The sequence below is a fragment of the Anabrus simplex genome, chromosome 1 (assembly GCF_040414725.1).
Source record: "Anabrus simplex isolate iqAnaSimp1 chromosome 1, ASM4041472v1, whole genome shotgun sequence".
NCBI lineage: Eukaryota > Metazoa > Arthropoda > Insecta > Orthoptera > Tettigoniidae > Anabrus > Anabrus simplex.
The window spans coordinates 837,776,446-837,848,534 of NC_090265.1; the positions used below are offsets into that span (position 1 = coordinate 837,776,446).

At 41.3% G+C, this 72,089-nt stretch overlaps 1 protein-coding gene across 1 annotated transcript; it reads right to left on the reverse strand.

Moving 5' to 3' along the window:
* Nucleotides 1–5,174: 5,174 nt before the first annotated feature.
* Nucleotides 5,175–43,807, reverse strand: LOC136873984 (UPAR/Ly6 domain-containing protein crok). Its single transcript, XM_068225250.1, has 3 exons — nt 43,608–43,807; nt 16,290–16,451; nt 5,175–6,919 (listed from the first exon to the last, which is right to left on the reverse strand). The coding sequence occupies exons 1-3, from the start codon at nt 43,672–43,674 to the stop codon at nt 6,702–6,704; spliced, it is 447 nt and encodes a 148-aa protein (XP_068081351.1). The 5' UTR covers nt 43,675–43,807; the 3' UTR covers nt 5,175–6,701.
* Between the last annotated feature and the right edge of the window lie 28,282 nt (nt 43,808–72,089).

Consider the following 72,089-nt stretch of genomic DNA (forward strand, 5'->3'; position numbering starts at 1 on the left):
AAGATGCGACTTAAAGGGGCCCATGGGCTCTCAGCGTGAGAGCGTGGGTTGGCGACCACGTGGCCCTTACCTGAGTACTGGCATTGCTTCTATTTACTCACCTATTCCATCCTACCTCCCTTGGTCAACTTTTGCTTTTCTGGCCCCGACGGAATTAAAGCATTCGAGATCTAGCGAGTCTTTCATTTTCACGCAGTTCGTGGCCCTTGTCTTTCTTTGACCGATCCTCATTTTTCTAAATGTCGGATCCCTTCCATTTTTCTCTCTGGTTAGTGTTATACAGAGGATGGTTGCCCAATTGTACGTCCTCTTAAAACAATAATCAACACCACCACCACCACGTGTTTCGATCTTGCTGCCAAGAGCAATAATAAATTATGAAATGGTAATTACTACTCCGTAACAACTAGACTTAAGATACATATATACCCTGTTAGAAGTGTAATTCGTTCCAGGGCTAAAGAAGAAGAATGTTGAAGACTTACGGAGGACAGCTGTGGTTGCTCGGTATAAAGTCGTCCGCTTCGTTAAAAATATTGTGGTGTTTAGCAATTTCCATAGCCTCACGAATGATTATAGGTGCAAAATATTTCTCCTTAAAAATGACAGGTATTTTATCAACAATTTGATTGTTATTATATGTGGCATCCTCTGTCACAGTAGACTTCTCTGGCTGGCAAACACTTAAGTGCCTACGATGTTCCTTAACCCTAGTTGTTACTTTCCTACATGTTTGGCAATATAAACCGAGCTACAGGAACAAGGAATCGTATGTATTACTGCACAGTTTAAACCAATAGGATCTTTAACATGTAACAAACGATTATCCGTGGTGATATTAGACTTAAAGATTGTTTTGATATTCTGCCTTCAAATAATATTGCTACTCCAGTTCGTGACAGACTGTACGTATGGCAAAAAGGGCATATTCATAAGAGGAGAATCACGTGTCAATCTGTCCTTCAGTTTAGGATGTGTCACATTGCCAGTCTGTTTCATTGAATAGACATTGCTCAGGCATATTCTGGTTAGAAACTCAATTCTCCTTTGGGTGGGGACGGTAGAATAGTACTCACGGCAGCCCCTGCCTCCCATAAGAGGCGACTAAAAGAGGCCCTGGGGGATTTCAATTTGGGAGCGTGGGTTGGCAACCACGGGGCCCTCAGCTGAGTCCTGGCATTGCTTCTATTTACTTATGACAGATTCCTCACTTTCATCTATCCTATCCGACCTACCTTGGTCGACTCTTGATCTTTTCTGATCCCAATGATATTAGATATCGAGGCCTAGGGAGTCTTTCATTTTCATGCCCTTCGTGACCCTTGTCTTTCTTTGGTCATACCTTCATTTTTGGAAGCGTCGGAACCCTTCCACTTTTCCCCTCTGATTAATGTTAATAGAGGTTGGTTGCCCAGTTGTACTTCCTCTTAAAGCAATAATCAACATCACTACTACCTTGGGAACTCAAGTTAACCGTTTACCTTATCCTCCCTACAAACTTCCCACTCTCGGCTGATGAGGGTGTTAAGCACAACACGATTTTGGCAAGGACGGTGATGAGAAGACTCATGAAGATATCTAGCAGTATGGGTGAGCTTACGGTAAGCTGCATGTCTTAAAGTTCCATCAAATTTTCTCAAAGAAAAACGTCCAAGAGCGGAAAACCTTCTCCACGTTCAGTCTCCATGGTAAGTGTAATGTTTCAATGTAAGCTGCTCATTGGTGTTCAAGTGACACTAAAAGCTGGGTAGTTCGTGTTCATCATGGGGCAAGTTACAAATGTGTCATCATATATCTCAGCCAAATGGAAGGTTTGATTGAGTTTGTAAGACTGAAGGCAGCCCTCTTAAAAATCCTGCATATACAAATTAGCGATGACTGGTGCCAATGGCGATTCCAAGGGAAAAACATCCATTTATTCATATACAATTCTGCATATAACCTGGCTAGACAGATCCAAAAATGTCAGTGTACTTGAAGAGCACAGACCACAAGTAAAGAAGCCTTGAGTTTTAGACGTCAGCTACGATGGGCAGAGCGTGTAATACGTACGCCCGATAACCGCATTCCCAATCGCACGATTTTGGCAAGGATGGTGATGAGAGGATCCATGAAGATATTTAGCAGTATTGGTGAGCTTACGGTAAGCCGACTGTCCTAAAGTTCCGTCAGATTTTCTCGAAACCAAAACGTCCAAGAACGGCAAATATCCTCCACGAGATAACAGTGCGTGAACGTTGTTTAGGTCAGAGGAAGCGATAATAATAATAATAATAATAATAATAATAATAATAATAATAATAATAATAGTAATAATAATAATTTCGTGTGGCTATTTCTAGCCGAGTGCAGCCCTTGCAAGGCAGGCCCTCCGATGAGGGTGGGCGGCATCTGCCATGTGTAGGTAACTGCGTGTTATTGTGGTGGACGATAGTGTTATGTGTGGTGTGTGAGTTGCAGGGATGTTGGGGACAACACAAACACCCAGCCCCCGGGCCATTGGAAGTAACCAATGAAGGTTAAAATCCCCGACCCGGCCGGGAATCGAACCCGGGACCCTCTGAACTGAAGGCCAGTACGCTGACCATTCAGCCAACGAGTTGGACGGAGGAAGCGATTTAAGGATGCAATTAAGGCTAATATCAAGACGTTCCACATTCATGTTAACAACTGGGAGACCTTAGCCCTCAACCGTTCATCCTGGATATCATTAGTTCATCGCGGCACACTACTTTTTGAAGAAAACCGTAGGCGAATAGTGAACTATAAGAGGCAACGCAGAAAAAAAAGCGATATAGTCGAACAATGGCTTCTCCACCTAGGACTATCTGCCATCTCTGCGGCAAATTGTGTGCCTCCCGTATTGGGCTGTAGAGTCACCTACGGACTCACAGATGAAGGAGTTCTACTTGGAAGACCAAGTTTCGGGTGTTTCCTATTGTCTTGTATTGCATTAATGTAAGTTACAGGAAAGGAGTAGTTGTAGTAATGTATGGAAGGAGGGTGATTGTAGTGGTAAGTGATAGAAGTTATATGAAATATGCAGATTTACTCAGGCATTGAGAGAGATAGCGTTGTACCTATAGCTAGCGGTAGGCTATTGTGCGTGCATGGGCGCTCATAGGTAATACAGTAGTTGGGAAAATGCTGAGATATGGGCATGAGGTGACAGCGCGATCTCCTCAGCTGCTGGCAATCCTTGGCGGGGAGGGATAAAAGGCTCAACCCCCCCCCCCCCCACCCCTGGTTGGTGGTTATCCGTGACAGGCACATTAACAACATAATATTCTAGGTAGACTTATATTTCAGATATCATAGGGTCTATTAACTGGAGGAAAAGCTGTATAGACTTCTGGAAATAAATATTCATATTCATTAAGTCATATAGTATTCATATACTGTACCATAAAAACTGAAATACGTGGTGGAGGAGCCGTTTCTCGCAGGTTGTAGGTTCGTGAATGAATGTGGGCTCAATATGATGGCACCTTAATCTGACATTCCCGAGAAAGTTGATAAGAAGAAGAGATCATGTTGCGTAGCCAGCTGGTTTCCCTGATCTGATGTGATGCGATTTTTTCTTGTAGGATAATGTGATGAGACTTGTCTATGAGACACGTGTAGTGACTGAAGAGGAGCTCCTGGCAGGAATCCTCTCTGCCAGTTACATCGTCAAATCGACGCCGGCGTTATTCGAGCGGATACGCAAGAACTTACTGCAACGTTGTCATACCTACATCGACGCCGGGGATTCCATTTTGAATAGTTAGTATTAGTATTATTAATTTACCACGATTCTGTTCAGAAATTAGGAGTTTGTAGAGAAAATGGTTACCCCCCATGTACATATAAAATGTTCCCTAGACCTATCTTATGATGAGATAATATTTATAATATTTACATAATTCACAAAATAGTTAAATGGTACTCTGCAAGATATACATACTATACGTACTTAATTTCTTACTGCTCGTTCATTCTGTTCTCACATACTTCCTTTCACTCTACCAGTCTGCCGTTTATTCACTCACCCACACACTCACAAATACATGCAACAGTTCCATTAAATTACATTTTTCTTTATATACATCTGGATGAAAATGACGAGGCCATGCTGAACTCACAGAAATACGAATTGAAATGTTCTAAAGGAAGTCAATGAACAACGGAGGCTGATAAAGGATACGGAAAGAAGGAAGTTAAAACTTGTAGGTCATATCCTGAGACATAGTGACTTCCTAGTAAATGTCTTTCAAGGAAGAATACTAGGAACAAAAGGAAGAGGAGACCAAGGAAGACATACTTCGAGGATGTGAGAAATTAGATGGGATGTAAAGACTACAAGGACGTGGAGAGAACAGCAGGATCGAGAGGAGAATGGTTGCAGAGACAAGGCTTAGCCTTTGTATGATGGTTTATGATATCCGAAATTTTGGAAGAGACAAGTTTCTGACAGCGAGTACCATAGCTTTGCGGAACGCCAATAGAAACCCTTCTGAGAAGCAAAGGTACGGGAGAAAAGTAACTTCGCCTCTCTGAGCTGAGCGATAAACAAGCGATAGACGTTGGAAGGGGTCAATTTCTATAGAGGCCGAGAGGGATTTCCGGAGAAAGATCAGATCACTTCGCTTGGCTATCGTCTCAACTGAAGGTAACTTATTGGCTGGGAGGGGTAGTGACGGATAATTAGCCTTTCGGTGCGGCGCTGTACTCTCTGCAGCTTATTCATGCTCTCCTCTGCCGTGGGATGCCAAGCAGGTTGACCATACGTCATTACGGGTCGAACCATATAAGGGTAAGGTGACCTTATTACTCGTGTACTGAACCCTCTTAAATTCCTATATAGGAACCCTAGGATTTTTTGTTGCTTTGCACCTCGCCTCTTCACACTGTATATTCCACTTTAAGTTGTCAAAGATAATTATGGCAGTTGTTGTTATAAATGTCTACGTTGCATGTGTACCTAGTGCAGCTAAATAGAATTACTGTATCTCCACACGAAGAGTTGAAAATCCGTGTTCATAGGTATACCAAAACAAATTTGAGTCATACCCGGCGACTGAGGCATTTCCGGACCCGGGTTGCCTAGCTCAAACTGATACGTGCTCTTCTCCATCATTTCTAAAGATCTGTGTCACCATCACTGAAATACCCTGTAGAATAAAAGTTACAACAGTGTATCAAAAATATCTTTATTTATAATAGTATATGAAATCCAATGATAATGATTGCGTTATATAGTTAGTATATAAAAGTTTTACAATAGGATGATATTCAATCTTCAATGAATGATCTAAGATTATGTGAAACGTTTTTCTCATTTCCTTTTAGATTGCACTTCAATAGGTATTTCTGACGTTGACTCATAAGCGAATCAGATTTCTGGGACGGTACTTTGCTAGCTTTCCTGTGTTCCATTTAACAGAACGTTAAGAGGTGGTTTAGAACAAAGAGTAGCCGAGGACGAATATCATTCAAGATTTATAATAACTATGGTCGTATTTCTATTTTTATACAATGTTTTCCTCAAAATTCTGAAATATGACACAAAAGAAATTAAACATTGGCCAAAAAATTGCGTAGGAATCAGCAGGAAACTGGTACTTTTTTCACTTTTCTATTTAGACAACTTACTGCTCGTGAAACTCGTTGCTTTCAAACTTCATTTAAGTACAAAATATTTATAAGGAAAGGAAATCTAAATAACCGAACGTAAAGAAAATCACTTGGCATTATCAGCGCAAAACATGTGAATAATACTTGAAGGACGCCAAGTAAAATCATACGACAAAATATGCTCTTACACAACATTTTTGTCAATTAAGACTTACTAAGTCTGCCTCTGTGGTGTAGTGGTTAGTGTGATTAGCTGCCACCCCCAGAGGCCCGGGTTCGATTCCCGACTCTCCCACGAAATTTGAAAAGTGGTACGAGGGATGGAACGGGGTCCATTCAGCCTCGGGAGGTCAACTGAGTAGAGGTGGGTTCGATTCCCATCTCAGCCATCCTGGAAGTGGTTTTCCGTGGTTTTCCACTTCTCCTCCAGGAAAATGCCGGGATAGTACCTAACTTAAGGCCACGACCACTTCCTTCCCTCTTCCTTGTCTACCCCTTCCAATCTTCCCATCCCCCCGCAAGGCCCCTGTTCAGTATAGCAGGTGAGGCCGCCTGGGCGAGGTACTGGTCATCCTCCCCAGTTGTATCCCCGACCCAGAGTCTTAAGCTCCAGGACACTGCCCTTGGGCAGGTAAAGCAGAAGAAGAATAAGACTTCTTTTTAATCTGTTTCTGCACTTAACAGCCGGTACACAGAGGAAGTAAAAAACTACTTGCAGTACTGATCCCAGATTGTTCTAATATTTTTGCAATCTGCTTTACGTCCCACCGAGACAGATAGGTCTTATGGCGACGGTAGGATAGTAAAGGGCAAGAAGTGCGAAGGAAGCGGCTGTGGTCTTAATTGAGGTACAGTCCCAGCATTTGCCTGGTGTGAAAAAGGGAAACTATGGAGAACCAGGGAAGTGGCTGTGATCTTATTTAAGGTACGACTTCGATATTTAATGGTATTCAAATGGGAGAAGGGGCCAATGAATTGGTCATCTCTACAAGCAAAATGGTTTTATAGCTATTATCATGGAAGGAATGATGCATGGAAAGCATGATGCATGAATGTGCTCCAAATTGTAAACTGTCTCTTTATCACTACAGCATGACTAGGAGTGTGAGGATGATGCTAGCGGCGGTGATGGTCCACGTGGACGCCGTCGGCAGTCCCACACCATTGCAGCCATCCCCTCGGCATGACTCGCAGAACTCCATATGACTGTGCTGGGGCAGGCCGGGATGATTCTCACAGATATTTGGATAACTGTCGGATACCCACTCGCACTGACGTATAACGACTGATTCCAGCTCGTTCACTGAAACAGAAAGGAGTGTCTAAATTCAGAGTTTGCTGTATTTATAAAGAAAAATGTGGGAAATTCCCCTTTTGGTCAACCTATTGAACATGTAAATTCATTGGAATTGGCAAATATATGAGGCAGTCAAGTGTAAAACTTGCCTTACCCAGGAAAACCGATTTCTCAGAAAACTGTTCTTTTCGGTGAGATGGAAACTATACTTTTCAGTGTAGACTTAATTAATATAACCTAAGTTTTTTCAGTCTATCGAACAGAAAATACACATTTTAGAAACATTATAACTAGGGCTCGGAAGTTGAGGAAAAATCCTTTCCTGTCGAGTTTCTGAAGATGAGGCCCAACATAATATATGTTAATTCTGTGTCAATGTAGGTCAGAAAATGGTGGGTTTTATCTGTCCTATTTTGAAATGAGAAATGAAACTAGTGCTTGAAAAAATCCAGGGGTATCAAATTATGTGCAATATAAGTGAAATATTGAAGGAGAAAATGTTGATGTGAGTGTTTTGGAAGAGGAAAATCTCACTTGATTCAAGTATGAACCCTTAACATCCGTTGATGTGGAGGGAAGTCTCTCGATGTTTTGCAACGTGCTGTCTGAAAATTGACGATCTTTTACACCTAAGAATCTGGAGATGAATATTGTGATATACTGCAAAGCCATCTGAGGTAAGGTTTCCGAATTCCAATTTCTGTAACCTTACTTTGGTTAAACCAAATACGATTTCAGTTATACTAATTTATTTCTCCAGGATGTCCATTGCGGATTCACTGAATTCATTCTAGGCGGAAAAAAATCATTCTAAATTGAGCAAGTACATTTTTAACAAACACGGAATCCCTTTTAAAAATTATGTTAATCTAAAAATATGTACTATCTGAAAGAAGTATTCCACTGATATATTTTTGCATTGTATGTTGCATGTCACCAGAATTTTGCATTTTTACAACATTATATTCCTTCATAAAATATGTAATCTTTCTTTCTTTTTTAATCTGTTTACCCTCCAGGGTCGGATTTCCCTCAGACTCAGCGATGGATCCCACCTCTACCGCCTCAAGGGCAGTGTCTTGCAGCGTGAGACTTTAGGTCAGGGGGATACAACTGAGGAGGAGGACCAGTACCTCGCCCAGGCTGCCTCACTTGCTATGCTGAACAGGGGCCTTGCGGGGGATGGGAAGATTGGAAGAGACAGGCAAGGAAGAGGGAAGGAAGCGGCCGTGGCCTTTGCCTGGAGGAGAAGTGGGAAACCACGGGAAAACACTTCTAGGATGGCTGAGGTGGGAATCGAACCCACCTCTACTCAGTTGACCTCCATAGACTGAGTGGACCCCGTTCCATCCCTCGTACCACTTTTCAAATTTCGTTGCAGAAGCGGGAATCGAACCCGGACCTCCGGGGATGGCAGCTAATCACGCTAACCACTACACCACAGAGGCGGACAAAATATGTAATTCAGACTAAAATTATGAATGAATTTGGATCGCATTTTTACGTCCTTCTTGTCAGTTGCTAGGTCCTTTCTTGGATATTTTAGGTCTTTTTATAGGTTTTTTTTGGGCAAGTTATTCGTTTTCAAATTCCGAGCCCTAATTATAACGTGTCCGGAAAATAAAAAAATATCAATAACTAACATTTTTTCTTTCTACAAGTACATCCTAGGATACTATAAAATCACTTTTCTATCATGCGTATATACAGAGTTATTCAGCTAAGTTGACCACCTCAAAGATCTTCTGATGCGTCGAAAATATATGCATTTTGTTTCGAAATACTTTAAATTGTATTAAGGGGAGTCTTGACAGAAATGCTGCAAATTTTGAGCAAAGAATAGAATGTTAAGTTTTAACTCCCAATTCTTCCTCTTTCAAATCTTGTTATCATTTTTTCTCTAGCGCTATTTATAAAGCTCTAATTGCCGGATTAAAAGGGTAGTGGTTCGGCACATATAGAGCAGGCCCACGCCCCTTTCTTTCACGCTGTCAGACAATATTATCTTCAAAGTTCTTTCGGACTGACATTTCAATAATACCGCTGCAATATATTTACCTTGTAGTAGGAATTCGCGTCCGCCTATGTAGTGTAGTGGTTAGTGTGATTTGCTGCCACCCCCGGAGGCCCGGGTTCGATTCCCGGCTCTGTCACGAAATTTGAAAAGTGGTACGAGGCCTGGAAAGAGGTCCACTCAGTCTCTCGAGGTCAACTGAGTAGAGGTGGGTTCGATTCCCACCTCGGCCATTGTGGAAGTGGTTTTCCGTGGTTTCTCACTTATCCTCCAGGCAAATGCTGGGATGGTTCCTAACTTAAGACCACGGCTGCTTCCTTCCTTCTTCCTAGTCTATCCATTCCAATCTTCCCATCCCCCCGCAAGGTCCCTGTTCAGCATAGCAAGTGAGGCCGCCTGGGCGAGGTACTGGTCATCCTCCCCAGTTGTATCTCCCGACCCAGAGTCTGAAGCTCCAGGACACTGCCCTTGAGGCGGTAGAGGTGGGATCCCTCGCTGAGTCTGCGAGAAAAACCGACTCTGGAGGGTAATCAGATAAAGAAGTAGGACTTCGCAGTGCGCAAGAGGATAAATACATCTGAGGGAGTAATTTACATCCAGGGCAGTTTTGAAGTAAGTATCTTAAACTTTCAATTGTTTTTTCTAGCTTAAACCCTTTTCAGCTCTTTCCATGCATAAAATACTCCTTACGACAGAGTTCTTATCGGATTCACCTGAAATTTTCAGAGAATTCTTGAATATGCTCAGTAATTAAAAGTACTTCTGCACTTTATTATCAGTTTAATGTTACCTTCATATTTGTTTTACTTCTGAAATAGCACGAAACTAAATTTTTGCTACAAAATGACCAGCGAAAATTTGAAAAAAAAAGTATCTCCAATGCTTTATACCTGACTGCAAAATCAGGTGCTTTTATTAAATATATGAGTATTTTTGACAAGTCTGCCAAATCATAGCCCAAGGAACTGAAAACTGTGCCACAAGGAGCATTTTCTATGTGACATATAAACATATAAAAATTATTTGTCAATAACATTGCAACCGATTAACTAATAAACTCAAACTTATGTGTGGGGCTATATCATATTGATGTCCGACTCCATGGATTAATGGTTAGCGTGTTGGCCTTTGATGACAGGGGTCCCGGGTTTGACTTCAGGCAGGGTCGAGAATTTTAACCTTATTTGGTTAATTTCGCTGGCATGGGGGCTGGGTGTATGTGTAGTATTCATCATCATTTCATCCTCATCACGACGCGGAGGTCGCCTCCGGGAGTCAAATCAAAAGACATGCATCCAGCGAACCGAACTTTTCCTCGGACACTCCCGGCACTAAAAGCCATACGCCTTTTCATTTTTTCATGTTGGTATGTATTTGTGTTTTAAATTTGGCTTTGATAATGTGCCAAACTCTAGAAGTTTAAAATTTCAGTCATGACTTCCCTTAAAGGACGCATAAGGTACTGTTGAAGTTAAGTCTTCTCCATTTAATGAACGACAAATCTGGATTACTAAGAACCGGAACCGCGTTGTGTTTAGTTACAAATACAGGATCTCTGTGCACCGACGACGGCCGTGTTGGTGTCTGGAGGCCTCGTGAAGAGTACACTTGTTACAATATTGAAACAATCTATATCAGCACACATTAAAATAATTAAAATAAAATTAAGGTCCACATCTGTGGTGTAGTGGTTAGTGTGACTAGCTGCCACCCGCGGAGGCCCGTGTTCGATTTCCGCTCTGCCACGAAATTTTAAAAGTGGAAAGAGGGCTGAAACGGGGTCCACTTAGCCTCGGGAGGTCAATTGAGTAGAGAGGGGCTCAATTTCCACCTCAGCCATCCTCGAAGTGGTTTTCCGTGGTTTCCTACTTTTCCTCCAGGCCAGTGCCGCATGGTACCTAACGTAAGGCCACGGTCGCTTCCTTCCCTCTTCCTTGTATATCCCTTCCGATCTTCCCATTACTCCCACAAGGTCCCTGTTCAGCATATCAGGCGAGGCCGCCTGGGAGAGGTACTGTTCATCCTCCGCTGTTGTATCCCCGACCCACTGTCTCACGACCCACGACACTGTCCTTGAGGCCGTAGAGGTAGGATCTCTCGCTGAGTCCGAGGGAAAAACCAACCCTGGAGGGTAAACGGATTAAGAAAGGAAATGCAATTAAAATGAAACCGGTTTTCGGAAGCTTCATTCCATCACCCGTGGACCATTACAAATTAAAATACAGTATTAACATTGAGATAATTCACAGCCGAGACTCAATATTCGGCATTCGTGTCATAATGAGCACAACAGTTTTCTACATTAAAACACAAGACGAAACAAATATGCGAATTTTAATGTTTTAATATTTATGATAAACTGATGAAGGAACGAAGCTTCCGAAAACTGGTTTTGGATTAAAGTATTTTAACGTGTGCTGATAGATAGATATACGGTTTATATTAACTATCAAAGTTAGGGACACGCGTCCCTTCTATTTTAATAAGTGTATCATGTCATCAGCACCCTGCAGTCGCTTAAGTTCGGCCAGTATCCAGTATTCGGGAGATAGTAGGTTCGAACCCCACTGTCGGCAGCCCTGAAAATGGTTTTCCGTGGTTTCCCATTTTCACACCAAACAAATGCTAGGGCTGCGGCCACTTCCTTCCAACTCCTAGCCCTTTCCCGCCCCATCGTTGCAATAAGACCTATCTGTGTCGGTGCGACGTAAAGCAACTAGCAAAAAAACAAAAAACAAAAAAACAACAAACAAACAATGGCTTTAACTTTTTATGATGATTATGACTCTTAAAGAGTTCTTCAATCCCGTCTTAGCTGTGACGCGATATACCGCTCTCATTGCTGGCGTGCCGGTCTAAAGTGTCAACGAATAAGACAATCGGTCACCTCTCGTAGTGATACGAGGGAGAATGGCATTGTAGCAATGTGTGCACGACATCCTGCAGCCGTATGCTTCACCCTTCATGGTAGGGCTTCCAAGAGGCATTTTTGAGCAGCACAATGCTCATCCGCACACGGCAAGGTAATCACAGGAATGTCTCCGTAGCAATGAGTTATAATCAATCAAAGCCATTATGCCATTATGATAAAACTGTGCTGATGGTTGTATTCTTGTTATTATTATTATTATTATTATTATTATTATTATTATTATTATTATTATTAATTAAAATCAAGAAGTCGTATCAACACAAAAATGTTTGTTTCATAACTGGTTTTCGGACAGTAAGATCCATCCCCCCATGGCACTACAGCCCTTGAAGGGCCTGGCCTACCAAGCGACCGCTGCTCAGCCCAAAGGCCTGCAGAGTACGAGGTGTCGTGTGGTCAGCACGACGAATCCTCTCATCCGTTACTCTTGGCTTTCTAGACCGGGGCCGCTACCTCACCGTCAGATAGCTCCTCAATTCTAATCACGTAGGCTGAGTGAACCTCGAACTAGCCCTCAGGTCCAGGTAAAAATCCCTGACCTGGCCGGGAATCGAACCCGAGGCCTCCGGGTAAGAGGCAGGCACGCTACCCCACACCACGGTGCCGGTTCGTAAGATCCATAAACAGTGATTAAAAAGAATTAAAACATGGTATTTCACAGCTTAAGTCAGCCTTTCTAATAATAATAATAATAATAATAATAATAATAATAATAATAATAATAATAATAATAATAATAATAATAATAATAATAATAATAATCCGTAACTTTGCCACAATCCCGTGGCCTGTCCGATCGCCAGATTTATGGCCTATAAAACATGTCTGGGACCACTTGGGGTTCCAACTTCAGCATACAGGGAGTTCGCACGATCTAGAGGACCAGTTGCAGCGAATTCTCCATGTCCGAGCGCATCACAACTTATATCCAAGCTAGAGTTGTATCCAGGTACTAGTTTCTGCCTTCAGGTGTCCAGTTTTGCTTTGATATTGCGATCACTTACTTGCATCAACGGTACAGTACAATCATCCTCATGTTTCATGCGATTCCGGCAAGTCTTTCTTGGCGCGTGATTTTTTTGACAAATAATGTGCATATCCATTATGTTTCATATTCCATTTCGAGTGCCGTAGTACATTTTTTTTACAGCACTGGTCTAGCCTCACGAATTTATTTGAGGAGCATCCGGTATAAAAAGCTCCACTTACTGTGTGAAAGTGTTTCAAGGTGAAGATAAATTAAAATATCATAGAAAGGGCTTCATGCCAGAAGTAACACCTGCCGTCTTCACCTTCAATAATGAGTTTAACACTAAATTACCTTGCAAATGTATGAATGAATTTAGTAGAAACTTTATTTTACTCCCGAGAAATATGGACGTGTAAGTAATGTTCTGAAGTGACTTTGAATTTTATATGATTTATCAAGCAGTATGCTAGGAAAATTATTTTGCCATTTATGCATATTTATGTATGGTTGTATTTACACTGACTGACAAATGTCATGGGATAGCGGAGCACTGATGCGCAGGTGTGTTGTCTGCGCACCACACGCCCCCTGTGCCAGCGGCAGTCGTATAGGAGACCTTGTGAGCAGTGGCTGTGCATGTGACAGGTGTAACATGGAACGTCGTCGTGAGCTGACACCGTTAGAACGGGGTATGGTGGTCGGTGCCCGACGAATGGGAAGTGCGATTTCGAAAGTGGTGCGGGAATTCGGCTTCACACGATCAACCGTTTCCAGGGTGTATCGTGAATGGTTGAATGCGGGTGTCACCGTCCACAACAGAAGAACGACCGGCCGTCCAGCCACCCTCGATGACCGTGACCGGCGACATCTGAGACGGATTGTCAATAGTGACAGACGGGCAACCGTGCAACAAATCACGGCTCAATTCAACACAGGCCGTGCTAGACACGTCTCCCAATGGACAATCTGTAGGAACATGGGTTCTATGGGGTATGGGAGCCGATGCCGCACACGGGTGCCACTGTTAACCCAACGTCATCGGGCACAACGACGCGCATTTTTCGCCAGTCATCAGGCATGGACACTGGAACAATGGCATAACGTGATATGGTAGGACGAATCACGATTTAAACTGCACCATGCCGATGGGAGGCACCGTGTATGGCGCAGACCACATAAAGCGATGGATCCCGCCTGCCTCGAAGGTGTGGTCCAGGGCGCTGGTGTCTCTGTTATGGTTTGGGGTGCATTTCCCTGGTGTGGAATGGGCCCCCTAGTTGTTCTGGAAGATACTTTGAATGGTACGCGGTATGCTGAGCTGCTCGGAGACCATCTCCACCCATTTGTGACCTTCCAGCGCCCAGACGGTTCTGCGGTGTTTCAAGATGATAACGCGCCGACACATCGCTCCCACGTCGACCCGGGAGTGGTTCCAGGAACATGCAGTGGAGGTCCAACGACTGCCATGGCCACCCAGGAGCCCCGATATGAACCCTATCGAGCATATCTGGGATGTCCTGGAACGCAGGCTCCGTGCCATGGATCATGCACCCACGAACAGACAGCATTGGCGGCCGCTCTGCAAACGAATTGGTGTCAGCTGCGTCCAGAGGACTGCCAGGGACTTGTCGACTAACTTCCACGGCATCTCACTGCAGTTCGCAGGGCCAGAGGAGGCCCCACACGCTATTAGGCGACTATCCCATGGCATTTGATAAGTCAGTGAATTATTTATTTACGTGGAACGATGTTGAAGTGTTAACAATTGAAGAATTGGCATCCCTTGAACTGAAATGAAAGGTGGGATTGTGATGTTTCGTAGCAAGCTCAGTATAAACAAAAGTTCCAAAATAGCAGTGATTCTGATGCCAACATCTTTCAGTCTTTCTCTAGTTCCTTTGCGACTCACTTGCCTAACAAAACAAAAAGTGATTTGTCCGGTAACTGTAAAAGAAGAAAAAGAAATAGTAGTAAAGCACACGATGCTTTTGACAATGGTCTATGGCAAAGTGTGTTACGCAGCAACAGATGCTAGTTCAGTCATGAGATGTTACATTTGTGAAGCTACATAAAAGAAGTTCAATGATTTTCCAAGATGTAGTCAAGTAAGTACTGAAATTTTAACATTTGGTTTGACAATATTACACGCCCGAATAAGGTCTTTTGAAACTTTACACCATATTTCTTATAAGATTCATGTTGAGAAGATAAAATAAAAATGAAAGTACAAATCATACAGTAGAAATTTAGATCAGAACCTGAACTGATTGTTGATGTACATAAATCCTAATATGGCAACAGTAATGATGGCAATACAAACCGGTGGTTTTCGAAAATTCTGAATCGTCTGCAATGATCACAGATTCCGACTAAAGTCTCATAGAATGATTTTCCAATGTGATTTCGAGTGGACACAAGATAAACATTGATAAAGTTTCTGCTTGCTGCATAGATAGAGCGAAATTGTATCTAGAACTATATTCGTGGCACTTGATGTCTCCTACAGGCCACAGAATATTAATCCACGGACCTGTGATTGTCGTGCACACCTTACTTCAAATAGGGACATTATCAGAAGAGGTTATAGAGGCTAAAAAATTAACACATTCGCCAATTTAGTGAAGTTTCTGTAGAAATTTTTATCGAGAACAAAGCAATATGTACATTATTAACAGACCCCTATTTAAGTTCCATTAGACAAAGCAAAATCAGATCAAAGCCTTTTACCAAGACTGCTTTAGAAATGCTATTTCGTTGGGAAAATAATGAATAAGAATCTGACGAACACACGGAAGAATATGATGAAGAGGGTTGGGTTTATTTGAGTGAAATTTTCGCCTCATTCATAAACATTTTAAAATATTTTGTAATAAAAAATGCAGTGTAAACTAAACTTTTATTTTCGTGTCCCTCATGTGAGTAATAGTTTGTGTATGTAATTTATTTATTACAAAAGTCCTTGTAAATATTTTTTAAGCTTTTTCAAGTAAATGGAAATGAAAACATAAAATCCCAATGAGGTGTTGACAGAAGCAGTATAGCTCAATAGCAAATTGAACTGTTCATATTTCGCTTAAGTGTTTTTGGACAAATATGTGACAAGTGGTGAACTCATCACCACTATGTGGTCCACGTACCTTTCTGACTTATACTAACGGAAAAGGAATACAAATTAGTACAAAATTAATTTTGTTCGCTTTTATGGGCCAAATATTCCTTTGTGCAACGTTCAGGTTTGAATGATACCTGATTTTCTTGATACGCTTGGTTTGTTTGCGATAACTGATTCGTATGCTGCAGCAGCATTCATTTTCAGCCTCATATGTTGTGCTTCTACTGAAAGTTGTTCAGCTTGGCCTCCGCAACCTAAAGCTCAGCGCCAGTAGGCAGCGGTCATCTGCAAAATCTAGCTGTTCTAGGCTAGTGAAACATAAAGAAAAGGGAAATGAGAGAGTCTTACCATGTATTCGTGCCTTAGTACACACAGGGTATAAGCCAGGCATCTTGTCGGGCTGAGTTCTGGGTGGAATGCAGGCGATTGGTCCAGGAGATGTTTCCTCGAATGGGTCGTTACAGTCGGGATTGGTATCTGAGGTACACGTCCAGCATCGTAACGCCGATCCTATAATTATAAAAAGACGAATAATACTAAAATAATGAACATAGATAATGTCCTATGAATATTTTTATCAGTAAGATTACGTGTAAATATCGATTTGGAGATATGGAAGTATTGGTGAAATGATGGATAGTGGCACAGTGCATAGGTAAAATGATCTTTGTTGATTAAAATGGATTCAAACAATTCTTTACTTAAGGAGGAAGGAAAGAAGGAAGGACGGAAGAAAGGAAGGAAAGGAAAGGAATGGAAAGTGAATATCAGAGTGATTTGTTCGTGGTGATGGTTGCTTAAAGGGGTATAATAATAAAATCTACATAGGCTGTATAAAAAAGGATGTATGTGTGTATGTTCCAACATAGCTTTGGAACGCATGGGTCAATTTCAACCAAACTTGGTACATAAATGACTTTCTATGTGGAAAAAGATACTGTGGGGGTAAGACACTCCTAGCACCCACAGTGGCAGTGGTGCAGAGGGGGTGACATGTAAATATAATCGAAAACGAGCAATATTAGTGTACATCCCATAGTTTTCGGGGTCACTGAGATGAATAGTGACACTTCGTTTGCCGTTTAAGCCCGTCTCCCATCGAGGGATGAGAAAGGGTGAAAAAGAATGAAAAGATTATGGATGTATGTGTGCAGTTGGTGTGGACAGTTTGGCCTTCGCTGATGACATAGCAATCCTCGCTGGAAGTATACAGACTGCATTAGAACAAATCAGCCTTCTGATAGAAATACCAGGACAAGTAGGATTTCAGATATCTTTGGAGAAGACTTGGTACACATACGACTTACTATCTAGGAAAAATACTGTGGGGATAAGACACCTCTATACCCTTAGGGGACGAGGGTGACATATGAAAATAATCTAAAACACCTATATCAGTGTCGAATTCATAGTTTTCAGGATCGCTGAGAAGAACTGTGATGCCCTGGATGCCAAGTTCAGCCTCCATCGGCATTTGGGAGGGGGGAGTGTAAGAAGGGTTGAAAAAAGACTATGTCCAAAATGAACGAGATTAGTGTTGAATCCACAGTTTGCGGGGTCTCTGGGCTGAATGGAGGCAGTCACAATTACAGCTGGAATTGTGTACAACATATTTATAGCGCGACGCGTGAATACATACAGCTGTAACTTATTTTTTAATTTGAAATGATCATCTACTTCCCAGACAATCTGAACTACCACAAGGAGCAAATTTTAACGCGAAACAAAATAATCCAAAACTAAAACTTAAAATTGAAGTCATTCCAAAGTTCTTCATGATAGAATTGAACCAATAATAGACAAACACGTCGGAGATTACCAAGGTAAGTTCTGAAAAGGAAGCTCATGTGCAGAACAGATTCTAAACCTGAAAACTATAATACGAGACAGGGTTATAAAGAACAAAATCTATGTCATAGTCTTTGTAGATTAAAGAAAACCGTACGATTCAGTAGACTGAGTTTCGCTACTGACATTTTAGAGGAATTTGGAACTGATCTAAAATCTGTCAGCATAATTAACCAGACTCTCACAGAAACGAAGTGCAGGGCGAAATTTATGGGAGAGATTTCAGATGAATTTAAAATTGAAACCGGTTTCAGGCAGGCAGATGGGCTTTCCACGATTAATTTAAATAATGTCCTGGAAAAGGTAATAAGGGCATGGGAAGAAAATGAAAAGGAGGAAAAATGAGATAAGATTAGGTTCATTACATAAAGGGGTTGGTCTGAACAGTTTGGCCTTCGCTGATGACATAGCAGTCCTCTCTGTAAGTATACAGACTGCATTAGAACAAATCAGCCTTCTGAAAGAAATACCAGGACAAGTAGGATTTCAGATATCTTTTGAGAAGACTAAATTCATGACCATAATTAGGAATTCTTCTTCTTAATCTTCTTACCCTCCAGGGTTGGTTTTTCCTCGGACTCAGCGAAGGATCCCAACTCTACCGCCTCAAGGGCAGTGCCCTGGAGCTTCAGACTCTGGGTTGGGGATACAACTGGGGAGGATGACCAATACCTCGCCCAGGTGGCCTCACCTGCTATGCTGAACAGGGGTCTTGCGGGGGGATGGGAAGATTGGACGAGATAGACAAGGAAGAGGGAAGGAAGCGGTCGTGGCATTAAGTTAAGTACCATCCCAGCATTTGCCTGGAGGAGAAGTGGGGAAACCACGGAAAACCACTTCCAGGATGGCTGAGGAGGGAATCTAACCTACCTCTACTCAGTTGACCTCCAGAGGCTGAGTGGACTCCGTTCCAGTCCTCGTACCACTTTTCAATTTTTTGTGGCAGAGCTGGGAATCGAACCCGCGCCTCTGGGGGGTGGCAGCTAATCACACTAACCACTACACCACAGAGGCGGAGAGGAATTCACCACAGAACAAAAATGAGTAAGGAAAAATCAGCAAGGTTAATATTTTTAAATATCTAGGCGAAATAATTCAGATTAATGGACTCAATAAAGAAGCAAACAGATCAGGAGCAAGAACACTGGAACTAGCATACACCTGACTAAAGATACCTATAATAAGAATAATCTCTCAACGAAAACTAAAATCTAACACTACAACACAGTGATCAAACCACCGAGCGAGTTGGCCGTGCGGTTAAGGGCGCGCATTCAGGAGATAGTGGATTCGAACACCACTGTCGGCAGGCCTGAAGATGGTTTTCCATGGTTTCCCATTTTAACACCAGGCAAATGCTGGGGGCTGTACTTTAAAAAAGGCCACGGCCGCTTCCTTCCTACTCCTAGCCCTTTACTGTCCCACCTGTGTCGGTGCAACGTAAAGCAAATAGTAAAAAGTAAAATAAAAATAAGATAATCAAACCAGAGAGTCTATATGCTACAAAATGCATGTCCTCTATGTAAAACGGTGAAATAGAAGATATATAGAAAAAAGGAAAATATTGAGGAAAAGGTGGGAGTAATTGAAAACGGAGGAAGGAGGGTTTAAACTTAGGAGGAATAAAGATCTATGAAGAAAATGAAAGGATGTCAGACGTGAGCAGAAAGAGGAGAATAACATTTTATGGTCACATAATGAGGATGGACAACAGAAGATTGTCAAAATGAGTTTTCAATCAAATTTACAAGAGCAAGAATGGTAAGAAGTGGATCCAAGGATTAAAAATAGATATGACGGAAATTGGAGTAACAGAAGATAATATTACAACAAGACAGAATAACTTTCAGAAGATTGATTAACGTTTCAAGGGTTTCCAGGTGAAGAAGAAGAAGAAGAAGAAGAAGAAGAAGAAGAAGAAGAAGGAGAAGCTGAAAGCAAATAACGTCTGGACACAAGAGAGGAGGAAACAGCAACGTGAAAGGATGAAGCCTTGCTGAGTGGCTCAGACGGTTGAGGCGTTGGCTTTCTGACGCCAATTTGGTAGGTTCGATCCTGGTGTACCGTACCCAGGGGTCGTAACCCACTAGGACGATGCCTCCATTCCTGTATAAACATCCGACTAACTCAGGGTTGGGCAGAGAAGTGGGTTGGTTGTCGATGGGCCAGGCTAAAAGTCGAAGTTTGTCACTTAAATATAAATAAATGACAGGAGAATGGAGGTATAATTTGAATAAGAAACAATAATATGGGGTAGGATGAATTTATTCACAAAATAGCCCCGAATCATACTAATAAAGGTCAAGAAAATAAAAAATAAAGATGACATTGACATAATCTCAAAATCAGAAGAAAGACTGGACATTAAAACGAACATTACTAAAAAAAAAAATTAAATGTGAAATGAAATTTCAAGCACAACATTGAATACTTGTAAACTTTTCAAAATATTCTTCATCTGATTGCCCAGTGTTCATATTAGATACTAGTATACGTACGCGTATACTGGTACGTAATCGATTCGCATGGAGCCACATAATTTAAAGTATCACATTGATACGGGTTTTTAATTTTATAGAGTCGTCGCAAGATTAAACGTTAAAAGGAAAAATTAAGATAAATTAAAACTTTCGATAAAAAGGAAAATTAAGACGCAATGGGACACGACATGAATTATTAAAAATACTAGTGGCATTTCCCTACGCTGTATTTACAATAAACACAAAATAATCAAAATATCTCACATATCTACATCGGATAAAGAAAGGAGAACTTACATACTACACCGACTCAACGTGAAACGCGGTTCACCAAAGGATCTAGAGAGAACTAGATTGACCATCAATATTACTCAGCACTCGGGCTGTTCCCCATTAAACAACCAGACAACACTTCCAAACAACATGAAATATCACAAAACACCATCCTGTAAGAGAAAAGATATTATTATCCAATCATTAATTATGTGGAAAGCAATGGGCAACATTGCCTTCTTCTGCTGCATTTGCGCATCCGAAGAGCGCGTTCATCCGACACATATTTCCTGCTGTGCTGTGGGCTGAAAGGAAATGTTATAATTCAATACTGTACTGAGGTTTGGATTCTGTTCGCCAAGATTGTATCACGGAAATATCATTTCATTCACGCTGTCTATGTAAACACGGCTAACACGTAAGCTTGTGAGGCAATATCATCTTTCTTCGGCTACACGGAAGCTCACGTACAATCGTACTTCTTACTGGCATGCTTCGATAATTTATTACACACATCAGACTCCTTGGTCTGGAATCAATTTCCGTCAATTCTGATAATTAATATTCTCTCAGAAGGCAATAGCAGGGATACATTCACTGCACATCATTCTTTCGCTTCATCAGGCATGCAATCGGCCTGCATAATCTACTTCATAAATTAGCATGCATTAACACCTCTTATATTTCTTACAATTCTCATCAGCCTTTTCCATTATGAATCTAGGTTCGATTCCCGCACAAATCATTGGGAAAAACAGTTTCCAACCTACAATTGAAGATCCTATTCCTTCAACGTTGTTATGCAGCTTCACACGTGTCAGCTTCTGAAATACCATGCGTCATGCAATCTAACTGTTACTGACTTTCTAAATGACCAAAATAAGTTGAATTTACTCTCAGCGTAGCAAGGATTTAGCTTGGAAATTGGATGATCTTGTCAATCTAATCCTCCTATCACTAATGTACAAGGAAAAATCGGAATAATACTAAGCTAATTTCATGCATAATATAACAACAAAATAATCCTAACAACTCCCTCTTTATCCCATCTAACTAATCGTAAATAAAAATAAAAATATAGAGATCATGCATTCCTCTCTTATCCGTATCTACAACATTACAAAGGAGAAATAAACACATGCCGTCAGGCATAATTTACGTTAAAGAAAATCCTTACACTAAACTGCACTAGTATTTTAACATAACCCATATAACATTCCATAATTAAAACATGCGTCTTATCTTGGACGACTCTCAGGACACTGGCAGCGGCTCACATCCCTGCTGCGTTATGTGGTTACTCCATGTTGATCACTGCTTTAACACATAGAAACAATCTTCCTTCTTCCATGGGAGGTGCCATCTTCTTGCTGAAAGTTACTGAACACTGCAACACAGAAAGCTTTGGATGAATATCTCTTCACCGCTCAATTCTGCACGTGCCGAACCAACCCCTGTTAGCTATAAACTCAGCCAACACACTGACACACAAATACACTTGAAATTTAACCTATTAGGGTTTCATATACAGTTATTGAGAGCGGCTCGCGGTACGGATCGAGAGTTCCTCGCGAAACGCGACCGAAACGAAAATATGAAACAACTGAGCGTCTCTTCTTCACATTTCAGTCTGCGGCTACTTATTACCGTCTATTTATCTGTAGTGAACTTTGCACCATAATATACTCTGCAATTTAACACTGCACCAGTTAATTTATTCAACTGCATGACTGAAAACACTGTTTATCGGTCTTAAAAACCATACACTGTTATTGATATATTCACGTAGCAACTTTCACGTACAGGTGTCGGAGCACTACCGAACAACGTTCACATCACTTCGGCTTCCGCGATCAGAGTGACGCTCTCCAGAGCTTGTGACGTTAAGGAAGCGTGGGTAACGCCGTTGTAGCTATGGGATTCCCGCATGTTTAGACAAACCACCAATCAGCGTGCTTGCCATTCTTCATGACTTAATATTAATTAGAATATACCATAAAACACACTGCAAGTAACATAAAATTTCTTCAGATTATTTCTATCGCGTACTCCTGATTATATTTCACTTGTAGACCTGTGGAAATTCGTCAAATAACAGAATTTATATCAAGCAACTGTTCATGTTGGTTAACCTGGGACTATGACTTCGCGCGATTCAGACTCCATATTTGCCACCTCCACGCGTTCTCATTGGCTGAATATTACTCTTGGCCAACATCATGTACACGTGCCGAGATGTGCTAACTTCTGGTGACGCTAAGCCTTTCTCACGGTCCTGAGGAAGTATCGCGCAATATCCAGCAACTTGATGTCTCCATGGGCTTCCGGTCTCCGCTATCATGCGATTCATTACTTTTACCAAATATGACTGAAATTTATTTCAAATAAATTATATATATGTAAAATAATAATCTGAGTATCTCTTATGGGCCGTCAGGATACGGCTCACTGGCTCAGTCCGGTGGCATTTGGAGGTGCTCAAATACGTCAGCCTCGTGTCGCTAGATTTACTGGCGCGTTAAAGAACTTCCGCGGGACTAAATTCTGGCATCTCGGCGTCTCCGAAAACCGTACAAGTAGTTAGTGAGACGTAAAGCCAATAACATTATTATTATTATTATTATTATTATTATTATTATTATTATTATTAACGAATGGAGAACTATTGGAAGTCAAGGAAAGAAGTAAGCGCAAAGATGAAGGAATACTGGGCTAAGAAGAAAGCTCACTAGAGTTAGGAACCACGTGGTCCAAGGAGCCTCAACGAAACAAGATAAATAAATAAATAAATAAATACATAAATAAATAAATAAATAAATAAATAAATGAATGAAAAAATATGCATGCATGATTAGCTGCCATCCCCACAGGCCCGGGTTCGATTCTCGGCTGTGCCAAGTTTGAAAAGTGGTACGAGACCTGGAATGGGGTCCACTCAGTCTCATGAGGTAAACTGAGTGGAGGGGGTTCGATTCCCATCTCAGCCATCCTGGAAGTGATTTTCCGTAGTTTCTCGTTTCTCCTCCAAGCAAATGCCGAGATGGTACCTAACTTTAGGCCACGGCCGTTTTCTTCCCTTTTCCTTGTCTATCCCTTCCAATCTTCATATCCCCCCCCCACAAGGCCCCTGTTCACCATAACAGGCGAGGCCGCTTAGGCGGGGTATTGGTCTTCCTCCACGGTTGTATGCCCGACCCAATGTCTCACGCTCCAGACCACTGCCCTTGAGGTGGTAGAGGTGGGATCCCTCGCTGAGTCCGAGAGAAGAAACAAACCCTGGTGCATAAACAGATTAAGAAAGAAAGAAAGAAAGAAAGAAAGAAAGAAAGAAAGAAAGAAAGAAAGAAAGAAAGAAAGAAACAATATGCATGCGCCAATATGCATCCATGCGCATACGTGTTATTATTCTTATGGCTTCATTAGGGAGCGTTTGGGAAGCGATAAACAGTCACCTGGTTGATAACAGTACGAGCATTCCAGTTAAATTGTAATCAGTTCCGATTTACGCTGCCAAACGATGGCTAGTTAACTGAGTCGTGCAAAGATATCCCTGTTAATGAATGTAAACGGTACTTGAGCGATAATGACGAAGCATAGCCTACCGGTACTCTTTATCCTGGTTTGGACGAGCTAGTGCTAATTTAACCAGAAAGAGATAACATGTGAAAGGATAAAAATAAATGTGATCTAGCTTGAGAGAAGCTTTTTTTCCACTGATAATACCGGTGGTCGGGATTCTAGTTCCACTACATTGACTCATTGATTTTCTGGCGTTTGGGTTTCACCACAGAGGCTCAAGTTCATGCAGTTCATATTGTCATTTTCACTATTGATGTCTTAAGGGGGATATACTAAATTTTCTATCTTTGTTAATTTTAACCTGATTTACTTCAAAATTTGTGAGATAAAAATCGTCTAAATTAAGAAGAACCAAAATTCAGTTTAAGTAGGGAAGTTAGTTTCGGTATTTTGTCTCTTTTTTCTTTGTTAAAAAAATGATATTTTTAAAAACGCTCCAAGCACATCAACTGTTTGTTTCCTACTTTGAAACTTGATTGTGAAAATTAGGAAGGTCATAGGAATAATTTATGGAATTATATTTGTTATTAAATGCTTATATTTTATTTATTTATTCTTCTTCGTCTGCTTCTTTGTCTGTTTATCCTCCAGGGTCGGTTTTTCGCTCGGACTCAGAGACGGATCCCACCTCTACCGCCTCAAGGGCAGTGTTCTGGAGCTTCAGACTCTCGGTTGTGGATACAACTGGGAGGATGACCAGTACCTCTCCCAGGCGGCCTCACCTGCTATGCTGAACAGGGGCCTGGTTGGGGATGGGAAGATTGGAAGGGATAGGCAAGGAAGAGGCCGTAGCCTGAATTTAGGTACCATTCCGGCATTTGCCTGGAGGAGAAGTGGGAAACCACGGAAAACCACTTCCAGGATGGTTGAGGTGGGAATCGAACCCACCTCTACTCAGTTCACCTCCCGAGGCTGAATGGACCCCGTTCCAGCCCTCGTACCACTCTTTCAAATTTCGTGGCAGAGCCGGGAATCGAACCCGGGCCTCCGGGGGTGGCAGCTAATCACGCTAACCACTACATCGCACAGGCAGACCTTATTTATTTAAACAGTTTACACTCCAGGGTTGGGTTTTCTCCCGAACTCAGCGAGGGATCCCACCTCTACCGCCTCAAAGGCAGCGATCCTGGAGTGTGAGACATTTGGTCGGAGATACAACTGAGGAGGAGTACTTCGCCCGGACGTCCTCACCTACAAAAGTGAACAGTGCCTTGTGAAGGATGGGAAGACTGGAAGGGATAGGCAAGGAAGAGGCCGTAGCCTGAATTTAGGTACCATTCCGGCATTTACCTAGAGAAGAAGGAAACCACGGAAAACCACTTCGAGGTGGCTGAGATGGGCATCGAACCCCCTCTCTACTCAGTTTACCTCCCGAGGCTGAACGGACCCCGTTCTAGTCCTTGTACTACTTTTCAAATTTCGGTCCTCCGGGGGGTGGGAGCTAATCACACTAACCACTACACCACAGAAGTGGACTGGTAATAATTTCGTGTGGCTATTACTAGCCTGGTACGTCCCTTGTAAGGCAGACCCTCCGACGAGGGTAGGTGGCATCTGCTATATATAGGCAACTGCGTGTTATTGTAGTGGAGGATGGTGTTGTGTGTGAGTTGCAGGGATGTTGGGGACAGTAAAAGCACCCAGTCCCCGCGCCATGTGAATTAACCCGGCCTGGAATTGAACCTGGGGCCCTATGAGCCGAAGGCGACTACGCTGACCATTCAGTCAAGGAGCCAGGCCTTCGGTTGGTGACTACTGAGACCCTAGCTCAGTTTGACATTACTTGTACCAGGCTCCTCACTTTCATCTTACCTATCCTACGTTTCTTGGTCAACTTAAGTTTGCGAGTCTAGAACGTTTCTAATTGTCGAGGCCTTCTCTTTCTTCACTGTTCGAGAGAATCGACCGGTTGAGATTAGAGTTAAATGGGGATGGCTGTCTAGTTGTACTTCCTCTTAATATCATAATCACCACCGCCACCACCACCACCGTCACCAACATGCTTCCAAATGCTGGTTCTATTGAACTGAATATTCTACCCAGGGTTACTGCGATTCGAACCCTAGACATTCTGGTTTGAAGCCAAGTAGTTAATAAACTGCGGCAATGTGCGTTTACTTTATTCTGTAGTACCAAAATTACTCTGTAGTAGGGTTACCATATAATCCGTTTTTACCGGGGACCACCCGTTTTTGAGACCTTTCCCCGAATCTCCGCTTAGTTTTGCTAGATCCCCCGGTTTTTCCTACCATAAAATTATTTAATATATTTATCACTTTAATTTATTTTGATCCCTAGCAATCAATACAGGGGAATACAACACCCTAGGGTCATATAGCCTTCTACCTAATTCTTCATACTTTATATTATATTTAAAAAAATAGATTTGAGTATATTTGCTATAATGTCTTCTTCTTATTCCCCTCAACTCTATAGTTGGTGGGTAACATGCTTACCTTCCAAGCGTTTCCGTTCTTTGGCCGACTGCTTCAAGTGGCAACAGGTATGTTTGCCATTCATGTTGACGATCAATTGCACTCTAGGTCTTCCGTTGGTCCTTGTACCTTCGATTTTTCATTCAAACAGGGTGGTGCACCAGTCAGAATGACGAAGCAAGTGGCAAAATAAGCTGTTTCTTCTTTCGTTCAAGGTTTCAACCAAGGTGCGTGACTCACTTGCTCTTTTGAGAACGTTCTGGTTTGTGACTCTGTCAGTCCAAGATGTTCTTAGGAATTGACGACAGCACCATATCTCAAAGGCCTTCAGTTTCATCACTTCCGAATTTAATACGGTCTGTGTTTCTGAGCTGTAGTTCACAACCTTAATACTGATGGTTTTAGATGTCAGTAGAGACCTTTTCCCCCGAAAACTCCCTTCCCCTGTGCAATCCGGGCGTTTACTTCTCTCGTACATTTTCCGTCAGTTGTCATCAGACCTCCTAGATATTTCAATTTCTTTGACTTGATCTAGTTTTTCACCATCCATCAGCACATTGGTAATTTTGTAATTATTCCTTATTACTTCGTTTTGTTTATTCACGTGTCGCGCTTCTCTTTTAGCAATTCATTCTCTCTCTCTCTCTCTCTCTCTCTTTCTATATACAGTGTAATTCAGCAGCCCCTTCCAATATCGTTTGCTGCAGCCCAACTAACGTGCACATGGTTATAGGTTTTTTTTTTTGCTAGCGGCTTTACGTCGCACCGACACAGATAGGTCTTATGGCGACGATGGGAGAGGAAAGGCCTAGGAGTTGGAAGGAAGCGGCCGTGGCCTTAATTAAGGTACAGCCCCAGCATTTGCCTGGTGTGAAAATGGGAAACCACGGAAAACCATCTTCAGGGCTGCCGATAGTGGGATTCGAACCTACTATCTCCCGGATGCAAGCTCACAGCAGCGCGCCTCTACGCGCACGGCCAACTCGCCCGGTCATGGTTATAGGGGCCGTGGTCTTAAGTTAGGTACCATCCCGGCACTTGTCTGGAGGAGAAGTGGGAAACCACGGGAAGCCACTTTCAGGATGGCTGAGATGGCAATCGAACCCACCTCTATTCAAAATTTAGACTTAAAATGTCAATGGACTTACATTTATATGGCTCTAAGTTTCATAAAATGTGGCGTACGTTGTTTTGGCTCTCAGGTACAGAAATTACTCTATAACGAGCCACCGGAGGCCACGGGTCCCTCATACCAATACACTCAGAAGGTATCCGTAAACAACCTCCGAATATTTGTGATAATTCTTTTTACACCCACAGGATGTCATTCAGTCCTAACTTTCCTATGTGTCAACCAATCCTTTTGCTATTCGTCAAAGAAGCTGAAGTTATATATTCTTAACGTTAAATATACGCATAAAGGTGCCCCTTTGCTCTGACGACATCTGAGGCTATTCTATGAGACGCGATATAAATAAATTGGCGCGCACGACCTGATTACTTAAAGGCAGTAAACAGCTGGAAAACCCATTTCCCTTGTATCACCTTATCTACTAATGTCAACATTTCTTGACGTCATACAGAGTATATTATTGTTGGCTTTGAACCTGAGATTACCTAATCCTCCCACTCAACACTGCTCTGCAGAATAACAAAGTAAGTATACGAGCATGCAACTTGTATGTGAAGGACATTCAAATCATCAGCAATATTTATTGCAATCAGACTGCGATCATAAATGAAGGTAGGGAGTTATCTGAAGAGGTGGTAATAAAACGTGGCGTTAAACAGGGTTGTGGCCTGTCTCGTATGTTGTTTAACCATTACTCAGAGGAAATGCAGCTTTAGTGGAAGAAACAGCAGGAATTAAAGGTAATGGAAAACAATCAACAACTTAAGATTTGCAGATGACACTTTGTTGTTAGCAGAAAGACAGCGACCGACCAACCGAGTCGTGGAGGCAAGTGAATAATGGAGATTAACACTTAATATACGTAAGACACGTTTTATGATAGTATTCCGAATACAACACCAAGAGAGCTTGATGATCAACGGAGAGACAGTACAGCAAGTGGCAAAGTACAAGTAAATAAATAAATAAATAAATAAATAAATAAATAAATAAATAAATAAATAAATAAATAAATAAATAAATAAATAGCCTTGTAAATCCCCTAAGAACTGTGGACTCTTGCAATGCGTGGACAATGTTCAGTTTAACTCATTAGGTGAGCATGTCCCGAGCAGCATTATTATATAGGTTATTTCCTAGTTTGATTCTTGAGGACGTATTACTACATGTTATACACTTGTTTAGTCTCACCTCCGAGTGGATGCAATTGTGTCTTTCGAGATCAACAATTCGCGCAAACATATTATTACATTCTTGACACTTGTACATTTTCCCCCCAGGGAGGGTTGAGATTCCTTCTTTGTGAAAGCGTACCCCTGCACATTCATTCTTGAATAGCTTCTCCTCACAATGTTTGTGGAGGTGTCTTTTAAGTTCTTGAGCTTCGCCCCACAAATATTTAGGATCAAATGTGAACTACAGCATTGGCAGTACCGAGGAAAGTCCAGGATCGGCCAAGCCAGAAATGCATTCAGTAAAATCAGGCGAGTGTTCTGAAGCAGGGACCTTAGTTTATATCTAAATTTTAGACTTCTGAAATGTTACGTCTTCTCCACCTTGTTCTATGGAATTGAGACCTGGACCATAAAGAAAAGATAAATGGACAGATTAGAGGCATTTGAGCTATGGACGTACAAAAGAATACTGCGGTTGTGTTGGACAGATAAGGTCACAAAAGATGAGGCAGTGAGGCGAATGGAAAAGAGAAAGGAAATATTAAACACTGTCAAAATCAGAAAGCTGCAGTATCTCGGTCATGTGATGCGAGGAGAGAAATACAATCTACTGCAGCTGGTCATTTAAGGGAAGATACAAGGCAAAAGAAGGTCAGGAAGAATACATATTTCTTGGATTGATACACTGTTGAGTTGTTTCGCGCTGCATCATCTAAAGCAAAAATCTCTATGATGGTAGCCGACCTTCTTAGAGGAGATGCCACTTGAGGAAGATTCATTTAGTTGTAATAGCCACAGGACCTCCAGTTATACGTGGAACTCAAATTAAGCCTTGTACGTTGGTGACAATGTAACTCACACCCTCTTAATATCATAATGATGATCATGACGTGATGTTGTTCGTGATGTAGATCATTAACTCATGTGTTCACAGTCAATTAAAGCAAATAGATGGACAAATAATTATTGCTGGTGATTAACGGTTTTCAGGAAGTACAACAGGTAACTATCCTCTCTAAACACTATCAGAGGAGCTGAGACTTTGAAGAACAAGAGGGTATTGGCAAAATACAGATAAGACCTCATTAAGATCATCATCATCTGTTTACCCTCCAGGTTCGGTTTTTCCCTCGGACTTAGCGAGGGATCCCACCTCTACCGCATCAAGGGCAGTGTCCTGGAGCTTCAGACTCTTGGTCGAGGGATACAACTGGGGAGTATGACCAGTACCTCGCCCAGGCGGCCTCACCTGCTATGCTGAACAGGGGCCTTGTGGAGGGATGGGAAGATTGGAAGGGATAGGCAAGGAAGAGGGAAGGAAGCGGCCGTGGCCTTAAGTTAGGTACCATCCCGGCATTCACCTGGAGGAGAAGTGGGAAACCACGGAAAACCACTTCCAGGATGGCTGAGGTGGGAATCGAACCCACCTCTACTCAGTTCACCTCCCGAGGCTGAGTGGACCCCGTTCCAGCCCTCGTACCACTTTTCCAATTTCGTGGCAGAGCCGGAATCGAACCCGGGCCTCCGGGGGTGGCAGCTAATCACGCTAACCATTACACCACAGAGGCGGACCCTCATTAAGATAAGTTCCAAATTTCGAGTTTTAAGGATTTTAAACCAAATCAAACCCTATGGCACAACAATCCCGAAGGGCCATGGCCTACCAAGCACCCCCCTGCTCAGTCCGAAGGCCTACAGATTACAAAGTGTAGTGTGGTCTCTTGGTTTTCTAGACCGGGACCGGTATCTCACCGTCAGATAGCTCCACAACTGTAATCAAGTAGGTTGAGTAGACCTCGAACCAGACCTCAGATCCGGGTAAAAATCCCTAACTTGGCTGGGAATCGAACCCAGGGCCTCCAGGTAAGAGGCAGGCACAATACCCATACACCACGGGCCAGCTTCAGGATTTAAACAGAATTTAAATATAAATGTTCATACATTTTTTCGTAAATAATTTAGAGTGTGATTTAATTTCTTTTTAGTGGCTTTACGTCGCACCGACACAGATAGGTCTTATGGCGACGATGGGATAGGAAAGGCCTAGGAGTTGGAAGGAAGCGGCCGTGGCCTTAATTAAGGTACAGCCCCAGCATTTGCCCGGTGTGAAAATGGGAAACCACGGAAAACCATCTTCAGGGCTGCCGACAGTGGGAATCGAACCCACTGTCTCCCGGATGCAAGCTCACAGCCGCGCGCCTCTAACCGCACGGCCAACTCGCCCGGTGTGTGATTTAATAGATGCTGATGATGTTCTTTCAAGAACGAAAGATGCCATTCGATTGTTAATTAAGTAGTTTATTTCTCAAGTAGTTTGTAAATGTATTTACAAATTAGTTTAGACCACTTCCTTCCCTCTTCCTTGCCCATCCCTTCCAATCTTGCCATCCTCCGACAAGGTCCCTGTTCAGCATAGCAGGTGAGGCCACCTGGGCGAGATACTGGTCCTATTTCCCAGTTGTATCCCCCGACCCAAAGTCTCTCGCTCCAGGACACTGCCCTTGAGGAGGTAGAGTTGGGATTCCTCGCTGAGTCCGAGGGAAAAACCAATCCTGGAGAGTAAACGGATTAAGAAAGAAAGAAAGAAAGAAAGAAAGAAAGAAAGAAAGAAAGTTTAGACAGACTGATGAAAAATTTAACATTAAAAAAACCCCACAAAGTACGTTGCATTGAGCGACTCCCTAGGCCTTTGCAAGCCTAATTCCGTCGAGGTTGGAAAAGAGCTAAAGTTGACCACTGAACGTCAGAAAGGAACGATGAACCTCCATTGAGGAACATCTGAAAGAGACTTTTTATTCCATTCCATGACGAACTTGACTTCCTTTCTCCACTCAAAGGTGTACTTTACGCTTCAGTAGCTGCTTAATATCTCTGACTATCCATGTTTACATTACTGTGAAGTTTAACCAATCAGAGACGATTTCTAATAAGACAGTGTGGAAGGTAATTACAGTACGGAAAGAAGGCAATTACGTCATAACATTTTTTATTTCCATCTCAAGTAATCTGCCGCCCTCATAAAACTGACTAATGTATAGGTTAATCCATTTCTAAGAGATAAATGTCGCATATATCACAGTATATCATAACTTACAGTGGCGTAACGTAAGGGCCTGCAAAGCCTGCAATGCAAAAGAAAGTAAGTACAGTACATTAATAAATAAATTTGGCAGAATGCTACTTTGCACGGGAAAGGTGACATCATGATGTGTTTGTAATATGTGCCGAAAAGGTTTGTTTTTACAGTGAATATGTAGAGTAATTGCATCTGGCTGCAAATTATTGTTATTTTGTTGTGTCTAAGAGCACTGTCTCTCGTAACACGAGCGGCACAAATATCATTTTATTTTTGCTAGTTGCCTTACGTCGCACCGACACAGATAGGTCTTATGGCGACAACGGAAAAGGAAAGCCCTAGTACTGGGAAGGAAACGGCCGTGGCCCTAATTAAGGTACATCCCAAGCATTTGCCTGGTGTGAAAATGGGAAACCACGGAAAACCATCTTCAGGGCTGCTGACAGTCGGGTTCGAACCCACTATCTCCCGGATGCGAGCCCACAGCCGCGCGTTCCTAACAACACGGCCAACTCGCCAGGTGGCACAAATATCAGCGCCAAGTTATTATTAAAGAAACAGTGAAAATTGGTACCAAAATATGAAATTTTAGACCTAATTATCCCTATTGCTGTTTCTTCCGCAAAATGATTATTTTCGAAGCCGAAACTTATAGAGAACTACCTACGAAATGTTATGACCCAAGACAGACTCTGTGAACACAGTCTCCTCAACGTGGAATGTGTCATCCATGGATATCAATGAAATCGTCACTGCCTTTGCATCCCAGAAAGTACGCTGCATCGCTCAGTCCTTTTAGAATCATATGTGAGTGCAGTGAAGTTTAAAAAATGCCAAGACAAATGATATAAACATATATTTATTTACGTTGTATTTCAATCCCTACAAAATATTTAACTTTAAAAATAAGGAAATGAAATAACAAAACAATAAAATAAATATTTACACTGACTGACAGTGACAATGCAACACCAAGGAGGAGTGGTTCGAAAGGGATGAAAGTTGGGGAAAAAACAGAGTCGGCACGGAAGAATAATTGATGTTTATTTCAAACCGATATGCAGGTTACACAATGCGCACGGCATCGACTCAGTAGGATGTAGGACCACCGCGAGCGGCGATGCACGCAGAAACACGTCGAGGTACAGAGTCAATAAGAGTGCGGATGGTGTCCTGAGGGATGGTTCTCCATTCTCAGTCAACCATTTGCCACAGTTGGTCGTCCGTACGAGGCTGGGGCAGAGTTTGCAAACGGCGTCCAATGAGATCCCACACGTGTTCGATTGGTGAGAGATCCGGAGAGTACGCTGGCCACGGAAGCATCTGTACACCTCGTAGAGCCTGTTGGGAGATGCGAGCAGTGTGTGGGCGGGCATTATCCTGCTGAAACAGAGCATTGGGCAGCCCCTGAAGGTACGGGAGTGCCACCGGCCGCAGCACATGCTGCACGTAGCGGTGGGCATTTAACGTGCCTTGAATACGCACTAGAGGTGACGTGGAATCATACGCAATAGCGCCCCAAACCATGATGCCGCGTTGTCTAGCGGTAGGGCGCTCCACAGTTACTGCCGGATTTGACCTTTCTCCACGCCGACGCCACACTCGTCTGCGGTGACTATCACTGACAGAACAGAAGCGTGACCCATCGGAGAACACGACGTTCCGCATCCAAGTCGCTCTAGCCCGGCACCATGCCAGGCGTGCACGTCTATGCTGTGGAGTCAATGGTAGTCTTCTGAGCGGACGCCGGGAGTGCAGGCCTCCTTCAACCAATCGACGGGAAATTGTTCTGGTCGATATTGGAACAGCCAGGGTGTCTTGCACATGCTGAAGAATGGCGGTTGACGTGGCGTGCGGGGCTGCCACCGCTTGGCGGCGGATGCGCCGATCCTCGCGTGCTGACGTCACTCGGGCTGCGCCTGGACCCCTCGCACGTGCCACATGTCCCTGCGCCAACCATCTTCGCCACAGGCGCTGCACCGTGGACACATCCCTATGGGTATCGGCTGCGATTTGACGAAGCGACCAACCTGCCCTTCTCAGCCCGATCACCATACCCCTCGTAAAGTCGTCTGTCTGCTGGAAATGCCTCCGTTGACGGCGGCCTGGCATTCTTAGCTATACACGTGTCCTGTGGCACACGACAACACGTTCTACAATGACTGTCGGCTGAGAAATCACGGTACGAAGTGGGCCATTCGCCAACGCCGTGTCCCATTTATCGTTCGCTACGTGCGCAGCACAGCGACGCATTTCACATCATGAGCATACCTCAGTGACGTCAGTCTACCCTGCAATTGTCATAAAGTTCTGACCACTCCTTCTTGGTGTTGTATTTGCTCTGTCAGTCAGTGTATTTTGAAGGATTTTTTTTATCTACGAAGATAATCATGCCTCCCCAATAATTACCAAGAATTGATTAACTAACTACCGGGCGAGTTGGGCGTGCGGTTAGGAGCGCGCAGCTGTGAGCTCGCATCCGGGAGATAGTGGGTTAGAGTCGCACTGTCGGCAGCCCTGAAGATGGTTTTCCGTGGTTTCCCACTTTCACACCAGGCAAATGCTGGGGCTGTACATTAATTAAGGCCACGGCCGCTTCCTTCCCATTCCTAGGCTTTTCCTGTCCTATCGTCGCCATAAGACCTATCTGTGTCGGTGCGACGTAAAACAACTAGCAAAAAAGAGTGTTGGTTGCGTGGTAGGTGTGGCCTTGCGTTCGGGAGATGTTGGGTTCGAACCCCATCAATGGTAGCCATGATGTTTGTTTTCCGTGGTTTCGCGTTTACATACTGTAATTAAGGCTACAGCTGCTTCATTCCCTGTCCAAGCCCTTTCCTGTCCTATCGTCGCTGAAAAACTATTTGAGTTTCAGCATCGTAAAAAAAACAGCCAACAAACAAAACAAATATCTTAGAATTGTTTTTGGTACAAGTGAGGACCCACACCACGACAGCTTCTAGGCATTCCTGTCCTTAAGATAGCGTGTAGTTTTACATGGTTGTAGATATCGTGATCGTTCAAGACAGCTCCGTATGAAGACAGCTCAAGTTCGAGGGTTCGACTCCCGGCTGAAGTAGGTTACGTGGAATCCCAAACACAAAGACGTGATTTTCATTTAAAAATTCCAACGTGCATTGGCTGCTATTCGAACCGTGGACACCTTGGTGTGGAGCCACACGGCATTTCTTGTTTATTTCTCTCATGTATGTTAATGCTCTCATCCATTGTACATGTGTTTGTCAGGAGATCTACATAGATAGACTGACAACCTAATGCTGATGCGCACTCCTGCCCAAAGGCTTCCAGTTCTGAGCTACATCCATCCACCTCGTCTCCGCAGGTGTGATGTTCTGGTCTAAGAGTACCGCAAGATATTCCAAAATCAGCATTTTCCTTTACTTGCTGACGTATCTGACGCTTGTCTACCCAGAATTCGTTCATGACAGCTCCGTATGAAGACAGCTCAAGTTCGAGGGTTCGATCCCCGGCTGAAGTAGGCTAGTGGTCAACTTTCTGAGCTTAAGTTCGAGGGTTCGATCCCTAGCTGAAGTAGGTTAGTGATCAACTTTCTGAGCTTAAGTTCAAGGGTTCGATTCCTAGCTGAAGTAGGTTAGTGGTCAACTTTTTGAGCTTAAGTTCAAGAGTTCGACCCTAGCTGAAGTAGGTTAGTGGTCAACTTTCTGAGATCAAGTTCGATGGTTCGATCCCCGGCTGAAATAGGTTAGTAGTCAGCTTTCTGAGCTCAAGTTCAAGGGTTCGATCCCTATCTGAAGTAGGTTAGTGGTCAACTTTTTGAGCTTAAGTTCAAGGGTTCGATCCCTAGCTGAAGTAGGTTAGTGGTCAAATTTTTGAGCTTAAGTTCGATGGTTCGATCCCTAGCTGAAGTAGGTTAGTGGTCAACTTTGTGAGATCAAGTTCGATGGTTCGATCCCTATCTGAAGTAGGTTAGTGGTCAACTTTGTCAGATCAAGTTCAATGGTTCGATCCCTAGCTGAAGTAGGTTAGTGGTCAACTTTTTCAGTTTAAGGGTTCGATCCCTAGATGAAATAGGTTAGTCGTCAACTTTTTGAGCTTAAGTTCAAGGGTTCGATCCCTATCTGAAGTAGGTTAGTGGTCAACTTTCTGAGATCAAGTTCGATGGTTCGATCCCTAGCTGAAGTAGGTTAGTGGTCAACTTTTTGAGCTCAAGTTCAAGGGTTCGATCCCTAGCTGAAGTAGGTTAGTGGTCAACTTTTTGAGCTTAAGTTCAAGGGTTCGATCCCTAGCTGAAGTAGGTTAGTGGTCAACTTTTTGAGCGTAAGTTCGATCCCTAGCTGAAGTAGGTTAGTGGTCAACGTTTTGAGCTTAAGTTCAAGGGTTCGATCCCTATCTGAAGTAGGTTAGTGGTCAACTTTCTGAGATAAAGTTCGATGGTTCGATCCCTAGCTGAAGTAGGTTAGTGGTCAACTTTTTTAGCTTAATTTCAAGGGTTCGATCCCTAGCTGAAATAGGTTAGTGTTCAACTTTTTGAGCTTAAGTTCAAGGGTTCGATCCCTAGCTGAAGTAGGTTAGTGGTCAACTTTCTGAGATCAAGTTCGATGGTTCGATCTCTAGCTGAAGTAGGTTAGTGGTCAACTTTCTGAGATCAAGTTCAACAGTTCGATCCCTAGCTGAAGTAGGTTAGTGGTCAACTTTCTGAGATCAAGTTCAAGAGTTTGATCCCTAGCTGAAGTAGGTTAGTGGTCAACTTTTTGAGCTTAAGTTCTAGGGTTCGATCCCTATCTGAATTAGGTTAGTGGTCAACTTTCTGAGATCAAGGTCAACAGTTCGATCCCCCGGCTGAAATAGGTTAGTGGTCAGCTTTCTCAGCTCAAGTTCTAGGGTTTGTTCCTCGACTGAAATAGGTTAGTGATCATCTTTTGAGCTCAAGTTCGAGGGCTCGATCCCGGGCTGAAGTAGGTTACTGATCAGCTTTCTGAGCTCAAGTTCGAGGGTTCGACCCCTGGGGCTAAAGTAGGTTAGAGGTTAGCTTTCGGAGCTCAAGTTCGAGGGTGCGATCCCTGGGGCTAAAGTAGGTTAGAGGTCAGCTTTCTGAGCCGAAGTTCGTCAGGATCCTACAACTTGTGACCTCTAGCTGATTCTTTCATTAATCTATATTTGTCTGACAGGGAAACGACGATTTAGCTAGGTGGCAGATTCGAAATTTTCTGACTCGCTGACTTGGTTCGTTGTACTGTCTTACTGTCTTCTACTGACTTTCGATAGGGAGTCTTAATGGAGAGAGAGCCGGCCCGCCTGAATTTTTGGAGAAGAATTACTAAGTGTCAATGTCAGGAGAGTAAGAGGTCTGTGCAGGTTACTTACAAGCAGAAAGTGTTACAAGGTTACGCTACTACACTAGCTCTCAGCACGTCCTGTGTTCGTCGTCTGTTGGTCATAGCGCTGACTTTGCATACTATATCCTGACCTAAGGTAACAAGAGCACATGCCCTTGCATTTGTTTCTTTCTGCGACATGTAGTTGAGCGGTAGATAAAATCTGCTTTATATCTGTAACGATTATTTTGAAAAGAAAACAGCTGCTACAGGCTTTTAGGGTTAGTACAGGGTTTTAATACACAGGCCTGTAGAAAAGTTAATATCATGCCAGTGACTATGCGGTCTTATCTGTGGAATTGTGTCCGATTCTACCCTCTGTACGTAGACCTGTTTCTGACTCTAGTTCACGTGTAAAAGAATTTGCAGTTAATACGTCAAGCCTTTCATACGGGACAACTACAAGGGGTGTGAACCTTGTTTAGGCTTCGGTTGGCTTATATGAAGCATAGTGGTTGCTTGCTTGCTTGCTTGCAACAAGGTCGTTGTGATACCACGCGCCACAGCGCCAGCCTTAACAAACTGAGATTTTTTTTTTTTGCTAGGGGCTTTACGTCGCACCGACACAGATAGGTCTTATGGCGACGATGGGATAGGAAAGGCCTAGGAGTTGGAAGGAAGCGGCCGTGGCCTTAATTAAGGTACAGCCCCAGCATTTGCCTGGTGTGAAAATGGGAAACCACGGAAAACCATTTTCAGGGCTGCCGATAGTGGGATTCGAACCTACTATCTCCCGGATGCAAGCTCACAGCCGCGCGCCTCTACGCGCACGGCCAACTCGCCCGGTAAACTGCTGATTTGGTGTTTCGGGAGTCTAGAGTCTCAGTCTCAGACATGACGGGCTGTATTTACTTATTATTATTATTATTATTATTATTATTATTATTATTATTATTATTATTATTATTTTGGGTCGGGAAAGAACGCCATTAAAGAGCGGACGAGAAAAATGGAAATGTCATTTCAAGTGACGAGGAACACATACAGTATAACGTACAGTATAACGTATGGGTCTAAACTGCCCGGCCCAGCGGTGTAGGGGGCAACGCGTCCGCCTGTCACCCGGCGGCCCCGGGTTCGATTTCCGGCCGGGAATGATTAATATCCTGCCCTGGGGGCTGGGTGTTTGTGTCGTCCTTATTGTTCCTTTCTTCATATTCAACACTCTACACTTCCGCAATTCAAATTGCACGCAAAAGATCTCTATAGATTGACGCCCCGACCAAATAGCATTAAAAAATTGGTCTAAACTGAGGCGTCCAGACCCTATTATTAAACGTGAGTGTCTGTATGTAGCAGAAACATTGGATATGACTGGGAAAGGTGGAACTGAAGACATCCGAAAGAGAGAAATAAGAATGCTAAAAAATTCTAGGCCCAAATGTGAAAAAAATAAGGAGAGGAGACTCAAATCTAACAAAGAATTTTAGGCCTACGAAAGAACAGAATGAGTAGTTGAATTGGTGAGGAAGAAAAGGGTACAATTCTGTGGACACTTGTTGAGGATGGACAGTAGCAGATTAACGGAGAATCTTTGAGTTCTTCAGCAGAGGAAGACAAAGTTGAAATGTTTTCGAGAAGTGAGATTGGACTTGACTGAGATGGGGTTTACGGAAGTTGGTATAATGAACAGAAATCGATTTAGACAACTCGTCAAAGTTACATTTGAAATGTGGCTGCCCCCCAAATCGTGTAATGTCCCCCTTTTTTTGAATGTCTTTTCCCTCATTCCTTCCTTCAACAGTTGGTCACCCTAATCTTGGCATAAGAAATTGCCCCTGCAGTGTAAATATGAGTACATGGAAGGGTAGAAGAACAAAGTGGAGGCAATAGTAAACTTCTGGCCATAAAAACGGAGAGTTATCAACTAAACCAAGCGTTCATTTCACAATATCTTGCAGGAAGCGCGGGGAATGGAGATAAGATAAGCTTGAACTATTGAGAGGAGGAAATTACACCGCGAATGGTATTTATTTATACAGCTGTGTGAAACTGGTAGCTCATCTTCAGGTTTTAGAGATCACTTAAGCCAACCGAGATCATTTAGGGTTTTGGCTATTTTCCTGATGTCATGTATTGTTCAGGTAAAAATACCAACCAGTGATTTCGGCGGTGAGGATAAAAAGCCAGCAGCTACACCCGACGAGCCCCCTGATAATAATAATAATAATAATAAATAATAATAATAATAATAATAATAATAATAATAATAATAATAATAATGCTATATTGAAACGTTACAAAACAGTTATTGTACTGAAAGCTCTATATACATCAGGAACCTTAACTTTAGGTAGTCATCCTAAAATTTCAGATAATGAAAAACAAGAAAGTAAAATTGTTAGGAAAATCTTCGACCCCATACAAGAAAATGGAATTTGGATCAAAAGGCGAGCTGCAAACATCTATAGTCACATAGATAGTTTCATAACTACTGTAAGGAGGAAATGTTTAGCATTTTTTGGACGCAATTTTAGGATGGATAATAATCGATTCACAAAACATTTATTCAATGTAATAAATTTCCAAAACAGGAGAATAAACTGTCTGGAAGAAAGAAGAGGGGTCCTGAATGAATTGAACATCAGGGAAGGCATCATGAAAAATTGCGAAGTTTCAGGCCCTCAGTAAATAAACACACATTTGTGGTCAAAACTAGCAGCAGATCTGGTACGAAGTGGCCAGAAGAACGGAAGAGGCAACACAGTGAGTTCATGAAGAGATTTTGGAAGAATAAGAAGTCGAAAGTCATCAAGCCAATGAACAAGTTCCAACGCGCCCTATGAATGGGCATAGGGAATCCTGGACAAAGAATGCGGTATTTTTGACACGAAGTCACTTTACTGTGGTACGGATTCCACATTAAACTGGAGGTCCCTTGGCTATGATCACGATTTTAACGGTCACGTCAAACTACAAACTACTATCTTCTGCTTAATTTCATAATAATAATAATTTTTACCAATACAATTTATTTCATACTTTATCTCCTTTCATGTTCCACAAATTAGACCTTTTTGAAGATCCAGAACCTCTCATAATTTAAATTCACCAATTATACAATTCCTTTATTGTTGTAACGAATTTCTTGCAGAAATATATTTATTTACAGGATCATACACTGTGAGTTATATGAACAATTAATTGCCTGTGCTTCCAAATTTTAAACGAAAATTTATTGTTTGTGTTTTTCCACGATCTGTGTTCCATTGAGGAATTGTATTATTATTATTATTATTATTATTATTATTATTATTATTATATAAGCCCATTAGGACTCCGCAAAGTATTTAGAGGCGTGCATTCGCCTTCCTTTGTACCCATATTTCATTATTTTACTGTGGGCTTCCTTTCTGTCTTCAGAGCAGGTTGTTCCAGTCTTCTTATTTTGTCTTTTCTCTTGAACAACTTGCCATTTGTGAATTTCGGATCTGAAGATTACCCTGTATCGGAAATCTGCTAGTGTAATTCATGCCTGTTTCAAATCGGTGTTGATTTCGCCAATCCATTACATTGTTCATTCATTTTATTATTATTATTATTATTATTATTATTATTATTATTATTATTATTATTATTATTATTATTATTGCTGTTTTAGTTGTGTCTTTGTTTTAATTCATGAGTGTTCACGGTAATGAAATATCCTGTGCGAGTTTAGATTATTTTATTCTTTATCTTTGTTTCCTTTGCTTTTAAGTTGAATTTACGTTTCCTTAAATACAGTATGTATGCTAAGTATTGGTATAAGACGATACTGCTGACTGTGTACTTTCATGGAGACAAATAAATAAATAAATAAATAAATAAATAAATAAATAAATAAATAAATAAATAAATAAATAAATAATACCTTGAAGTTCGATTCCCTTTGGCTGAGTGGTCAACGTCACCTACTTCTGTTGAGTGGGTTCCGGGTTCATTTCACGGCTTGGTCAAGGATTTAACCGCGTCTTGTTAATTCCTTTGGCTAGGTGACTGTTGTCTGTGTTTGTCTTAACACATCTACTACGAACAATCAAAGAAACAAACAATAGTGAAATGCAACCTTCCAGGGATGATTGGCGTCGGGAAGATCATGCGGTCGTAAAACAAGGCCCAGTTCTCATGTGCGAAACAGTTCGTACCCACGATCGCACCAGGGTATGTGAAACAACGGAATAATAATAATAATAATAATAATAATAATAATAATAATAATAATAATAATAATAATAATAATAATAATAATAATATTGTCTTTACGTTCCACTAACTACTTTTTCGGTTTTTGGAGACGTCGAGGTGCCGGGATTTAGTCCCGTGGGAATTCTTTTACGTGCCAGTAAATCTACCGACACGAGGCTGACGTATATGAGCAGCTTCAAATACCATCAGACTGAGTCAGAATCGAACCTGCCATGTTGGGGTAAGAAGTCCAGCACCTCAACCGTCTGATCGACTCAGCCCGGCGGGTATTATCAGACTTGGAGTACGGTACAATTTGGTTGGAGTCCTATGAAAAGAGTTATCTTACTGCTCCGTACACTTTTCTATTTGTAAGCTATTTCAGATTCTGAAGGGGATTGACATCATACAGCGAATTATCTACAATCTGTACAAAAATTGGTGTGCAGTGATGAAGAATCGAGGGTTTTGAAAACGAAGCAGCAATCCAGAAAGTTGTGAGGCAAGGCTGCAGTTTGTCCCACCTTCTTCTCAATGTTTATACAGAACAGGCGGAAACAGAAATCAAAGAGGAATAAGGAAAGGGAATCACAATCCAAGGAGAGGAAATCAAAACCTTGAGATTTGCCGATAATATTGTTCTTTTATCTGAGTCTACAGAAGACCTAGAGACATTAACTGAATGGTACGTGTGCAGAGTCCTGGGGAGGGAGTACAAGATGAAAATAAATAAGTCCAAAGCAAAAGGAATGGAGTTGAGTCGAATGAAGGCAGGTGATAGGAAATGTTAAATTAAGAAATGAAGTCTTAAAGGAGTAGATGAATATTGATACTTAGGTAGTAAAATAATTAATGATAGCAGTAGGAAGGAGGACATAAAATGCAGTCTAGCACAAGCAAGGAAGGTCTTTTTTAAACAAAAGAAATTTGTTCGTCCGCCTCTGTGGTGTGGTGTTTAGTGTGATTAGCTGCCACCCCCGGAGGACCGGGTTCGATTTCCGGCTCTGCCACGAAATTTGAAAAGTGGTACGAGGGCTGGAACGGGGTTCACTCAGCCTCGGGAAGTCAACTGAGTAGAGGTGAGTTCGATTCTCACCTCAGCCATCCTGGAAGTGGTTTTCCGTGGTTTCCCACTTCTCCTCCAGGCGAATGCCGGGATGGTACCTAACTTAAGGCCACGGCCGCTTCCTTCCCTCTTCCTTGTCTATCCCTTCCAATCTTCCCATCCCTCAGGAAGGCCCCTGTTCAGCATAGCAGGTGAGGCCGCCTGGGCGAAGTACTGGTAATTCTCCCCAGTTGTACCCAATGTCTCGCGCTCCAGGACACTGCCCTTGAGTGAGGTGGGATCCCTCGCTGAGTCCGAGGGAAAAACCAACCCTGGAGGGTAAGCAGATAAAGAAGAAGAAATTTGTTCACTTCGACCATTGATAGAGGAATTGTAAAGGTGTTTCTGAAGACTTTCGTCAGGAGCGTGGCATTGTGTGGAAGTGAAACATGGAGAATACCTCAGAAAGGAAGAGAATAGAAGCTCTTGAAATGTGGTATTACGGAAGAATGTTGAAGGTGAGATGGACAGATCGAATTACGAATGAAGAGACACTGAATCGAATTAGTGAAAGGAGATCGATTTGGATACATTTGACGAAAAGAGTTAGAATGATAGGACACATTTTAAGACAACCAGTTGGATTTTGAGGTAAGTGTTGACGGTAGTCCGGCCCCGCGGTGTAGGGGGGAAACGCGTCCGCCTGTCACCCGGCGGCCCCGGATTCGACTCCTAGCCGGATCACGGCTTTTTAATATTGTAAATGATTAATATCCCTGTTATGGGGACTGGGTGTTTGTGTGACGTCCTTAACGTTCCTTTCCTCACATTCAACACTCTACACTTCCGCAATTTCACTTACACGCAGGTTCATATCATATTGTGAAAGTAGTGGCAAAAGATCTACAGAGATCGACGCCACTATCATTAAAAATGTGTAGACGGCAAGAAGGGTAGGGGTAGACCAAGGTATGACAAGCAGATTAGAGCGGATGTAGGATGGAGTAATTACGTAGGTTAGCACAGGACATGGTGGCATGGAGAGCTTCTTCAAACCAGGCTATGGACTGATGACTCACAGTACTAACTAATCTGTACTTACCATTGTGGATATTAACGAGAAGGATCAGCAGCAGACAGGAACCACCCAGCTGCCATGTTGACAACATTTTAGAGTAGATGTGAGCCCTCTGTAGTCCAACTGCGTTATGGTAACTGAAGGTTCCACCAAGATAAGATTACGTCACAGTGAAGTGAACATGCGTTGGTAAGCGACTGCCTCATGCAGGTCTGCGTGTGTTGGTTATTAGAGCCAGGCGTCGGGAACACGCCGCCTAAAATAAACAGCTCGTCACGTGACTTGGTCGCTACCTTGTGGTGAGCAGCGGCGCGGTGAACTTTGAATGAAAACACTTCGAGGCACTGAAGTGTGAAGATGGGGGCCCGATAGGGCACTGAAACACAGCGTGCGCTTCGAGGAAGTGCAAAAGGGTGCCTTTCATTAGTTGAAGGGTTGATGTATTTTACATTAAGTGACACTGAAATATAAGTTTCCGGCCCCGTGATCTTAGGGGTAGTGTGCCTGTCGCTCATCCGGAGACCCCGGGTTAGATTCCCGGCCAGGTTTGAGATTTTTACCTGGACCTGGGGGTTGGTTCGAGGTCCACTCAGCCTACATGATGACAATTGAGGAGCTATCTGAGAGCAAGATGGCGACTCCTGTCTAGAAAACCAAGAATAACGGCCGCGAGGATTTGTCGGACTGACTATGCGTCACCTTGTAATCTGCAAGCCTTCGGGCTGAGGAGCGGTCGCTTGATAGGCCAAGGCCCGTCAGGGTTTTAGTGCCATGGTTTGTTTTATATATAAATAATATAAATTATTAATGCTATTTGCTTTACGTCCCACTAACTACTTTTACGGTTTTCGGAGACGCCGAGGTGCCGGAATTTCGTCCCGCGGAGTTCTTTTACGTGCCAGTAAATCTACCGACACGAGGCTGACATATTTGAGCACCTTCAAATATCACCGGACTGAGCCAGGATCGAACCTGCCAAATTGGGGTCAATATAAATTATTATTATTATTATTATTATTATTATTATTATTATTATTATTATTATTATTATTATTATTATTAGCCTCCGTGGCTCAGGCGGCAGCGCGCCGGCCTCTCACCGCTGGGTTCCGTGGTTCGAATCCTGGTCACCCCAAGTGGGATTAGTGCTGGACAAAGCGGAGGCGGGACAGGTTTTTCTCCGGGTACTCCGGTTTTCCCTGTCATCCTTTACTCCAGCAACCCTCTCCAATATCATTTCATTTCATCTGTCAGTCATTATCATTAATCATTGCCCCAGAGGAGTGCGACAGGCTTTGGCAGCCGGCACGATTCCTATCCTCTCCGCTAGATAGGGCTTCATTCAGTCCATTCTTGATCCGGTCAGATGACGGGAAACAGGCTGTGTATTTTCATTTTCATTTCATTACTATTATTATTATTATTATTATTATTATTATTATTATTATTATTATTATTATTATTATTATTATTATTATTATTATTATTATTGTACCGGGAGGTACACCTCAACGCCTTAATGAGCTCCTCTATCGACCAAAACGTGAAATTACTACTACAGAAATTTGGGACATTAATCAGATTATGTCACTATGGAAGTATTGGGTAATTGTGTTATTGTGAAGTTGCCTAAACTGACTGAATTTATTTGCTTTGTGTTTGTTTACTTCAGGAAGTTTGAACTTTTCTCCATAGATGTCATTACAAAACCAGGCCACGCTCTCTGGTGCCAGGAAGAACAATTTGTTATTGAAAGAAATTTTGTGTTTATAGGTTTCCCCAACTTTCATTTGATTTTTTATGTAATTCTAGGTTTGCAACACTTCTTTCTCATTCCGCCAGTTTTGAATCTGGCCAATGAAAAATTTTCCGTAATTAATTTTCAGCCTATCACAGGCTTCTTGTTTGGTTTTGAGTGTAACTTTTGGGTTCTGCCAATAAAATGAGAGGGTGTGTCCGGATGAGTCCAGAATCCTCTCGAACCTTCCCTGAGGGTATATAAGTTGCGGCCTTTCAAGTTTCTTTGTCTCATTGATCGCCGTCTTTCCGAGTGTGTGTGTTAAGACAGGAGGCGGGGCGCCTCATTCTTCGGCAGGCAGGACAACAGCCAGGTAATGGCCACCTAAATTCTATCTTTCTTGCTGTCTCCGCATACTTATCCGAGGGGAAGTTCCGAATTTCTAACTACGCGACCAATCTTTCCTAAAATGTAAAGCTTCGTTCGGCCAATGTAAAAAGTTCATGAAGTCTTTAACTGTATATCGAAGAGAGAGAGAGTGCGTTACCCTCTCGAGTTCCCCTTCAACTTGGTTCGAGGTGACTACAACTTTGTAACTGTTTTTCTTCTTTTCTGTAATGCCTTAAAGTAACTTTCATTCGAGTCACCTCAGTAGCTTGGGAATAGCCGCTGTATCACTGGGCCGAGAGCCCCGTTAGGATTTTATTCTTCGTTTATGAGTGCAAGTATACGCCTCCATTCATTTTGTGTTCGGGCCATTAATTTAACCTCTTCTTCTTTTTCCACGAAGGCCCGGTAGCTTGGGTACTAGATACCCTGTAAACTAACCTTGTCAAATTTAAATCGCGCCCAAAGAGGCCAGAGATTGTACGATTTTTTATGTAATGTTGCCTTGAGTAGGCTGTAATAAGTTGGAGAGCATGTAAGTTCTTTCCTGTATTCAACTGCATATTGAGGTGCGCCGCTGGAAGGCGGTAAAATTGTTGTAGCAATTGCTCTTAAATTGGAATATTTTGATTCTTGTCTAAACATTGAGATTGTGCAAAATCTTGTAAACTGGATCCGGTATCTCAGAATTTGTAACTCTGGGGGTCGAAGCCCAAATTGTTAAATTCCCTATTCTGGGGTGTTCCACCCTTGTCTGGCATTGTACCTGAGATTTCTGGTTATTTTCACCTAGTGAAAAGATTGTCAAGTTTGTTTTATGAAAAGATATAGCCTTTTAAAGTTTTAATTCAATTTTTTTATATCGTAGTTAGACCTATTCAACACCAGCACCTTCTTCCACCTCTTTCTGCTCTACGGATAACCCCGGAACAATTATTATTATTATTATTATTATTATTATTATTATTATTATTATTATTATTGTACCGGGAGGTACACCTCTGCGATGCTCATTTAAATCTTGCGCCAATAAAACCTCCCCTACAGGAGAAACACTGAACTTAAAACTAGACTTACTTAAACTTTTCCTCAGAAGATGTCACTACCTTAATTTTGTGATGGTGAAGTTTCCAATACTGTGTGAATTTCAACTTGTTTTGTTTTCCGTTCATCAAGAAGTTTGGACATTCTGTCATAGATGTCACTATAAAAACTATGATCATGCACCCTGGTGTGAAGTGAAAGAACCTTTTTGAAGAAATTTTGTATTCATAAGTTTTTTCTTTACTAAATTTCGTTCATTCATTTGTGGGTTGGCAATATTTATCTTTTCTTTCCGCCAGTTTTGAATTTAGCCAATCCAGAATTATTGTAATTAATTCCTAACCAATCACGGGTTTCTTCTTCCATTTTGTGTGTAACTTTAAGGTAGCCAATAACATTCTGGGGGTGTGTCTTGATTATTCATGAAAGGTCTCGAACCTTCCCCGAGGGTTTTTTAAACTGCGGATTTTCATGTATCTTGGCCACTTCATCAACATCTAACTAAGTGTGTGTGTATGTGAAGCAGGAGGCGGGTGGGGCCTCTTTCATCAGGCAGCAGTACTCCGACAAGGTATGGCCACTTAACATCTTCAACTTTTGCTAGCTCCGCAGTTTAACCCGAGGGATAGGACCGAAGTTTTAATATGTAACCAACTTCTCTAAAATGAAATTTTCTGCCGGCTTATGTAAAGACTTCATAAAATCTTTAACTGTAATCCGGGGGTTAGAGAGTGATTGACCCTCTCGAGGTCCCCTTCATCTTGGTTTGAGGCACCGCATTTTATTTCTGCAATGTATTAAAGTGATTTCCATCCGCGCTACCTCAGTAGATTGGGATTAGCCCTTGTTTCATTGGCCAAGTGCCCTATTGGTCTTTATATTTTTTTGTGGAGCTCAATCCCCGATTCCATTCCTGTTGTATTCGGGCCGTTTATTGAACCTGTTCTTTTTCACTAAGGCCCCATTGGTTGGGTACTAGATACCTCTGTGTAATAGGATTGATATCTGTAAATAGTGCCTTGTAAGGCCAGTAATTATTTTACTTTCACATTGTTTTGCCTTGAGTAGGTTGGGAATACTGAGGGCACGTCAGCTCTTTTCGAGTACTGTAAGAATGCCTCTGGGAGGCTTGATATTGTAATTGGGAGCAAGTGCTCTTTGTATTAGGGTATTTCTGCCCTTTGAACAAATTGGTGTTTTGTTATGTTGAGCTAGGAGCTTGAAATTGTAAAACTAGGGGCTTGTAGCCGAAGAGAGTTAAAATTCTTGGATCCTTCTAAGTTTTGTTTTTAGATTGCTATGTCTTTGTAATTTCACTAAAGTGAAAAGCTATCAAATTTCTATTGATTTCTGGAAAATATAACCTTTGTTAACATTTTAAATTAACGTTGACTCTGTAATTAGACCTATTCATCCCGGCACCTTCTTTCACCTCTGCTGTTCCACAGATACCCCGGAACAATTATTATTATTATTATTATTATTATTATTATTATTATTATTATTATTATTATTATTATTATTATTATTATTATTATTATTATTATTATTATTATTCGTTTACCCTCAAGCGTTGGTTCTTCCCTTGGACTCGGCGAGGGATTCCACCTCTACTGCCTCAAGGGCAGTGTCCTGGAGTGTGAGACTCTGGGTCGGGGGATACAACTGGGAGAAAGACCAATACCTCGCCCAGGCGGCCTCATCTGCTATGCTGAACAGTGGCCTTTTTTGTGGGGGTGGGGGTGAGGACGGGAAGATTGGAAGGGATGGAGAAGGAAGAGGGAACTAAGCGGCCGTGGCCTCAAGTTAGGTACCATCCCGACATTTGCCTGGAGGAAAAGTGGGAAACCACGGAAAACCACTTCGAGGATGGCTGAGGTGGGTATCGATCCCCCCTCCACTCAGTTGAATTCCCGAGAATGAGTGGAGCCTTTTCCAGCCCTCATTCCACTTTTCAAATTTCGTGGCAGAGCAAGGAATCGAACCAGGGCCTCTGGGGGCGGCAGCTAATCACACTAACCACCACACCACAGATGTGGACATTATTATTATTATTATTATTATTATTATTATTATTGTTATATTTTACGTATGGCTGTACGGTTGTTAGTACAGGGAGTGTCCAAGGACATATTTAGCTCGCCTGGTGCAGATCTTTCTATTTGACTCCCGTGGGCTACCTGCGCGTTTGCGTGTGTGATGATGGTAATGAGGTAGGGGGAGAGTGAGACTCGGTGTCGGCACATAGCCTACTGCTGTCGAAGAATAGCAGCTGTTTGTACCGACGATCATTCTCGCTACTCTTGCTTGCTCTTGGGGCAGTTGTCCATAGTATAATAAAAAAAGGAAACCCAAAACGGAAAAGTGGTCAACAAAGGGAATAAAACTCAACGTTTAAAATTAAAACAATGGTTATACTGTGATAACTATACCTCGGATTTGTAGGTGGTAATAGGTTAGAATGCAAAGTAATTTGGTTTGTAGGAAGTGTTATGCAACCCGTTGTACGAAAATGTAGGAAAAGTAGCATAAATTCAAAGAGTTCTATAGGCTGTACCCCTAATATCTATGGAAATCTCATAGCATAACCGTTGTATAGTGTAGGGTATACTTGTTACTGGCTTAAGTAAGTTTGCATTCTAACCTATCAGCACTTAATAATCCGGACTCTAGTGATAACATACATAGCCCGTCTCTTGCCATTTCTCGATGGACGCAGTACTTTTGTATCCGTCTCTTGGCACAGGCCAGAGCAAAGTGTAGCTTCCACTGAAGTCCCAGTCTTATTCATGGCTGTGACAATATGGAAGTTGCTGTGGTATGGGTGGTGCTGAATAATGACATTCGGAGCACAAATAGTGTCTGAGTGTCATGAAAGGTGTTGCTGATAGAGTCAGTCGTACTGCAGTAGCACATTCTGGCCCATTGTGGAAAGCAATGGCAAACTACCTCACTCCTCATCTTGTCTAGTACGCCTCATTTGGGCTCTGCCATTGGTTTTTGTTGTTTCCTTATAACTGCATAGCCTTTGGTGGTGCTATTTGAGGATCCAACCAGCCTCTGAGCTGATGACCTAACAGACAGACAGAACATACATAACCTACATCATTATAGAACGTTATGCCTTTGAACGTTCAGTCTACAAGCCCTTGCGAATATTCTAAACGCCGCCACACTCCTCTATTTTTAACTAGCTTTATCGAGGTCACGGCCGCTTCTTTCCTACTGCTAGCCCTTTCCTATCCCATCGTCGCCATAATACCTATCTGGGACGGCGTGACGTAAAGCAATTAGCAAAAACTTAAATAATTAGAAACTGAGTCTAAGGATCGCTATTTGTTTTACGTCGCACCGACACAGAGAGTTCTTATGGCGACGATAGGGTAGGAAAGGCCTAGGAATGGGAAGAAGCTGCCGTGGCTTTAATTAAGGTCCAGTACTCTCTGAGGTAACACATCATCCTCTATTCGCCTCACACGACTCCACCACCGAAACCAGTTTATGCGTACGGCATCATCCATCGAGTTCATTTTATTTTCTCATTCCGAGAACCGTCCTGCCATTGTTGCCACCTGTTTGTACCAGCAATCAGTGTCGCTACTTTCATGTCTGTTATTTTTAGATTATGTATAACTTCGGTCCAACCAGATTTCACTCACGAAAATCGAAGTTGGGCTGAAAACAGACCGGTGTAATCATAGTTTCGTCTGGGAGGTGACTTCCTTCTTATAGATTACGGTTGATCGCAACTGTGAACTCACAGCATTCGATTATCTGTACCTTGAAATAACTCTAACCTAATTATAAAGGTTGCCAACAGCTAATAAAAGACTAACATTTTAATAAAGCTGAAAGGGGTATTTTGAATGCCAACCAAATTGTTTTTGTTATAACGGTATGGCATACATCATTGTGAGTAAATTAAAAGAAGGTATGGAAAAATACAATTATGTCTGAATAAAGAAAATGCGATTTGTAGATTTGGCCCTGTTTTACGGCCAGGTGACCGTCCTGATGCCAATCGTACTAGGAGGGATATTTTCACTATTACGTGTTTCTGTGGTGGTTGGTAGGGTTGTGTATGAAGACGAGAGTGTTGGGACAGACACAAACATCCAGTCCCAGATCATAGGAATAATCCAAAGGGATTAAAATCTCAACTAGGCCAGGAATCGAACCCAAGACTCACTCAAACGGAGGCCTCATCGCTGACCATTCAGCCAAGGAGAAGAATTAAAATCCTGGATATTTAATTTCATTTATAGACTGCCAACATATACATACTGTATATCATAGTCATAAGGTTATAAGACACATCTCACGCATCATGTCAATGGGAGTAGGCTACAGTAAAGCCAAGCCCCTAAATTGAGGAAATATCAACTACGGAATGTAATCCTTTTGTATCTTATCTTAATATTTGTTAGATTACCGTCTTACAGTCAATATATATTATTTCCTATTTCCAAGTATTTATCGACAAACAGGCTTCGAAAATATTTACTTCCCTTTACTTTCATGTTTACGTACGGCTAACGATATCCTTTATCTTCATGGTCTGATAGTATACGGTATTTACAACCTCTGCTGCACCCATCAAGACTGGAAAATCCTTTGATACGAAATATAATCCGAAATTATTTTATATTATGTATATGTACCCGGAAGGGTTACATATCTGAGTCAATCTCAATGTTTCCCGGGCGCATGACGGCACGTCTTCACGATATGTTCTTTGGACCACATGGTAATGCTGGGAAGTGATACATCTTTCCGCCCGACGTCTTTCGACAACATGAAGGGAATAAAAATTACGCAGAGAAGAACTTTGCTCTCTTTATATTACGGAACACCGTCTTTACAACACGAATTGTCTGTACGTTGTCAGTTGTTCGAAATCTCGAGAAGGTAACATTACTGAACACCGTCTATACAACGGCGAAGTGTTTGTCCGTTGTCAGTTGTTCGAAACCTCGAGATGGTTGTCATTATGAAGTTACATATATATTTAAACAAGTGTTTATGAACTTTTTTGATCGAGAGAGTAGTTTCTACCACGTCGTTTTGGGCGCTTGGATTTTGAACACTTGCCCACACAAATGCGAGCATGCAAGCACTCAGTAGTGTATAAATGTGTTGAAGCATTTCTTAAATTGTTAAATTGAACATCCATCCATCCATCCATCCATCCATCCATCCATCCATCCATCCATCCATCCATCCATCCATCCATCCATCCATCCATCCATCCATCCATCCATCCATCCATCCATCCATCCATCCATCCATCCATCCTGATCTTCAATTAGGGCAGTCAGCCAGGTGACAGATTCCCTATATGTTGTTTTCCTAGCCTTTTCTTAAATGATATCAAAGAAATTGGGAATTTGTTGAACATCTTCCTTGGTAATTTATTCCAATCCCTAACTCCCCTTCCTATAAATGATTTTTTGCCCCAATTTGTCCTCTTGAATTCCAACTTTATATTCATATTGTGATCATTCCTACTTTTAAAGACGCCACTCAAACTTATTCGTCTACTAATGTCATTGCACGCCATCTCTCCGCTGACAGTTCGGAACATACCACTAAGTCGAGCAACTCGTCTTCTTTCTTCCAATTCTTCCCAGCCCAAACTTTGCAACAGTTTAGTAACGCTACTCTTTTGTCGGAAATCACCCAGAACAAAAGAAGCTGCTTTTCTTTGGATTTTTTCCCGTTCTTGAATAAAGTAATCCGGGTGAGGGTCCCATACACTGGAACCATACTGTAGTTGGGGTCTTACCAGAGAATTTTATGCCCTCTTCCTTACATCCTTACTACAACCCCTAAACACCCTCATAACCATGTGTAGAGATCTGCACCCTTCATTTACAAACCCATTTATGTGATTACCCCAATCAAGGTCTTTCCTTATATTAACGCCTAGGTACTTACAATGATGCCCGAAAGGAACTTTAACCCCATCAACACAGTAATTAAAACTGAGAGGAATTTTCCTATTTGTGAAACTCACAACCTGACTTTTAACCCCGTTTATCAACATACCATTGCCTCCTGGCCATCTAACAACGTTATCGAAGTCTCGTTGCAGTTGCTCACAATCTTGTAACTTATTTATTACTCTGTCCAGAATAACATCATCCACAAAAAGCCTTACCTCTGATTCCACTTCTTTACTCATATCATTTATATACACTGACTGACAGAGCAAATGCAACACCAAGAAGGAGTGGTCAGAACTTTATGCCAATTGCAGGGTAGACTGACGTCACTGAGGTATTCTCATGATGTGAAATGCGCCGCTGTGCTGCGCACGTAGCGAACGATAAATGGGACACGGCGTTGGCGAATGGCCCACTTCGTACCGTGATTTCTCAGCCGACAGTCATTGTAGAACGTGTTGTCGTGTGCCACAGGACACGTGTATAGCTAAGAATGCCAGGCCGCCGTCAACGGAGGCATTTCCAGCAGGCAGACAACTTTACGAGGGGTATGGTGATCGGACTGAGAAGGGCAGGTTGGTCGCTTCGTCAAATCGCAGCCGATACCCATAGGGATGTGTCCACGGTGCAGCGCCTGTGGAGAAGATGGTTGGCGCAGGGACATGTGGCACGTGCGAGGGGTCCAGGCGCAGCCCGAGTGACGTCAGCACGCGAGGATCGGCGCATCCGCCGCCAAGCGGTGGCAGCCCCGCACGCCACGTCAACCGCCATTCTTCAGCATGTGCAAGACACCCTGGCTGTTCCAATATCGACCAGAACAATTTCTCGTGGATTGGTTGAAGGAGGCCTGCACTCCCGGCGTCCGCTCAGAAGACTACCATTGACTCCACAGCATAGACGTGCACGCCTGGCATGGTGCCGGGCTAGAGCGACTTGGATGAGGGAATGGCGGAACGTCGTGTTCTCCTTTGAGTCACGCTTCTGTTCTGTCAGTGATAGTCACCGCAGACGAGTGTGGCGTCGGCGTGGAGAAAGGTCAAATCCGGCAGTAACTGTGGAGCGCCCTACCGCTAGACAACACGGCATCATAGTTTGGGGCGCTATTGCGTATGATTCCACGTCACCTCTAGTGTGTATTCAAGGCACGTTAAATGCCCACCGCTACGTGCAGCATGTACTGCGGCCGGTGGCACTCCCGTACCTTCAGGGGCTGCCCAATGCTCTGTTTCAGCAGGATAATGCCCGCCCACACACTGCTCGCATCTCCCAACAGGCTCTACGAGGTGTACAGATGCTTCCGTGGCCAGCGTACTCTCCGGATCTCTCACCAATCGAACACGTGTGGGATCTCATTGGACGCCGTTTGCAAACTCTGCCCCAGCCTCGTACGGACGACCAACTGTGGCAAATGGTTGACAGAGAATGGAGAACCATCCCTCAGGACACCATCCGCACTCTTATTGACTCTGTACCTCGACGTGTTTCTGCGTGCATCGCCGCTCGCGGTGGTCCTACATCCTACTGAGTCGATGCCGTCCGCATTGTGTAACCTGCATATCGGTTTGAAATAAACATCAATTATTCGTCCGTGCCGTCTCTGTTTTTTCCCCAACTTTCATCCCTTTCGAACCACTCCTTCTTGGTGTTGCATTTGCTCTGTCAGTCAGTGTATATATAAGAAAACATAAAAGTCCAATAATACTGCCCTGAGGATTACCCCTCTTAATTATTACAGGGTCAGATAATCCTTCGCCTACTCTAATTCTCTGGGATCTGTTTTCTATAAATACAGCAACCCATTCAGTCACTCTTTTGTCTAGTCCAATTGTACTCACTTTTGCTAGTAGTCTCCCATAATCCATCCTATCAAATACTTTTTTTTCTTTTTTGTTATTTGCTTTACGTCGCACCGACACAGATAGGTCTTATGGCGACGTATCAAATGCTTTAGACTGGTCAATAGCGATACAGTCCATTTGACCTCCTGAATCCAAAATATCTGCTATATCTTGCTGGAATCCTACAAGTTGAGCTTCAGTGGAATAACCTTTCCTAAAACCGAACTGCCTTCTATCGAACCAGTTATTAATTTCATAAACATGTCTAGTATAATCAGAAAGAATGCCTTCCCAAAGCTTACATCCAATGGATAACTTATCAAACTTACTGGCCTGTAATTTTCAGCTTTATTATGTCCATCGCCCTTTCCTTTATACACATGGACTACTATAGCATCTCTCCATTCATTTGGTATAGCTCCTTCTACCAAACAATAATCAAATAAGTACTTCGGATATGGTACTATATCCCAACCCATTGTCTTTAGTATATCCTCAGAAATCTTATCAATTCCAGTCGCTTTTCTAGTTTTCAACTTTCTTATTGTAAATGTAATTGTGATCATATGTAAATTTTAATACTTCTTTAGCTTTAGTCTCCTCCTCTACCTGGACATTATCCTTGTAACCAACACTCTTTACATACTGCAGACTGAATACTTCTACCTTTTGAAGATCCTCACATACACACTCCCACTATTCATTAATTATTCCTGGAATGTCCTTCTTGGAACCTGTTTCTGCCTGAAAGTACCTATACATACCCTTCCATTTTTCACTAAAATTTGTATGATTGCCAATTATGCTTGCCATCATGTTATCCTTAGCTGTCTTCTTTGCTAGATTACATTTCCTAGTAAGTTCCTTCAATTTCTCCGTACTTCCACAGCCATTTCTAACTCTATTTCTTTCCAATCTGCACCTCCTTCTTAGTCTCTTTCTTTCTCTATTATAATAAGGTGGGTCTTTACCATTCCTTACCACCTGTTTCACATTCCTCAACAAATGCTTTAAACACATACCAGAGTATGTTTACATTTTTATTGCCGTTTTCCACCGGTCATAGTTACTTTTTAAGAACTCTCTCGTGCCTGTTTTATCAGCCATATGATACTGCCTAATAGTCCTATTTTTAAGACTTTCCTTTCTATCACATTTATTTTCAACTACGACAAAACAGCCTCATGATCACTAATACCATCTATTACTTCCGTTCTCTATAGAGCTCATCTGGTTTTACCAGCACCACATGCAGGATATTTTTCCCTCTACTTAGTTCCATCACCTTCTGAATCAGCTGTCCTTCCCATATTAGCTTATTTTCCATTTGTTGGTCATGCTTCCTGTCGTTCACATTTCCTTCCCAATTGACATCTGGTAAATTAAGATCTCCCACTACAATCACATTCCTTTCCTTGTCGTTTCCCACATAGCTGATTATCTTATCAAATAATTCTGAATCCGTGTCAGCGCTACCCTTTCCCGGTCTGTACACTCCAAAGACATCAAGTTGCCTATTATCTTTAGAAATGAGCCTTACACCTATAATTTCATGTTTGTCATCTTTAACTTTTTCGTAGCTTACAAATTCTTCTTTCACCAGAATGAATACTCCTCCTCCCACAATTCCTATCCTATCTCTACGATACACTCTCCAGTGCCATGTGAAAATTTCTGCATCAATTATATCATTTCTCAGTCGTGATTCAACTCATATTACAATATCTGGTAAATATATATCTGTTAATTAATTCTATTCCTTTCTTTACATTACTTCTACAGTTCAACTCTAACATTTTATGTCATCCCTATTTGACTTCCTGATCTCTGTACCCTTATCACCGCTCCCTAGATCACCTCGTTTCCCTGAATGTACCACCCTATTACCCTTCCAAACGAATTTCCTAACCTATACGTACCATTGCGGTTCAAGTGAAGGACATCTGAGAGCAGATCCCTATCTCCTACGCACCCATTACGATCTAGAAATTTCACTCCCAGTTTCCCACATACCCACTCCATAGTCCCATTTAAATCCCTAATCACCCTCCAGTCAGTATCCCTCCTACACAGTATTCTACTGATAAAAATCTCTGCTTCCTTATACTTCACCCGTGCTGCATTTACCAGATCCCACACATCTCCAACAATGCTGGTACTTATACCAGCTTCCCTTACGTTGTTAGTACCAACGTGAAACTCTACCACCTTCTCCTTCTTCTCCTCCTTCTCTTCTACTTTCGTCAACATCTGCCTGTACCTAATTCCTGGAGAACACTCTACTCTGGTTCCCCTTCCTCCACACACTTTCCCCACATGTCTAGCGATGGAATCCTCCATGACCAGGGCGTCAACCCTATCCACCTCATTTGATCCTTTCCCCTCCTGATCAGCAGTATCTTTCCTGGTATGTGCAGAAGCTACTTCCTCCTCCCTTTTCTCCTTCCCATGACCCTGTTCCACCTGTCTTCTCCTATCTTCTACTCTACATTTCCCTTTCCTACCTTTTCCTTTCCTCCTACTTCCACACATCTCAGCAACATTTCCCTATTCCTCATCTTCCCTCTATTGCTCTACCTGGAGTGACTCGTACCAATTTCTCACAGACATCTGTCCTGAGTTCTGATCCTGAAGAGAGCCCTTAGCCTGCAATCTCCTTCCCCTTAGAACATTAGACCACCTGTCTTCTACAATTACTCTCTTTCTTTTCCCTCCCTCTTTTACATTTACCGTAATCTGTGCATTATTTAAGGGAGGCCTATCTTCCTTCCTGTCTTCTGCGAGAATCCTAATTATCTCCCTCAAACTCTCCAACTCCTCCGTCATACCAGTCAATGCCTCGCCACACCCACAGTTCCTACACTTGCATTCCTTAGCCATTCTTTACGGAAAAAAATGAAGAGGAAAAATAAAATAACTTATGTGCAAAAAATGAACGGAGGGAAATATTGTACTCAACGATCACAGGACAATAAGGTAATTAATATACTGTACCGTTCCTGTCTTTCAATAGTCTTTCAGCGCCGTTAGAGATCTGCGTGTTCGGTTCGCAAGAATAAGATCAGGACTAAAATAAATCAAATATCTCAGGATAAAATATACCCTTAGCTGACTCCTGGCATTGCTTCCACTTACTTGTGCCAGGCTTCTCACTTTCATCTATCCTGTCCGACCTCCCTTGGTCAACTCTTGTTCTTTTCCGACCCCGATGCTATTAGGTTTGCGAGGGCTAGTGAGTCTTTCATTTTCACGCCCTTCGTGGCCCTTGTCTTCCTTTAACCGATATCTTCATTTTTCGAAGTGTCGGTTCTCTTCCTCTTTTTTCCTCGAATTAGTGTTATATAAAGGATTGTTGCCCAATTGTATTTCCTCTAATAACAATAACCACCACCACCACCACCACCACCATCACCACCCTCTAATAAACTTCCCCCTTGCTCTATTTATCATTTCTTTATCAATTACTACGGCAAGTTGTTTCGAGTTGAACTTCGTATTTCTTTCATTATTTCTTCCTATTTTTTAATATATTTTTATTTGGCTTTATTCTTTTTTAACGTTTTAAATTATTTTAAAACCTATATATCCACTTTGAATTTGAAGAAATTAAATCCTACAGTGTTTTCCTAAGACTTCATTCACGTCACCTTTTACTCTTCGGCCGGAGAAACAAATGCCTACAAGACCTGCCTAGCAACGACTTTACATAAGTGCATACTTGACCTGCTTATGAACTTCAACTATATTTGTTTTCGGCGCAAGATAGTGATGTTCTGTTTACTCTCTTGACTGTGATTATTGTGTTTTGAACATTAACTGAATTGCTACGATATGATACAGTGTTAATTTTTTGCCTGTGTTCAATGTATTAGTTGTTTTAAGATCTTCGCTAATTGGCTGATGATGACACTTGAAATGTGTTGAAACCGGTCCCAATAAACAGGTTGTAACTACTTTTTAGTTCAACTTACTACGGAGTATTGAAAGGTGGATCCTTCCCTATAATATTGTACATCTTATTTCTCTATTCAATACGGAACAATCATGAAGTTTTTAACTTTAAATATATCAGGTAATAGGTATTAAGAAAGATGTACAGAATGTAAACGTCCACACTGAGCAACTTACGTCAGATATTACAGACATTAAACACAAATTTTCGAATAACATCAAGCATCTTAGACAAGTTAATATTCCGATAATAGACATTACGTAAGATGTACACGACCATATTTTTCAACAAATCGAAAAGCTTAAAGGAACTATGAATCGGGAAGTTCTCGACATTAAAAATCAAAGTATCAAGATATCTACTAAACTAACTTATTTAGTTACAAAACACGTTGAAGTCAGTAATGGGGTAGGATAGGATATCAAGAAAGAACTTGTTGAAATAAGAGAACAAATTAGGACTTTAAGACAGAAATACTTCGAAGTTGAGAAGAAACTGCAGACAGATACAGAAGAACGTAGACAGGAGTTTATGAATGAAGTCGGTAGTTGGAAGGAAGAAATCATTAGTTACATTTCCAGTGACGTTCAACAACAATTCGAGGATGATTTCCAAAACAGTCTGCAAGAACATGAGAATGGAGTAAAGAGTTCCAAAACGGAATAGATACTAAAGTCAACAAACTTAGTGTCAAGATAGGAGACCTCGAATTAAACCAAAAGAAACAGGATAGAGCATTAGAAGATATTAGAAAGAAGCTAGAAGAGAATGATCGTGGTCTGCTCAAGTTTAAGGAGATTGTTGATACAAATACCCAGATAGGAAGTTGTGAAAGAAATTAACAGAACGATAGGGAATAGGACAGTGATACCAACCTTTTTTACAGGAAGTCACACTATACAACCATTAACATTAGTCAAATTTCACGAAGAAAAACCAAAACCATTTAATGGGATAGGTAGCTATACACTGAACGAATTCCTTAGAATGTTAAAGAGTATTATCAGGAAGTCAGAATACCCCCTGGAAGACAACTTAGAACTGTAGGGAAGTTATTAGAAGGTCCAATTTCTAATTGGTATGCTTCATTTAGGTATTCTTGGGAAACGTTTGAAGACTTTTCGAAGGGTTTCTTAGATACATATTGGAATGATGAAATACAACATATGGTTCGGATGGAATTATATAATACTAAATCTGATGGTCTTTAAAATTCTAAATATGCAACTTTCTTCACATCTCGACTTACGCAGATGCAATTTTTTGATCTGCCACAGATCCAAAATGAATTAATACACACAATGATTAGATTGTTTCCAATAGATATTCTGAGAATATTAATAGCTGCAAATATCACTGACTTTATGCAATTTGATACTATTCTGAGACGACTGGATCATACTAACTCATTAACGAATACCTGAATTCGTCACAGTGAAGCTAAAATCCACGTCTTAAACCCAATTGATTAGAATAAGATGGTGACTAGTCCAAGTCAAGACAGGTGTAAGGATGATAGTAGACAAGATGATAGTGGAAAAGGAAATGGCTACCTAAGAACCCGAAGAGATAAAAGTGTGTCAAGAGTGCGACAAAATAATTACAGACCATACTTCAGGAGAAAGTACAGATACCACGGAAGTAAATTCGATAAAAATTATAAGATATACAATAAAAATAGAAATGACGATGATTATGGACAAGAGTTAGAGAGAAGACACTGAGAAACTGAAGAACGTGTTGATAGGTTTATGAAGGAGCAGCAGACACCTAAGAATATCTATAAAAAGGAGAAAATAGGAGTCAACACAAAGATCATCAAGAAATTGACAAATTATTAGGGTTATTTGAAGATTATGAACAGGATGATAGAAGAGATGAGCATGAGAGGAGAAATGGTTGCTTTTCTAATAAAAAAGAAAACAAATACTCTAAATGGCCTAATGGGGGTACATTACCATATAACCCTGAAACAAAGTTTATCATCAAGATTGAAGCATGGCACGTACAAGATGAAGATTTACTTGAAGAACAAGAGGGAGATAATTCCGTACGCAATAGAAGATTATTACCAATTATTCAAGTCAGAATTACTAATAGGGTTACTCATGCGTTAATTGATACGAGAGCGGAGATCTCTGTTATATCTGAAGTTCTTTATAATCAAATCAAGGGACATGATGATATCAAGATCCTACCAATTTCAAATCTCAAGGTGAGAGGAATAATTCCTGAAATGTCCGTGAAATGAAAAATTCACATATTGGCTAAGATTATCATTAAAAATATGGAGTTTGAACACATATTCATCATACAGGCTAATGTTCAATATAATATTATTATTTGATTTGACTTTTTGAATAAATATAATGGGATTATTGATCTTTCCAATTACACCGTTTGCTTAACCCCTTCTTGACCATTGGGACATACAAGTCCCGCCCTTATAAAAATGCATTCACATTTTATTGGCAGAGTTTGGATGGCACTTGACTATTGGGACTTGCTAGTCCCACTTCTGAGCAGGAAGCAATATACTTGTAGTGTTATTTCTGGTCAACAGATGGCAGTTAAATGGTTATATCTCAGCTGTGGTATCTAGGCAACCGTAGAGAAAAGTATAATCAGTTTTCAAATTATTTATTGCCTTGTGTGACAGTATAAATAAACTTATGATATTATATTTATGAAGCATGCATATTTGGGAATATATTTCTATTACTGCACAAGGCTTCTAATACGTAATATCATAAATATTCACACATTTCTAAAAGGGACTTGCAAGTCCCGATGGGCAGCTAGTGACACCCGTGTAGTGTGTGTTTTGTTCCATGCCTTAGTGTTGTTGGAGGGCGGTAAGAATTATGCACGTTGTGTTAGTTAGAGTTCGAGTGAAATGTTGAAAATGTTTAGGTCTAAGACAAAAGGATTAATTGAAGATGAACTTATTGCTGTCTTATGTGAAGATATTCCAGTGGATGGAGGAAACTTAACCGATTTGGAAGACAGAGACAAAGAAGAAACAGTTGATAATTTTACCAGTGTATTTGATGCAGAATTGGAAGTTGCTGACTGTAAGTATTTATTTATTTTCCCATCAGTGGCCTAACACTAATACAAATAATACAAATGAAAATAAATAAAAATAAGACTGTGCAATGTTTTTGAAGCAAATGCTGAAAATGATCCATCAATTGAAGGTAAGACTGCAAGAAAGAAAGCTAAACTTCCTGAGCCCAACAGAGGATGGAGAAGAAAGCCCCTTCGACGGTGATACCTATATATGAACATCATGAGTTGTGCAAAGAACAAGAAATGATGGCACTAAAATAGAGGTTAAGTGCCCCATTGTAGTAAAAGACTACAATGCACATATGGGAGGTGCTGACAAAGCTGATCATCTGCGTGCCCTGTACTGTGTTGATAGAAAGTCAAGAAAGTGGTGGCAAAGGTGGTTTTGGGGAATATTTGACATAATTCTTGTCAATGCCTTCATCATACATAACCAGATGTACCCAAAGATAACAGTCCTGCAATTCAGAAGAGCTGTTGCCCAAGGACTGGTGACAAAAAAGAACGTAGGAAGGAAAAGATCCAGCCAAAGACCCATGCCAAGTGATGCACCCCAACCTAAAAGAGAGAAAGGTGCCTATTCAGTGTCGAATGATGTAAGGCTAGGAAATAGGGGGTGTCATTGGCCTGCATGTTCACTGCACAGAGGAGGATGTGAAGTGTACAGCCTACAGAAAGTTGAGTCTAGGCCTTACTCAATTTGTAAAATTTGTAAAGTTCATTTGTGCTGCAATGACAGATAAAACTGCTTTGCCCTGTACCATGAAGCAGAAATAAGTTAAGAGTGACAGTGCATACTTGTATTTTTATGTTGTAAATGTGTCCTGTACCTTGATGTAATAAGCTAGAATGCACAAATTTTTAGAGGAAGCCGATTTCAAATTTTGTATTTTTCAGTTGTAAGTATTAGTTAGATAGTTACTTCATACTTAGTTAATAATTCAACAGAATTAATGTGCTTCCTATCTAAGTAATAATTGTAAATAATTAATGTAGATCTTATCTCAACATATACGTCTAAGTTGTGGTCAATACTGGGTTTGTGACTGTGTACTGCCCAACGGGACTTCTGAATCCCATTCTTTTTTGTTATCATGTACTTACCTTTTTTGTAAATTGCTATGTAGTATGTTTCATTTAGAGTGTATTAACCGTAAATTTACAATATTCAACAAAAAATATTTTTTCATATATAGCGGTCAAGAAAGGGTTAAACGACAAGCAAGCACATTATTTGTAATGCCCACAGCTAGATGAAGTTCAACTGATGGATAATTATCAGAGCAACGAAAGGGAAGATATAATCGCGTTGACTGCTATTGTAAATCACATTATGCCAGGAGAAGAAACTCGCTTGAACCATAGAACTGGCGTGTAGAGGACGCCGGATTATGATTTAGAGGAGATTCAAGCTGATGATGATGATATTTTGCAAACAATCAAGAGAAAATCAATGAAACGGGATTGAATGTAGTACAAAAGCAAATCCTCATGAGAACATTATTAGAACATAAGGAAGTATTTGATACTAAACCTGGTGAAATGAAAGGACATAAACAGAAATTACAAGTTACAGATACTACTCCATACTTAAGGAAGCCATATCCTATTGTAGAGACGTATAAGAATCAAGTAAGGAAAATTATTCAAGAAATGGAACGTGATAAAATCATTTCTAAGCATGTTATTTTTATGCAGTATATTAAACCACTAAAGGTTGTTGTAAAACCTGGTGGTAATTTGAGGATTTGTCTGGATGCTGGAAATCTTAATGATCGGCTTGTCATTGAATATGATAGACCGACACCCATTAGAGAGGTGGTACGAAAATTAGGGGTCATAAAATGAAATGGCGTATGGCTTTTAGTGCCGGGAGTGTCCGAGGACATGTTCGGCTCACCAGGTGCAGGTCTTTTGATTTGACTCCGTAGGCGACCTGCGCGTCGTGATGAGGATGAAACGGTGACGAGGATGACACATACACCCAGCCCCGTGCGAGCGAAATTAATCAATGATGGTTAAAAATCCCGACCCTGATGGGAATCGAACCCGGGACCCCTGTGACCAAAGACCAGGATGCTAACCATTTAGCCATGGAGCCGGACTCAGGGGTCATAAATATTTTTCGACAATGGATATGAGATCAAGTTACAGTACTTTCATATTAAGTTGGATGATGAAACGAACATTTGTACGGGATTTGTGTTTGATAATATCACTTATTGCTTTCAAAGATTGCCACTTCGTATGAGAAATTCTTGAGCGGCTTTGATCCGTGCCTTGGATCAGACATTGTGTCAAGAATTGAAAGAGGACATAACCATTTGCATGGATGATATTTTGATATCTGAAATAGACTTTGAGAATCACATTAAAGGCCTCAGTATCTTATTAAAAAGCTTGAGGAGCTATAATTTTAGAATTAACTTCAGTAAAAGTCAGTTTTGGAAATTACAAGTTCTATATTTGGTAAATGAGATAGACGGTACAGGAATACATCCAAATCCTGTCAAAATTCAAGCCATCGTAGATTTTCCAATGCCTTGCTGCATCAAGCAAGTACGCCAATTTCTCGGATTGGTGCAATTCTTTACTCCATATTATCCGAATTATACACAAACAATCGCACCATTACAAAAATTGTCGTGCAAGAATAACGGCTGGAAATGGACGGAGGAATGTCAGATAGGCTTTATCGCTACTAAGAAGATGATGGTGGACAATATCATACTTAGCTATCCAAATTTTGATTGGCCATTTTTTCTCCAAACCGATGCTTCTACAGGTATCAGTGCAGTATTTTATCAAGATGGTCCTGATACCAAGACTATATATTATTTAGCATTCATGAGTAGGAAGCTTGAATACCATGAAAGAAATTATATTACAACTGTGATTGAAGCTTTAGCAATACTTCAAGCACTGGACTACTAAAAATTATTTTAGGATTCGAGATCGCAGCCAAGACTGATCATCGAGCTCTATCATTCATCATGACATCTTCTCTTAACAGTGAACACGTAACAAGATGGCATTATTCATTCAACAGTTTCACATCAAAGTAGAACATTGCCCAGGACGGGACAACATTCTCGCTGACATTCTTAGCCGCAATCCACAAGACGACGATAGTAGCAAACAGATTAACCAGATGAAATTGACACCAAATGATCAAGAACATTTACGATGATTATGCTTATGATTCGATTCTTGGAAAGAGAACGACTCCACAAGATGCTAATGATATTCATATGGAACGCATTTCAAGACCTTACCTGTTAATGAATGGTAAGGTAAGGTAAAGGTGTATTCTGCCCGAAGGCAGGTCCGAACCTCCGCAGAGGTGTGCCTGAGCCGGAATTTACGTACGGTAGGGTGGCCAGTTCTTTTCCGCTCCTCCATTCGCTTGTCCCCACCAACAGCGCGTGACAACCCATCCAAATCTTGACCACGCCAAATGTTGCTTAACTTCGGAAATCTCACGGGATCCGTTGTTTCAACACGGCTACGGCCGCTGGCTTAATGAATGGAATATTATATAAATATGCTGAAAGGCATCGTACTAAATTAAGCGTCGTTACACCACGTAAATTTAGGATTGACGTCATATGGCATGCACATAGTATTATTGGGCATTCGGGAACAGACAAGACCTACGACTTTGTATAAGAAAACATCACTTGGAAAATGTTACACCAAGATGTAGCTGAAACTTTTAAGACCTGTGATATTTGTCAGAGAACAAAACCTAACAACTACCTGGCTCATGAAATAATCAAACCTATCATACCATCTAAACCTAAGGAGATTTTTGCTCTAGACTTGTATGGTCAACTACCCAAAGCTCAAAGGGGTAGTAGTTTAATATCGGTAGGCCACGTACAGTTGTCTAGGCTATAAGTAATCTTATCCACGCTGGATGAGATGGCAGTTTAGAGGAAGGCGCTTAAATTTAATTTTTAAATAACTATGTTATCGGTCCTATCGAAAAGTATTGAATAAAGGAAGTTATAGAGAATACAACTTCCGATCATTTATGTCATGTAGTTTTACCGTACTAACTATGATAATAGAATTGATGAATTTATACTTTTTTGCTTAGTTAAAACTCGATGTCTCTCTCTTCCGATTGGTTTTATACGAAACTATCTCATGGCGAATTTTAATGTTGGAAACGTTTCTTAGCAGACAAAGTAGGAACCCCCATAATACGAAAAACGTAAGATTATGAAATTTCCTCAATTTTGCCGAAAGTTGATGAGTTAAAGGCCCCTAAAAGGTTTTAATCCCGAGCCTTGGATAGCTCTATCAAAATGAAGGAAAACAAATTTCAAAAATCACTTCCGGCCTAAATGCAGTTCAGGAGAATCTCCCGAAAATGTCTTGTTTCTTTACTCGTTTCCTTTTTGATTCAAATCCTTATTTTATTAACTTACTTACATAATTCTTTTTGTAATGTATTCTTTGGTTCAATACTCTCGGGTCTTTTTGATTTTTGAAATATGTCCACACCAAATTTAGCTATAAGGGCTTAAGTAAATCTCTGCATTGACTCACATTAGCGTTCGTGGTGGTGCTTAAGTGAAATAATGCATTGACTCACATTAGCGCTCGTAGTGGTAGAAAAAATCAAACTGCTAATCTAATCACGGCCGACTTGATATGTCGCCCTAGCTAACTCCTTACCGGCCTTGACAATCGAGTCCACATACTGGCGACCTAAGTTTTTGCGGTAGAAATACATACTCTTCTATGGAATATATATTGACTTTCATTGTCGATTTATCATAATTTAGAGGTATGGAGTATGTTACATAGGTTAATAATGTTAAAATTAATCCTCAAATCTACTTTCGTTGATATTTTCCAAAATAACGTCTTGAAATGAAACTGCGGAGAGATGGAGTTGTACAATTGACGTTCCTTGACTGTGAGGAATAACAGTAATCACTTTTATTATCCATAGCATTTAGATACATAGCAGAACTTACCACAGTAGTTTTGCATTCTGAGGTTAATCTTAAGATTAGTAGTCATTGTTCAATTAGAGTTTTAAAATTCTTCAAGTGCTGCTGTCAGGAAGGGAGCGTAGTCAAAACATAGAGGTCTTAACTTTTCTACTTAAATATTCGGTGTATGTGTAACAGAAATATTTCGACTCAAATATTAAATATTAATTTCAATGTATATGGTTTCAGATTACCATACATTTCATTCATACCTTGTACTAGAATAAAAAATTCTGTGATAGATAAGTATTTTGAGTAAATACTTGGTAAACTGTTCATTGCACAGGTAACTCTTTGCTTCATACGTTGGCCGTGCAGTCATAACAGTACCGAAATGGTTCCTACTTGTCAGTATTTAAATGTTTAATTTCAGATTATCTTGGATGCAAATGTGTTGTGTTGCTGTCATGTGGCAAATGTGACTCCGCCTAAATGATTATTTAATGAAAGAAAATTTATGGGTAATAAATAAACGAAAATAGACACGGAAAACTAAGATGAAAGTGCTAATTCAAGGGTTGTTGTAGGGAGCTATAATACAAACTTAGGTGTTTCAGTCATACTTGTGTTTGCTATGTCATTTCTGCTTCAGGCATATCTTAACTTTATGCTAGTTGTTCTACAGTGAAGCTGACAATTGAAAAAATGCCTGTACTTTCGTTATTGCCTGTTGAACAGCTTGCATCAAGATTTTGAAAATGATAAGCAGCTTCAACTCTTTTGAGTTTCTTGAGTCAGGGTGGTGCGGTTCTAGTAAATTGTCTTCTTGGTACTAGTCACCTTATAACTATCTAGAATAGTTAGGGGCTGTGATGGTATAGAACCTTTCTTTAGTACTCTTCTACTTTTCCTACTAATGAATAATCATGTTCTTTGAAACGAAGTCTACAGACAGCAGAAGAAGCGTGCTAGGGACAAAGTTATCCTCGAGAAATTGCTTTGAGCCACTCTTTAGTTTTCTCCTAATCTACAGGGAATTCTTGAAATGATAGTGTCTTTTTGCCCTGTTTCCTGTTCGAAGTACGAAAAGGCACACAACTATACATGTTCGAATATTTCCAAACACAGTTAAAGAAAAATCACTACACTACACAATTAAAGAAACGAATTAGCGCATAAATTGGAATTCTTGTTTAGGACGAAGTTACGTCAATAAATCACATTTTTTCCTCTTTGCAGAAAATGTCTGTTCGAGGTACAATAGTATCACATATCCCAAGATTTGTAAACCTAATTTAAAAAGTAATAAAATACACAATAAAAAATCTAATTAGCGCATAACTATCAACTCTCATAACAAGCCTACAAATAGCTCATTACGAACACATTACCAACACCTACGACAGCGAAACAATATAAATAAAATGTAAAGTGGTCATTTGCGGTATACATCTCCCTGTCAGTGACTTAGGTGGCAAGTGCTCCAGCGGCATTATGACGGAACTTTCCAATTACAGCTTTATGCTGGGTTTCACAAACGATTGGCAAGGCTGGTATAAGAAGCGCAGAGAGGGATCCATTTGGCCGTGATCTAATTAACCGGAAAACAATGATTAAGAAAATGATCGTAATTTTTAGGAGTAAATAAATAATATATTATAATAATTTATTATATTTTATTTATCTAAAATTCACAGCTCATGAACCCTAGGGTGTTTTCAACATTGAGTTGCTTGCCTGCAGCGCTAGAATGCGGACTTTTTACAACAGGTAGCCCCCTCTTTTATCTGTCAACTGATACACTTTTTTTGCTAGTTGCTTTAAGTCGCACCGAAAAAGGTCTTATGGCGACGAGGGGACAGAATAGGGCTAGGAGTGAGAAGGAAGCGGCCGTAGCCTTAATTAAGGTACAGCCCCAGCATTTGCCTGGAGTGAAAATGGAAAACCACTGATACATTAAACATAATCGTACGTTAAAATACTCTCGGCGATATTCAACTCAAACTCTAAAGGCGTCTTAACATTTTCCTTTCCAAGTACCTGTTGTCTACGTAGCAATATGGAAATGGAAAGGGCCACAGAGAACAAGGGAGCGAGTACGTCATGACAAGCGGGAAGACATCCCCACTTATGTACCTCGGAATTTGGGGAAAATTGTGAGGAGTGGACAAACATTCAAGCATGCTATGTGATTGTTTGCTCCAGAGGAGTGCGACAGGCTTCGGCAGCCGGCACAATTCCTATCCTCACCACTAGATGGGGCTTCATTCATTCCTTTCCTGACCGGGTCGAATGACTGCTGACCGGGTCGAATGACTGGAAACAGGCTGTGAATTTTCATTTTTCTATGTGATTGTTCCGTCAACGGCGGGTACTACAGGTAGTATCTTCTATATTTGACCACATAAACTAGAACAATTTACACGATGAGGAGAGGTAATGGTTTGGGTCAGACGTCAGCTGCGTACAGTATCGTTGTCCTGCTCTCTCGCACGTAGAACCAGCCCGCACTTTCGGTGCCAGTGAAGGAAATGGGTCAGAGAGTCACGGATTTTACGTATAAGGGTATCATAAAGAAGACTACTATATGTTGTTTTGATGTTCACTGTTACTCTGCACGAGAGAAAAAGAGGGCTTTTACACAATACTGGCCTTCGATGTGTTAATCTACTCTTTAGGGGAGTTAGGACTGAATTTTGAAATTTCTAAAGTTTTATCCAATTTTTACCAAATTTAGTTGTTGAATTTAGGTACAATTAACACATATTTTACTGAATTAGTAGGGTGTCAGTGTATTGGTTCAAATGTTATTTACATTTTTATACTTAAAAAGTAGCCCTATCAAAAGAGTCCCTTGTGTAGCAATTTTCGTTTTTTCAAGCTGAAATTTTGTTGACATTTACTTAATATATGTAGAAATAGTATTGGGTTTTAGTATCAGATTATGTCCAGAGATGTTAAAAGTTTTGTTTTTAAATTAGAAAAAATAAATATTAATCCAACATTGGGCATCAACATTCATATTAAAATTTAAAGTTTAAACTTTTAAATACATGTACCTTTCAGAACAATCTCACCAAGTTAAAACAAACTCTGATAAGAATTGCATCGCAAGGAGCATTTTGTACAGAGAAAAATATTTAAAATTTGCAAAGCGAGAAAAATGCAAAATAATTTTTACTCATTTCAGAACTGCTGTGCATATATGTCTATCCTTCAGACCTCCTAATTTGTACTTCGTTGTATATTTTCTGCCACTTCTGATGTCTTCTCATTTTCTCTTGATCAGGGCTTCTCTTCTTTCTGCCCTGGGTCACAAGGTCATAACATATTGTGCTGCTTCAGGGCATGTCGTAGGACTTTAAATGCATAGTGCTCTCTTTTTAAATGGTCGCTATGGGTTTTGAAAATGGTGGAGCGATTTAACTGATAATATTATCTGATAGAGGAAGGGATAGATGTATTTTTACGAGTAAAACAAAAATGGTTCTTGGTCCAAAAATCCAATATTTCAATCATAACTCTCATTTATCGTTACAGGAACAAATTACCGTGTCCAGAGTTGGGATGAAATTTAATAAAATTAATTTTAATTACTTCTAACGATTATATTCTTAGTAATTTTACAAGCAATCATTACTTTTTACAAAATATATTTTTTACTTGTAATTTACTTCTTGAAATAAATTGTAATCGTTACATTCAAGTAATTTATATACATCGCACGGAAGGGGAAATGTGAAAAAGGAAATTGTGCTGAAGGTAACTTTTTCAGTTCTACTACATCAGAAGCAATAGTTTCACCATTTCTGTCTGAGGTACTTTCTTACGTCTCCAATACTTTCAAGAACATTCCAACAATGCTCTTCAAATTAAACAGAGGTATTTCTTCAAGTGCCCCTGTAGGGCGTCTCTTCAATAAATGCAAAGAAGTACTTCCCCATTAAAACGTCGAGGATTAGTGATGAGAATTTTAAGAACCCATTAATTTATTTGCAAAGAAAATGGAAAATTGTTTCAAAAGCTAAAATTCATTAACTAAAATAAAAAGTAAGGGATCGGGCGAGTTGGCGTGCGGTTAGGGGCGCGCAGCTGTGAGCTCGCATCCGGGGGATAGTGGGTTCGAACTCCACTGTCGGCAGCCATGAAGATGGTTTTCCGTGGTTTTCCATTTTAACACCAGGCAAATGCTGGGGCTGTAACTTAATTAAGGCCACGGCCGTTTTAATCCCATTCCTAGGCTTTTCCTGTCCCATCGTCGCCATAAGACTTATGTGTGTCGGTGCGACGCTAAGCAAAAAAAAAAAAAATGAAAAAAAAAAGGAAAAATGCTGTTTCAATTCACGAACACGTGGAATTGGTGTGTGATTGTTCAGTGACCTTCCATGATTCACAGCCCTAAAGGGGAACGGACTTCGCTTTGGTTTTCGGCGACGGAAGGATGGTAAAGGGCTAGGATTAAGAAAGTAGAAGCCGTGCCTCCAATTGAGATAAGGACCAGCCCATCTTCAGGGCTGCCGACGGTGTGATTCTAACCCATGTGTCGGATTATTATTACTATTATCATCAACGTCACCGACAAAATGCTACATTAACAATGGCGATGCTAATCCGAAATAATACGATGTTTTCTGGCTACTGATGTTATTTTTATATTAGTTACTACTACTACTAAATATTTCCATTGCTCACCTGAAGGGGGAGGCGGGTCTCTTAGACGGTGACGCCATCTCTCAGGCCAGGAGATTTGTTTCGGTGAGTGAGATACTTGGAGAATGTGAGGTGTTTGGCGGCCGTGGCCTACACTAGGAACCAGTGTTGCAGGGTCTCCCAAAATTTCAGGATATCTCCTGATATTTTTGCAGCACACCAGAAAACCCGAAAAAAACAAAAAAGCTCATGATTTTTTTCTAGTTCACATTTAAGGAAAATTAATAATAATGATTAATGGTGCATATTATATTTGTGCCGAAAAACTCTTTCCTCGTCTCACCGCGTGACGTTTTATCGATAACATCACTCATTAGGTACTTCCTCGCATTCATTTTAGGCTCGAATTACGTAATCTCTCCCCTCTTATTGAACTCAAAACTCACACTCGACTGCATCATTCGAAATGAAATCCCCGAGCCGTATATAGAATACATAATCTGCATTCTGCTACAACTTCAAAATTGGCACATAATTTCTACGCCTGATGATTAACTACATCTACAGGGGGAGTGGCGAGAAAGAGGAGAAGAAGAAGAAGAAGAAGAAGAAGAAGAAGAAGAAGAAGAAGAAGAAGAAGAAGAAGCATAGAGTGGCCAGAGAGTGCGGGTGAGTTAAATTGTATATTTTCTCATAATAACTTCAAATGACTATTGCATTCTTTAATTTGGATATATTATAACATTTCAGTGCACGGGAAACTACCGAAATTTTCATTAAAACTCCCGACTTTTTAACGAACAATCTACCGATTTTTATTTGTAGAACTGCCAACAGTGCCGGAAACTGTTCCAGCATTCGCCTTAGTGCAGGATAATGGAAAATCACGGAAAACCATTCTCAGGACAGCCGTCGGTGGAATCATGCCCTT

Excerpts from the sequence above, each read along its gene's own strand:
- LOC136873984 (XM_068225250.1), bottom strand. The coding sequence starts at position 43,674 with ATGTTGTCAACATGGCAGCTGGGTGGTTCCTGTCTGCTGCTGATCCTT. Across the intron at positions 16,452-43,607 it reads TCTCGTTAATATCCACAATG|GATCGGCGTTACGATGCTGG; the intron begins GTAAGTACAGAT and ends TTATAATTATAG. Across the intron at positions 6,920-16,289 it reads TACTAAGGCACGAATACATG|TGAACGAGCTGGAATCAGTC; the intron begins GTAAGACTCTCT and ends TTTCTGTTTCAG.